At 33.7% G+C, this 72,089-nt stretch overlaps 1 protein-coding gene and 1 long non-coding RNA gene across 4 annotated transcripts in view; one reads left to right on the top strand and one right to left on the bottom strand.

Moving 5' to 3' along the window:
• Positions 1-5,747, bottom strand: part of LOC104648342 (uncharacterized) — a 6,697-nt gene extending 950 nt beyond the window's left edge. The window contains exons 1-4 of one of the 3 annotated variants that reach the window (XR_011210675.1): positions 5,009-5,747; positions 4,885-4,929; positions 848-925; positions 1-81 (exon numbers count right to left, since the gene is read on the bottom strand). The exon at positions 1-81 is cut by the window's left edge and continues 950 nt beyond it. This is a non-coding gene — a long non-coding RNA (uncharacterized lncRNA). The remainder of the gene's footprint in view (positions 82-847; positions 926-4,884; positions 4,930-5,008) is intronic. The other 2 variants (XR_742351.4, XR_742350.4) reach the window with 2 other exon arrangements.
• A 15,686-nt stretch (positions 5,748-21,433) lies between these two features.
• LOC138337409 (uncharacterized mitochondrial protein AtMg00860-like) lies at positions 21,434-27,835 on the top strand. The gene is made up of 2 exons (XM_069287318.1): positions 21,434-21,944; positions 27,663-27,835. The coding sequence occupies exons 1-2, from the start codon at positions 21,434-21,436 to the stop codon at positions 27,833-27,835; spliced, it is 684 nt and encodes a 227-aa protein (XP_069143419.1).
• The last annotated feature ends 44,254 nt before the right edge of the window (positions 27,836-72,089 follow it).

Raw genomic sequence — 72,089 nt, 5'->3', positions numbered from 1 at the left:
TGAACAACTCACCCTTGAACATGATATGCCGAGACTTGCTAGAGCTGAGGGCGAGTCAAATTTGCCGGTACACTTGCTACACTCCATGAAAGAAAAACAAAGAAAAATACAAGTAGGGCTCAATACGAGGTAACATGTACTGAGTAGGTATCATCGGCCAACCCAAAATAGAAAGTAATATACAATGAATAATAGTATGAACTCAACTATGACACTTAACAAGTGGTAAGAAATAAACAACATAAACAAATGACTAAGTAATCACTCACAATATCAAGCACACCAATGAGGACCCATGCCTCCATGCCACGCTCATTTGGAAAATGAGTTCTTTCAAATTGAGTACATTAACATATTTCAATTTCCTTTTCCTCTAATGTTACTGTGTCGGAACGTCCGATCCAATTATACTGTGTCAGAACGTGACACTTCGATCCAAGAATACCCTGTCAGAATGTGACACTCCGATCAAAGAATACCGTGTCGGAACGTGACACACTGACACTCTGATCCAAGCATATCTTGTCGAAATGTGACACTCCGATCCAAAAATATAGTGTCAGAACGTGACACACCGATCCAATAATACCATTAAGTTATCATTTATTATCACTACTTTTAAATTCATTGATAAGATTTCATCAAGCCTTCTTTATTCAAGGCATTACTTCGACAAAGAGGTTGAAGATTATAAATTTCATGGTCTCAGGATTTCAGACCAATCACAAGCCACACGATCAAGCCACACAACCACAAAATCAAGTACATAAAAAACTTCACAGTATCATTCAATGCATATCAATCACTATTAAAAGGTTACTATCAAATAGCATAAACCATAACCTACCTCAACTGAAGAACCGGAGTGAACAAGCTACTTCTCCACTACTTTTTCTTTCCTCTATGATTTCAAAGCTTTACCAATCTATAAAGTATATAATATTTGTAAGTAGACAAACTCAATTATATATCAAGTTTCAATGTTGATTTCATATTAATAGGTCAAATCCGATTATCTTGAATTCAAGCCTAAGCTTGAGTCTCAATTTCTTTAATATTATAAACGTAATAAAACACACCTAATATTTAATTACCTATCTCAATATATCATAATTTCATTCATAATATGATATACAAATTTAAAATATTATTAAAATAAATGTCATTGGTTACAGACCAGTGGCAACCAACACCTTAATTGATCATTAATCAAAAGTCAATTCATTAACTAACCAATCATTATTCTTCACTAATTAGCCACCAATTCTTATCTTTCCCAAGCCCAAGAACGTTAACAACATTTACCATTTACAATTTAACTCACCACTCCATTTTCTTCTTTATCATTCACAAACTAACTCAATATAATAATAATAATAATAATTATATAATGTCTACATGAATGACACTCCAACTCCCCCAATGGCTCTAACGATAGCCATACAATGTCACATTTAATAGGCTAATAATATTTTGCCTTAATTATCAAACCAACATCTACGTTGCCAAGAGAAACTTTTCCATTCAACCTATTTTCAACCAAACACAATAAATATTATAATATTGTCCATCAACTAAAAATTAATAGCATTATTATATTATTACTAAGAAACACCAACAATAATGTCCATTTATTCTTTCGTATAAATTACCTAATAATTTCTATTCATTGTTTTCAATCATTAACCTAAATTCTTTTTAAAATTTCAAGGCACTTTAGTGGGTATTAAATCCACTAAAATTACACATACCAATATTAATAATTGCCTTATTAAATCAATATGTTTAATATTTACATATGCATACAAGTATTAAAATATGATAAAATTTTGATACATGAATCGTCCGTCACCTTCTTTGATAGTCATGCAGATGCCCATATTTCTTTGTTTTTAGTTAATGAATCCATAGTAACCCTAATTATTATTAAACTAATTATAAAAGTGTGAAGGTGTGCTACTATTACTTTTAATATTATTTTCTTTTACCACTAACTAAATTTATTAATAAGATTTCCCCACTAGTTTTAAAATTGTAGTTAAGAAAAGTTTAAAATATCCATTTAAAATCTATTGAAAAGTATTTTATGAAATAAAAAGCTCTAGTACTCAAAACGATCAAATGAGTCGTTACATACTATGCATATGAAACACTCCAAACTCGTTCTTTACTAAATAGAGGCAACAATGCAAGTACGAAATCATTTGAAACTTCTCTACAACATAACAAGGGAAATAAGGTAACCATTATTAATTCAAAGTGTCATTGACACCAAATCAAAATCTAAAAAAAAAAAACAGGTGATGCTAACAAACAACTACATACTTTGCATTACTTAAACTGCATTTATGACATATGAGATTTTAAGATAACATTTAGAAGCAGTCAACACGAGATTTTCAAACTTACTTTGATAGGGAACAAACTCAAAGCTGCCGAGCCTTGATAAATGACAATAAACATTCTTTAATGAAACTACGAAAGAAACATGATAACAACAAATGTTCTAATTGTATTTCTCAACAACAGATGTCAATGTGCTCAAACACATAAAGAAAAAACATTACAGTAAGACCATAACATTAAGGGCCCGTTTGGATGGGTTTAATAAAAGCAGCTTTAAAAAAGTACTTTTGAAAGAGCTGAACCTTATTTTTAAAATAAACAGTTATACTTTTGAATAAAAGTGCTGAAGTTAAAAAAAATTGTTGATGTGTTTGGCAAATAAGTGCTGATAAACAACTTTTTAAATCAAAATGTCTGAAATATCCTTAAAAGCTGTTAACATAATAAAAGTTAATTAATTTATATTTTACAGCCATACATAATTATATTTTGCTAGCATTCACATATTTCTTTCTCATCACAAATTATTTATAAGAGAAATTTAAACTTATTATAGATATATAATTTGAATAAATCAAAGAACAATTTAAGATTTTATTTTAGTTTCATCTATAGGTAATAATAATTGTCTATCATTCACATATTTCTTTATTATCACAAATTATTTATAAGAGGAATATAAATTTTTATTTAAGTTTTATATGCAACTTATTTTATATTTTAATAATATATAATTTGAATAGAGCATTTGAAATATTTAAGATTTATTTTATTTTCATTCATTAGTAATAGTAATATCTATCATCCACACGTGAAAAGGAAAAAATTGAAGAAAGAGATGCTAGGGTTATGTGGGTAATTTGGAGATTATATAAAAATATTAAGGGCAAAAAAGTAAAAATGTAGTCAACTTAAAACAACTTATAAGCTAAAAGAAAAAAGCACTCCTACCCCAACTTTTAACTTTTGGCTTAAAATAAGTTTTTTTTTTAACTTAAAATAAATTATTTTGAGTATTGTCAAACAGCTAAATAAGTCAAAAACCAGCTTTTAAGTCAGTTTGACCAGCTTTTAAGCCAAGCCACCTTAAAAGCTGGTCAAACTGACTTAAAAACTGGTTTTTGACTTATTTAGTTGTTTGACAATACTTAAAATAACTTATTTTAAGTTTTAAAAAAACTTATTTTAAGCCAAAAGTTAAAAGCTGGGGTAGGGGTGCTTTTTTTTCCAGCTTATAAGCTGTTCTAAGTTGACCACATTTTTACCTTTTTGCCCTTAATATTTTTATACAATCTCCAAATTACCCACATAGCTCTAACATCTCTTTCTTCTATTTTTCCCTTTTCAAGTGTGGATTATAGACAATTACTATTACTAATGAATGAAAATAAAATAAATCTTAAATCTTTCAAGTGATATATTCAAATTATATATTATTAAAATGTAAAATAAGTTGCACGTATAACTTAAATAAAAATTTATATTCCTCTTATAAATAATTTGTGATAATAAAGAAATATGTGAATGATAGACAATTATTATTACATATGGATGAAACTAAAATAAAATCTTAAATCGTTCTTCAATCTATTCAAATTATATATCTTTAAAATCTATTCAAATTATATATCCTTAATCTATTCAAATTATATATCCTTAATCTATTCAAATTATATATCCTTAAAATCTATAATAAGTTGATATTCCTCTTATAAATAATTTGTGATGAGAAAGAAATATGTGAATGATAGCAAAATATAATTATTTATGGCTGTAAAATATAAATTAATTAACTTTTATTATGTTAACAGCTTTTAAGGATATTTCAGACATTTTTATTTAAAAAGTTGTTTATCAGCACTTATTTGCCAAACACATCAACAACTTTTTTTTTTTAACTTCAGCACTTTTATCCAAATGCATAACTGCTTACTTTAAAAATAAGTTTCAGCACTTTCAAAAGTACTTTTTAAAAGTTGTTTTTATTAAGCCCATCCAAACGGGCCCTAAGTCTCTCGTGAAGCTTGAACATTCGAAAACAAAATATCTATTATCACTAAATGAAATGAAGTCAAAACCAAAGCAGGAAAGTGATTCTTCAGACAACTGCTAAAGCTAATGCACAACCAACAACCCATGAAACTAAGCATGCTATTAAGCTCATTTTGAAGAGAACAGAACAAAGAGCAAACCAAGAAAACGATGCACAGATTTGTAGCAAGCACTTTTAGATTTGAATGAAAACACAGTACCAAAGAAAACAACTAGAACAAATACATTTGCTACTAAAATGGAAAACAAACCTAAACACCACTACTTAGTTTTAAACAAGATTCAAACAAGAGAAGATGACAAATAAAAAGTTAGTCAAGATGGTTACTCAAACAGGAAGCAATATTCGAAATAGGCTAGTTACATAACTCATATAAAAACAAGTCGAAATAATCTGAAAAAAGTTCAATATTTGGATGCCTCATATTGTAAATCAAATGAACAACACATCATGAAACAAAAGACACGAGCGAAAATAATTATTACCTTTTGGAGAGCAGCAATCCGGGACAAAATGAGCCTTTCAATGACCTTTCACATAAAGTAAGATTCGAATGAAACAACAAGAACGTCAACCATATAAAAATGAAATTGAAACTTGAGTACTCACTATCTCACTTTATTGAATTCAGGTCGGTTTGACATTGAAAACTTTATATTCGAGATTCTTCTCTATATATGAGTTCTTGCTTATATGAATGAAATATATTCTTCAACCTCTTTCCATTCAAACTTTATTTTTTTCCCAACCCCCTAGCTGAAGCAAGAGTGGAGCTTTTATATGAGAAACCAAAGCTGAAAAAATAGGGGGAACCCGGGAGGAAATATTTGGATAAAATTTTCATTCAAAATTCAAAAACTCTCAGAGATAAGGCTGGACAACTTGAATTTGTACCACACTCCGACAATTCTCAACGGCTGGAGAAGAAGGGCTGCTTGATTTCGAGCAAGGACGAGTGGGTACACGAGATTGAGACACCTGGATTTGCAGGACTCGGGTCGCGATGGGTTCGCTGAGTTTCGAATTGGATTTCGGCCTACAAGGTTCTGGTTTGTGCATTGCTCGCGTGCAAGGATAGGAAGAAACACGCGCAGGGTCGGGTCAAGGTTAAAATAATGGGCTGGGGCGGCTGAATTGGAGTGCAAAGGAAATTGGATTGGGTTGTTTTGAAGTGGAACTTAGGCTGCAAATTGCAATACGAGGAAAAAGGATGGCCCAAAACTTGGTTCCTAAGTGGGTTAGCTTTTGAAGTTCAAGAAATAGCTCTCTCTCTCTCTTTCTCTCTCTCTCTCTCTATATATATATATTCTAAAAAATTATAAAAGTGACAAAATTATTTAAAATAAAGTGCAAATTTTGTATTGTTTTTCTTAAAATTTTATAAAGTTAATTATTTAAATCGTTGAAATCGAAGAAGCTCGAATCGATTAGTTTATATGGTGAAGGTCCAAAATTGATTATCAAAAATTATTTTTATTTTTTCCTAGGACAAACACTCCTTAGTTTGATTTTTTATATATCTTTTTTATTTACAATTGCTAATAATTCACAAAAATTTTCAAGTGAGAACTGCGCGAAAATTTTATATTGTTTTTTTGTTTGTAATCGTTTTCAGGTTTCTTCAAGCGAAACATGAATTTGGAATTTAAGAGCAAAGTTTCAATTATTTTCAAAATGATCAATCCCCATAATCTCCATCCGCTTCTGCAATGCGTGTAGCAAATTGACTTCTTAACACCTATTTCTATTCAGCTACCGATTGAGAAAACATGCAGTCATTAAAGAACATATTCAATTTTTCATTTTGAAGAGTGTAAAAAACTCACTCTAACTAGCAAGTTAAGCATCGGATCCATTCAAGATCAAGATACTCACCTACAGTAAGGTGATATCTCAAAGTGAAGACTCAAGTGAACATTTAAGAGAAGCTACATAGATAGGAACTTGTACTTTTATTTTCCTTTTGACTATTAGCTTTTAATTTATTTTTCATGTGAGGATAAGAACCGCGACTTGAAACCTCGATGGAACTTCACTTAACTTTCAATTCATAACCTCATCTCCTTGTACTACACGTGATCTGATTCCCTTACAACCTGGGATATGTAGGCTGTCCAAATCAAAGACTTGGTCGCATATTTTTCTTTCAAATAAGAGTTTGGTCAAAACTTGTTGCTTTTTCTACTTCTTTGTCAGACAAACACTTCGTGTTTTCGGTTAAAGAGAGACAAACTATAGACACGTAAATTTTGACCGAGCCTATTATTTTACACCATTTTTAGATCATAAATATTTTTATAAATCTAAATTAAAATTTTTGACTTTTATCTTATTTTATTAAATTTATTTAAAATATTTAAAAACAAACAACATAAACATAATTTTTTTGATAAGTTTTTTAATTGTTTAAAAAAGAAACAAGAAGTTGCATAAATATATTTTCTTTTAATTTAAATTTAATAAATAAACTAATATTTATTAATTATATTTTTTAATTAACCATTTAATTTTTTTATTATTAATTCAAAACAATTAATATTTTTATTATTAGAATTTTATATATGTTTAATTTATATAAAAAAAACCATTTTCCCATTACCCCACTTTACCCACTCCGCCAAAACCTGCACACACGTACACACTACTACACACACACATTACTATACATATACACACGGACACACTTTTTGAATAAATAGGGGGAACAACAACAAGAACCAAAAAAAAAAAAAAACACAAAAAAATATACAACCCAATAATAGTTGAATTATAGGTTTTATTCGTGGCTTCAAGTTCATAGTTCATGAATTTTTTTTTCTAGTGAAATAATTTTTACAAGAGGTTACACCTAAATTTATGTTATATTGTATTAGTTTTATGTCATGATTGTATAAGAATTAATTCCAGTATATTGAAGTTGTTCATATTTCGTATGTGTTTAATCTGTTAATATTACTAAATGTTGTGTACTGATATATATCTGAAACATGCTATACGATATTGTGAGTATTTCTCACATGCTTAATAGTTCATTTCTCGTTCTTTTATCTTAATAAATTGTCAAAATTTTTATGTTCTTGTCTAACTAATTTTAATGAATTATTTGTTTGATTGTGTTTAGAAAAGTATTAAGTTATATTTTATGTTATGATATGTGTGTTGTCTTGATCTTTTGGATACTAACAAAAAATAAAAATAATAAATTTGTTAGAATAAGAAAAAAGAATATTTTAATTAGGAAAAGAATTTAAAAAAAGTGTTTAGGAAAAATAAAAAAGAAGAAAAAATGTACAACATTAAAAATGAAAATATAAGATTTAAAATTAAAAGAAACAAAAAATACAGTGTTAAGAGTAATAATGATTTTTTGTTTCTTAAAATATAGGAACATGATTTTTTATTTTATATATATTTTAAGAAAAAGTTAAAAGGAAAAAGAAGTAAAAGGAATGTAACAATTAAAAAAAAAGCAAAAAGTAAAAACAACAAGAAAATTCTACATTGGAAGAATGATAAAAAAACAACAAAAATGTATGAAACAAATTTAAATAAATTAGAGAGTAAGTCTAAAAAATATTTTTATTTTTAAGTTAATAATATAATATCAAAAAGATTAAGTCAAAATAAAAAGTCAATAAAGCGACCGTGCTAGAATTACAACACTCGGGAGTTTCAATATCTTTCTTTCGGTTAACAAAATTTTTTACCCGATTTTTGATTTCGCAGATCATAAAATAAAGAGTCAACTTTCTTTTGATTTAGGATTTAAATAAGTTGGTTTGGAACACTAAAACTCAATTCCAAGTGGCGACTCTGAATATAGAATAATCTCTTTTCAAAACGTCACCTTAGTTGGAAAAACTCTTTTATCTTAAAACTAATATTTTTGAGTGGAAAAATAGGGGTGTGACATATACAACTTAAGTTCATTCATATATTGATAAAAGAATAGGGCGGGGCGAACTTCACTTTTGACATAGCACAAGAACTTGACTTATCTAATTTCGAAAAGAAAAAGTAGGACGTAAGAATAAAACATTTTAAGCTATATGCATATTTTTAGCCTAATTCTTCTTTTGAATATCTATTTAAGATCTGATAAAAAAATACCTAAATAATGTTTCATCTGTTAAACAAGTTTAGTAATGAGTATAAGAGAAAGAGTGTACAAATAATTTTTATACGATTAGTGTCACTTAATTAAGTCACAATTTTTTTCATCTAGTTTATTTCATAGATAAATCTTCAAGTTCCGCAAATTTTAGTTTTAGACCTTACTCATGGATGAAAAACGAGAGTTAAAAGTTCAAATTAATTCATTTACAAGGTCATTGGGTGTAATTTCCTAGAGGGAGTGATTTTTGTTTGACTAAAAATCTTCTTTCATAGGATATTCAGTTCACTTACTAATTAATAATTATTGTTGCAATTTCATTTTACGTGAGTTACATCAATGTGACACAAACTTAAAAACAAAAAAAAATTATTAATTCACGGAGGATATTTCATCAATAATTATTCAAAAAAATAAAATAAAATAAATAAAATATCATTCTGCTTAAATTCTAGCAAAAAAGATTCTACTTAATAATGTGACTTAATCCCCAAATCTAGTTGGTGTAAACTTCTTGTACCAGTTAACGAGAAGTTTTGAGTTGCCTTGAAAAGACAGAGTACGCTACACACTTTGTTATACATTTAGATGCAAAACCCAACTCCAACAAATCATACTATAAGTGGGCATTAATTATGCACCTTTTCTTTGTTATCAATTTACGAATCACGAGATATATGCTGTTAGTTTATTTTATTTAAAAAGCCATATTTTTTATTTAATAAATATCTATCCAGGTCAACGTTTTATACATGTTAAGTTTCACTTATTTGACCGTTTAAATGAAATTTCAAAAATACTTTTTAACATAAAATAAATTAAGCGATAAAAGGATTTCTCTTTCTAGCTTCATATAATATTGATATTTTTAATAAATTAGTAAAGAAGTATTTCTGAATATATTTTAAATTAAAACAAGATAACTATTTTATACTTAAAATAAAAAACCTTTATTAGGAAAAGAATATATTTAAAAGAAAAAATAATAAATTTTTTGACAAATTAAATAACATACATAATTTTTTTGACAAAACTATTGACCGCTTTAGACAAAACTATTGACAATCACAAAACATTTGTAAACCAAATTATCCACTAAGGATTTTTTTAGTTGATTATTACTTTTTTTTTTGGATTACTAAGTTCTACATTGTTGTCTTGTAACTTACTACCGATATTTATTTTCTTATTCCTTCCGTTTTATTTGGAGTGAATTTAAATATAATATTTCAATTTTTTATTGATTAAAATTTCTATATGTAAAATCTAAATAAAAATATATCTTATAAATTGAAATAATTCAATTTAAATTTATAGAGAGTTGAGTGCCATTTCAAGAGAATTCACTAATTTTGGATCGTACAACGTCCAGGCACGTATATTCGTCTTCCTTTATTAACGCTTCACAGTTAGGGTGTGTTTGGTACGAAGGAAAATATTATTCATGGAAGTGGTCTTTTGGAAAACAAGTTAATTTCTAATTTTTCTCATGTTTAATTGGAGAGTAAAAAAAAATTAATGTTTGATTGGTGAATAAAAATAGTTTTTCAGAAAATATGTTTTTTTTCTTGAGATTAAAATAATTCTCTTTAGAAAAATAATTTCTGATCCAAAAATAAGTCCCAATAATTAATGTAGGACTCTACCTCGACACCCAAACTTGAACAATACCCCGATGACCGTTTCAAAATTGGACCATGACATTTGACCCAGTAAAAATAAATGACGGATGTGACCTAGGTGGGGATGGTGCGGGAGTGGGGCTTGTTGGGTGGCGTAAAAATGATTTTTTTTTAAAAAAAATTGAAATACATCCCAAAAGTATCTTTTTTCAAAAGAAAATTGATTGGGTGTGGCGGTGGAGTGGGATGACCTTGTTTGAGGGGGGGGGGGGGGTAGCGGGAGCTAAGAAGGATCACTCCGTGCAGTTAGTCAGGATCGCCGGTCAACTCGGCGATCCTCCCTTTAGTATATTCCATCGTCATCTTGCTTTAGCCTTCAACATCTTCGCGTTCTGGAGCAATGAGCGATCTAGTATTGCTTTGCGAAACTGCTCAACGAAACACCTATTGCTCCTTTTCACCACCGACTTGATGCTTTCCATAAGGGATATGCACCCTAGAACATCAGGCGAGAATAAGACCATTCGGTGACTCGCCTAATGGATTAGGCGATCCCCGGGCCGTCTTTTCTTCATTTTTTCAACTACATTGTTCCTTTTTGCTCAATTGGTCCATGCTTTGTCTCCAAGTTTAAATACTTTAAACTTAAGATTTCTCATCAGTTCTTGAGACAAAATATGCATTTGAGGACACTAAATCTACCAAAATATAGTCCTTAAAGAGTCCAAATCGTGGACTCATTAGTTTCACGTACAAATTTGAATTTTTTCTTCCTCGAGCTATAATCGATGAGCCTTTGATGATCTTCCATTTGCCAATGCACAAGTCATTATGATAGCCATTATCATCTAGTTTTCCTCCATATATCAAATTCACGGGAGTTTCTAGTGTATACTTGACATTCTAAAGGACTAACATTGAACCATTATTGGTTATCAAATACACTATGCCAAGATCAAACACCTTAACCTCATCAACATTACCCATCTTTAACACCTCAGGGTTTAAAGAAGTATAAGATAAAAAAAAGTCTTTTCTTGCTGTGACATGTGATGTAGCTCTAGATGCGACAACAACAATAACAACATTGTTTCCGATATTTTCTTCTTTCTTCCCTTCTTTATGATCTTGCTTCAATTGTTTGGAAAATCTTTTCATATGTCATTTCTTTCCACAATGATGTTATATCATATTTTCAATCCTGAATCTTGACTTGGTTTTTCTTTTACCTCTACTCATCTGATCCCTTGTCTTATATCTCTCTATTGATCTTCAATAAATGGAATATTTGAATGTGAGAATGTACCTTGGTATTTTCTTCTAACATCTTTTATTCAACACATTACTTTTTGCATATTCCATAGTCCCCTTACAACTAGGAGCATAATTCCTTAAAGGAACATGAAGAGTTCCCCAATAAGCTGGTAGAGTATTAAGATTTCAAAGTCCTTATATTTCATCATCAAAATTAACACTCAATCTCGATAGCTGATCAAGAACACCTTGAAAATAATTTATGTGACTAAGAAAAGGACTATCCTCAATTGTTTTAGCAAGAACAACATGTTATTGCCAATTTTCTAAGCTTCAAGCGGCTCCAACTTTTCCCACAATGTTCTAGCATGTGTTTCATTCATAATATTGTTGCGAAAACTATCATCAACCCAATGAATTATATATCCACATACCTGTTGGTTCTTCAAAGCTCAATTTTCATCAGCCACAGTCTTATGTTCATGAACATAAAAAAATGGGAAGATGCATCTTCTTCAGGAACGACAGATCTTTCATCTTGCTTTTTCATATGTTGTTTCTTCCAGTTAGACCTACCATCTTGATCATATTCCCCCCCCCCCCCAAAAAAAAACCCTTCATAGAGAACCCGATTTTGATACTAGTTGTTGTGACGAAAAGATGAAGAGGAAAATCTAAAAATAAAGAACACGAATTTTATCATGGAAAAACCCTTCAAACCGAAGGTAACACTCACATGATCGATAAGTTATAAATTGCTTCACTCTAACAATAAGAGGGTTACAAATATTCTACTAATGTCTACATAACAAGTGTCAAAAGAGAGAAAATAATAGCTACACAAACAAAATATAAATAGAAAGAAACACCACCGACATGTAGCTGTTATTCATGACCTAAAACAGGATTCTACTGACCTCCAAATCTATTCTCTACCGTTCATACAACTAACAAGTTGTTGGTAATACTCAATTAAAGTTTCAGCCTGATCCAATGGTTAGTTAATTAAATATCACGATCTAAAGGTTTCTGGTTGGAGAAAAAGACCGCAGCAAAAACACCCCTTTTCCTCTCTCTTCTCTCTTGTTGAAAGATATCTCGAAAATCTATTTATGCTAAGAAACTTAGGACAATTAATACCCCAAAAGTCTCCTCCTTAGCCTGAATTTCTGACAAAATAAATTTGCTCCATCTTTTTCATATAATCTTCAACTACTTGCATCTCAAAATTTATGTCTCATCACAGAGAACATTTCTGAAACAGTTTCTCCAATAAAATCCTTGTTAGTGTCAAATAGGTTGCGACTAGAACTACTTCTGCTCATACAGACACTCGATTTTAACCTATCTCCAACGTTGAGCCATTAAACCTGGATCCATCATTGAACCATCGAACCTGACTTGATCATTGAACTTGGCTCTGATACCACTTTCTAGGACTTAAATAAATCAAGTGTCAGCAAAAAAATCTCGATAGACCATGAATAAGAGGACAAACGAAAAATATACCAAAAGATTCAAAAATTTAACGTGATTCAGTAAATCGACCTACATCCACAAAGGAGATGAACAATCTAACATATAAATATGAGAGCATAAAATATAGAGAGAAAGGGAAAGAAAAATATTCCCCCTGAACTTGTATAAAAAAGATTCAGTTACACGCTAAAACTGTAATAACAAATTATTACACACCTCTGCTATTTAAATGTGTATCTATTTATCCCCTAAAGCTGACGTGGAAAAATAATAATGATTAAAATATTCACGAGCCTCTATTAAATATTAAAGTAAAAAATTTAAAAATCATAATACTTCATAAACTCCACCCCACATCTCTTCTTCTTCACACCCCACTTTGCTCGTCTTCTTCATACCCCATTAAGTTTAAAACAAACCAATAACAAGAAACAACCATGAAATAAAATACTTCAAAAGGAGTAAAATTTTGGAAGCTTTCATCTGTTTGGGCTTTGACTGATGTTTTTGAGTATTAAGTGATCGATTGAAAATGAGAAAAAAATTATTTTCTATTATCTCTATTTTTTAAGAAATCTTATGAATAACAAGGAAAAAAAATAATGTTAGCCCAAATATGAAAATATTTACAACTACAAGCCACAACAAATAACTAACATTCCAAAAACAAGTAGCCTAAATTAGAGGTTTGTAGTCATAAATAACTCATGGTGTCTAAAATTAGTGTTTTTTGGGTTAATACGCCAAGGAAGACTCCCAAAGGACCACCAAGGATCATTGAGGAGGACCTTAACCCCCCTCCCCTTAAAACTACCCAAAAATCACTCCCCTTCGTGAGGGACCTACTGACAGTATGTGTACCCATGTCTCGTAGGTGGGGTCGTGGGTCAAGCCCCTAAAAAACAGGCTGCATATCAGTGAACCGTGAACCAAAGACCTACAAGACGTCACGTGAGTCCACTCATGGTCCGTGGGTCCTAAGGTTGTAGGTCACACTTGAAATTGCCTTTTGGCAGTTAAGATTAGGGGTCTTTTGGGGATTTCCTATTTAATTGATAATTATGTGTTGTTGTTGTTTTAAGCCTATTTTCACATATTTATAAGTATTTTTCCACCTAAAATAACTCATCTAATATCATAATTAAAAATTCCCAAATCAAAATCAAATCCTCCCCAAAAGCTTCTCTTTAGATTCCCAAAGAAGAAGAAGAAGATCAACATAGGGCTTGAAGGACACTTTTTCACATAAATTTGTTGGATTTATTAATCAAGGTATGGTAGTCTTTGATTCATGGATATATTTCATCCATGAAGTCCTGAAACTCTCAATTTCAAAGTAGGAAATTTCCTAAAAGCTAGGGTTTTCACTTCAAGTCATGGATTCTTTCTTAAATGTTTTCATTGATTTAATTATCATATATTATGATTTAATTGTTGATTATTATAGTTTTATGAGAAAATATTCCATGAATCCATGAAACCCCCATAACCCTAATTTATGACATGTTATTTGAGTGAATTATAGTAAGATGAATACGATAGAATTATACTTGTAGTAGTTTAGTTATTTAAATCATATTAGTGTTGCTTCCAATTGCACACACAAGTGTACGTGGTTATGCAAGTAATATAGTGACTCTTAAAAGAACCAGATTATCAAACCCAAAGGACTTGTCAATTAACAATTTTTACTAAATTATACTGGTCTAGTTATTTATTTAAGAGTTCCAAAACAAAAGAATGCATGAATAAAATATTAAAATTGCTTACAATGGTATTCAGTGTCCCAGGTCTGCAACATGTATTGAATCTCGTGTATCATATTATTGGTTTAGAACTTATTTTTATTTTCAAGTTACTCATTTATATGGTTAATTGCATGAGTCGGGCTGCACACCTCTCGTCGTCTACTCCAACTATCTACCTATCTACATATTGAGCGGGGATAAATAGACTAACTAACGAACATTTATATTTCATCATATTTCGTAACCAAGCAAAGGTGTTCGTTCGGGCATCACTCCTGAACACTGATCACCTCAATCTAATGGGTGGACCGAGCTCTCTATATTCTCTGGTCTATCTAATCCCGCCTTTCTCGATATTCAGATTAGACGATATATTTATCTCATAGTGATCAAGCACTAAATACTAAAACAAGAATATAGAAGTAACTTATAATGACAACCAAAAATAAATTAAAAAATCTTTAATAATCAACAATCCATTCATAGCTTCAGCCCAGAACAACAGCGTTTAACAACTAATCTCTAAGAAAACAACAGGAAGAAAAGAATCCTAAAAGTTATTGATGACTTTCTCTTCAAAATACCTCCTTGTTAATCTCCTCATCTAGATTGATGTTTACGTTTGTCTAATCTCCAAAATAGTTATTTCTATGAAATATTTAATACATATAGAAAATCCTCAATAAAATAACAGACTCTAAAACAAATTGGAAAATCAAATCCAAGCCAAATAAGAATTATGTACGCGTGAAACAATGGACCGCCTCAAAATTTTGTTACGTTCCTTTACTGTTGGCCTGGTGCTGCCTGCCACGTTGCCCAATAAGTGCAGTTCAATTGCAATTCTAAGTCTACTTCAACCAACGTATATATTATTTTATAAAGTTTAATCCATTAAGCTGTCTGCTTGATTTTCTTATTCAATCTTTTATATTAAATTCGTTTTAGCTTCAAACATTTTCAACTTTACACCAATTTATTCCTACAAATAAAATACATTGTTTAGAACAATCCATAAAATTCGTGCTACAAAAGAACAAGGATAAATTATAAATGTGAGGAAAATAATAATTAAAAATATGTAATTTGGCCTCACATCAACACCCCAAACTTAAAATGTTGCTCCTCCTTGAGCAAGCATTAAAGCTCATATAAATAAGTCAATCTAGGATTGTCATCAATTTGATTAATACAAATAATTAGTCTATATATCAATTTCAAACACCAAGTACACTTTTCAATCATTATGCAAGACATACAACTAAACAACAAACCTCTAACCTCGTAACCTTAAGAAAAGACTTTAAACTCATCAAAGTTAAGCTTGCTCTGCTACTCTCATCAAAGAAAGCTAATTAAATCACATATCTATCATTAAACAAGTGCCCTCACAAAAAGAAATAGCCCACATATCAATTAAAAGATAGAATATAAATTAAGACTTCATATCAAGAACAACTCTTACACTGACAAATGAAATTCACATGTCTATGAACAAAGAACCATTGGCTTACCCATTACGTACATATCCACTAACTAGTCATGCTTGAATATAATCAAAAATGTCTTTAACGGGTTTTAATGTAGGCTAAAGGAAGGGTAGGAAAACTATATAATAGTGACTTACACTTCCTCAAGAATTTTGCAATTTTACCTTCATCAACCATTATTTTCTTCTCTTTATTTTAAGTTTTGTCTTACAACAATTATTTTACAAGTAATTCTCATCATCTGGAGAATATATATAACAAAGTGTACAAATATCCAGTAACGACTCCCCAAAAACCACCTGTAGGGTCCTTGAGGAGGACCCAAACCTTGGTGAACAAGCTGTCAAAAAGATTGCGACATCCAACAATGTGAAGTCCCTTGCGCGTTAGCCATCACCGGCTAGGAAAATTTTACCTCATGACACAGGGTCTTCAATAGTCTCACTGCCTCTGCCCAAACATTCAAAAAAAAAGAATTTGAATTGGCCCCGCGATACGCAACCACTTTTCATGTTCGTCCGCGTCGTTTTTAAGTAAATTAACTTCACAAAAAGACCCAATTAAGTTAGGTGTATTTTGGGTATTTTAGGGGACGAGTTTGTAAGGATTTTAGGTCAGTTTTAAACCACTTTCATGCACTCTAAATCATAATTAACAAATCCCTCTCATCTCTTTTAAAAAACTCTCTTTCTTTCAACCACAATTGAAGAACAAGAAAGCTTAGGGAAGAAGATGAAGACTCCAAGATTTTCATTCAAAATTCGTGAAATAATCATCAATAATGTATGTGTTCGTCACTCATGGGATTCATTTCCCCAAGAGGTCCTTTCAAAGATGATTTCCAACAATTCGATTCTTAGGGTTCTTACTCTATAAATGGGTTTTCTTCCTAACTTGAGATTTATGAATAATGATGAAAAAATATGACTTTCTATGATTAATCAAGTATGTATTTGTTGGGTAATTGATATTTAATGTTGGGTTTTCGTGTTAAGCATGTTCCTTCTCTAAATAATGGATTCGATTATATTATATCTATCACTTAATGACATGTAAATGTTGGGATTGGAACTATAGCTTGAATGAACTCTTAGATGAGCCCTTTCCCTTAACCCTGACTATGAATTGGTCTTGTGTATGACTAGAGTTGTTGGGATTGGTTATATTGTTGAGTATTTCACTATATTGTTGGATGATTGTTATGAATTGCGTGTAAGTTTTTGATGAATATTTTTAGAAGCAATAGATAAGTCTTCTAAAGTCATGATTGATCTATTATGTTGATGTTGGCCTAATTGATGTTGTTATGCAATTGAATTATGTATGATGTTTCTATGCATATATGATGGCCTATGAATATGTTGCATGTGAGATCATGGTAATTGAATGATAATGCAAGGTTGATTATGCTTCTCTTGTGTTCCTTACATAATATGACTATGATATGTTAATATCACTAATGAAGGATTGTGATGAAAGGAAATTCTCACCTTCAACCTAATGAGCTACAATCATTATAAGGAGTTAATCTCCTATGGCCTATGATAAGATTGGTGATTAATGATAACGTAAAGGCAATTCAAAAAGGGATTTTATCTTAGCACCGAGTGAACTACGTTCATGTTTTGGTTCTACCTTGGCAAGTAGGAAACCTTTTTTCGGTGTAGGGTTTCATGACATCGAATTCCATGTTTAGCTCATATGGTCTAATGTCGGTTAAGACAATTGTTCCCTCAAGTAAAATGAAAGAAAAGTAAATGGATATTAATTAGGGTTACTTCAAGAGTCTACTTAGTGTAGTTAGAGGTGTGAGACTCTACCTAGACATTGCACAACTTGACTTTAAGGGAAGTCCTAGGAGATTGTTCTCATGTAACATGATCATATGAAATGTATAATGCTTATGATATATGATGTTGTTCTTATATGATGTTGTCTATGATTATGAACATGTTGTTGGTCTATGTTGTTATATGTTGTGATGACTACTTATATTAAAAGTTGTATGAAACAAGGTATGCTTTATGGTCTCCTATCTTGTTTACTTGATTTTGTGGGGTTATGAAGCTTCACATGAGCATTGCACTTGTAGTCTTGGGACGTGGATCATTTGGTAAGCATGTAATGTTGATATGAACTGTTAAACATGAAAATGTTAATATGAATTTATGATAATAGGTCTTTGGTTATGATCATGCTTTATGTGTTGTGATCCTTATCTTGTATATGCTCTCTTGTATATGCATTAAAAGCTTTCAAATGACTTTGCATCCTTTCTAAAGAAATTGTCCTTTTCATACATGTCTTTAAATGTTTATGTGCATATACCCGTACTTAGTACATGTGGCGTACTAACCCCTTACTTTATATAACTACAAATGTAGGGTCCGACCATTGAAGGTTAAGAATGTCGATTGAAGAAGCTTGAAATCCTTTCTCCAAGTGCTGGTAAGTCCTCATGTTCGGGTATTCTATCTTTTCATTGTTCTAAATATGAATACTTCAGTAGTTTTGAGATATATTTGGTAAGTTATCATGTTCAAGGATTCTATATTTTCATTATTCTAGCTAAGAAGACTTCAGAAGTTTTAAGATATACTCTTTATTCCCTTTTATTATTTGGATTCTATTGTATTAAGGCCTATATGACATATTGACTTTATATTGGCTAAGCCCAAGACTCATTATCTTAGATGGTTTTATGTGAGATAGTTTTTATACTATCGTATGTATGTTTATCATGTTGTTAAGAGATAAGTCTAAGTATACATCAACTAGTATGCAAATTTTTTAATTTTCTGCAATTTTTAACCAATGATATGTTATGACGAATGCTAAGAGCTTGTCTGATTCCTCTTCGACGATAACAACACCGGTGTTGAAAATCGTGGTATCAGAGCATGAGGTTAAATAACCTAGGGTCAATGTCGCACTAGAAATATATTTATATAGTGTCTTGTTCATAGTTGTGAAGCGCACCAAAATTATGAATGAAAGGCTATGTGATAATTAGGAAAATTCAGTCTATGTGATGATTAGGAAAATTCTCTTTTCTTGGTAATCCTATGTCGTGCCTCTAGAGTTGTGACACTATGTGTCTTTTAGCATCTAATCCCTTTATTATGGTTATAGGAAATGAACACAAGAAGGACAGTCGTGAGAAGAGTGGGAGCATAGATTATGAATGCGGTAGCTACTCCCCAAGGCAATCGATCCCTCTTCAAGAGTAAGTTGCTGCGAATGATAAGTTCCATCAATCCTCTGGCCATGAAAGATGGTGAAGTGACAGATGGCGAAGTGAGGGAAGACCTTCTCCAAATGGCCCAAACCATCATTACTCAAGGTCAAACCATTATGGCTCAAGCTAACCGGGAAGCTATACCTCGAGAGAACCAACATGCTAGTACTATGACTACCCATTTGAGAGATTTTACGAGGATGAATCCTCCCTTGTTCTTTGTATTCAAGGTTGATGAAGACCCCCAAGAATTCCTTGATGAGGTCTATAGTATTTTGTTTGCTATAAGGGTGAGTACTACTGAACAGGCTGAGCTTGCTGCCTATTAACTCAAGGACGTGGCTCAAACATGGTACAATCAATGGAAGGATAGTCGGGCTTTAGGAGGTGATTCCTATGACTTGGGAGATCTTTTTAAAGGCCTTTCTTGAAAAATTCTTCCTAATGGAGCAAAGGGAAGCTAAGGTAAAGGAGTTCATCAACCTTCATCAAGGAGGTATGAGTGTTAAGGAATACTCTTTAAAGTTCATGAAGCTGTCGAAATATGCTTCCTCTTTGGTTTCGAGTGATAGGGATGAAATGAGAGTTTATGTAACGGGCGTGTCCAAAGAGCTTGAACAATAGTGTCGTGCAATTATTCTTAATGACTACATGGATCTTTCTAGGTTGATGGTTCATGAACAACAAGTAGAGTAGAGTCGTTTATGGAAAAGGAATAGAGAAGCCAAGAAGGCAAGGTCTTTTGAAGGTGGTTCTTCTAAGAGTAGGCTTGACATACAAGACAAGCCTAAGTTCAAGAAGATGTTTTTGAACCAAGTTCCAAAAAACTTCTCCAAGACTCAAAATGATAGGGTTTCTAACCCTAAATTCAAAAGGGGAGAAATGTTGATCCACCAAGAGAAAGACCAACTTGTGGAAAGTGTGGCAAGAAACATGTGGGTGAACGCCTTGTTGGAATGAATAGTTGGTATGGTTGTGGCAATAGTGGCCATATGGTGAAAGATTGTCCTAATGTGAAGTGTCCGGGAAAGGCGAATAGCCATGATCAATCAAACGGTCCTAGCTCCAAAGATCCTAAAATGAACCGCTTTTATGCACTCAAGGCTAGGGGTGAAAAAGAGTACTCTCCCAATTTTGTGATTGGTATATCACGAGCATTTTCTATTAATGTTTATGATTTTCTTGATCCAGGTGCTACCCTTTGTTAATCTTTTGGTAGCTAGGAAGTTTGATATACTTCTCGATGTTTTGATTGAATCCTTTTATGTTTGTACCCCAATGGGTGACTCGGTAGTTGCAAAGAGAGTCTATAGGAAATGTCCTATAATGCTGCCCAATAGAGTTATTATTGTTGACTTGTAGAACTTTACATGTTTGATTTTGATATCATTTTGCGTATGGATTGTCTTCATGCTTGTTTTGGTTTCCTAGACATTAGAATGAGGGTAGTGAAGTTTCAATTTCCAAATGAACCCATTAGAGACTGTAAGGGGCGGAATATCTATGACAAGGGGTCAAATCATTTCTTGCTTGAAGGCTTGTAAGTTAATAGCCAATGGTTGTCTATACTATGTGGTGAGGGTTAAGATCTAGAATGTGAAAATCTTCCTATTTAGTCAGTCCACGTAGTGAGGAAATTTACAAAGGTTTTTCCTAATGACATTCCCAGAGTTCCTCCCAAATGGTAAATTGACATTGGCATTGACTTATTATCGGATACGAACCCCATTTCAATTCCTCCATATTGGATGGCTCTGGCCGAATTAAAAGAATTGAAGGTCCAACTCATAAATTTATAGAAAAGGGTTTCATTAAACCTAGTGTTTCTCCATGGAGTGCTCCGGTCTTATTTGTGAAGAATACGTATGGGTCCCTTAGGATATGCATTGATTATCGTCAACTTAATGAGGTCACCAGAATGAAAAAGTGTCCCTTCCCTCAGATTGATGAACTATTTGATCAACTACAAGGTGCTAGCTACTTTTTCAAGATTAACTTAAGGTTGGGATATAATTAACTTAGGGTGAGAGATGTAAATGTTCCCAAAACAGCTTTCCAAACTAGATATGATCACTATGAATTCCTAGTGATGTATTTTGGGTTAACAAATGCCCCGGCGGCATTTATGGACCTATTGAATAGAGTTTTTCTGGATTACCTCAACTTATTTGTGATTGTGTTCATTGCTGATATTTTTATATACTACAAGAATGAAAATAAGCATGAGAGTCATTTGAGGTTGGCCTTGCAAGTCCTCAAACAACACCAACTTTATGCAAAATTTAGCAAGTGTGAATTTTGGTTGACGTCAATTGCTTTTGTTGGCCATGTTATTTCTTGTGAGGGTGTAGAGGTCGATCTGAAGAAGATGGATGCGGTTAGAAATTGGCCTATACTTTTGACTCCTATCGATATAAGAAGCTTCTTGGGTCTAGCCGGGCCCTATAGAAGGTTTATTGATGGATTTTCATCCATTTCTTCTCCTTTTATATCTTTGTCCCAAAAGAAGGTGAAGTTTGAGTGGTCGGAAGCTTGTGAAAAAGGTTTTCAAGATTTGAAAGATAAGCTTACCTCCGCTCCGCTGTTGACTTTACCGAAAGGTAATGAAGGCTTTGTGGTGTATTGTGATGCTTCTCGAGTGGGATTGGGATGTGTCCTCATGCAACATAGCAAAGTGATAGCTTATACCTCTAGGAAACTCAAAGTTCATGAGAATAATTATGCAACTCATGACCTTGAGTTAGCGGCCGTAGTTTTTGCCTTGAAGATATGGATACACTACTTGTATGGTGTGCATATTGACGTGTTTACTGACCATAAATGTCTCCAATACGTATTTACACAAAATGAGTTGAATCTATGACAGAAAAGATGGTTAGAACTTTTGAAGGATTACGACATGAGTGTCCTTTACCACCCCGACAAGACAAATGTGGTTGCGGATTCTTTGATTCATATGACTATGGTTGTGTTTCTCATGGGTAGGAAAGAAGAATTAACTTGTGAAAGATGTTAATAGTTTGGCTCGCTTATGTGTGCGGTTAGAAAATTGTCTAAATGGTGGTTTCGTGGTCCATCATAACTCCGAATCATCATTAGTGGTTAAGGTGAAATCTAAGCAACATCGTTATCCTCTATTGATGGAGTTGGAGGAATCGGTACTTGGTAAGCTCAATGAGTCATTCTACCAAGGGGGATGGTTTTCTTAGGTACCAAGGGATATTATGTGTACCAAATGTTGAGGATTTGAGAAATCAAATTCTAGAAGAAGCCCATGGTTCCCGTTATCATCCGAGCGAATCAAAATGTATCATGACCTTAGGGAAGTCTACTGGTGGGATGGTTTAAAAAGGGACATATCGGAGTTTGTTGCTAAGTGTTGAATTTGCCAACAAGTCAACACCGAGCATATAATTACTCAAAAAATAAAATATAAATTAGCTAAAGTATTTAACCAAACATTTAAGAGAAACTAAAATTACTTTGAGACGATTTTCAAATATTAATATAATAAATATATACAAAACTATATAGAATATGAATTATTTTTAAAAATTATAAAAATGACAAAATTACCTAATATGACTTGAAAAATATTTAAAATTTTATAAAGTCAATTATTTTAGATCGTTTGAAAATTAAGGAGCTCGATGATTAATTTATATTATGGAAGAACCAAAATGGGTGTCAACAATTGTCTCTCATTTGACTTGAATTGATGAAAGAAATTCGAGGAAAATGAAATTGACTAATCCAAGTTTGACCAACTACATCTTCATATTTAGGAAATGGATTTTTGTACCAACTTTAGGAATTATGGCCGAATTACAAAAATTAATTTCCTACATACCTCAGGCTATATGAGAATTCAGGCCACTCATAGTTCAATATGATTGACTAACAGTCGATTATGAAATAATTCGAAAGCTATCTCGGTATCGAATAATGGAGAAACTGGAATGCTCGAGAATAATATTTGAGAGAGGATGTCAGAATATAACTAAGTTTTCAACACCGAGCCCACCTACATATCCTTAAACCTTAGGAATCAGAGTGTTTGTAGTTCAACTCGATCGGTTGAAAATGAAATCTATTATGCTAGATAACCTTTGGTTCTGGAGAAATGACAAGTAAGTCGAGTATGAACAAGAGGCTCGCATCCTCATAGCAATGAATGTGACGTGCTTCACACCCATTTAAAGAACTTACACGACATTATTTCCAAATCTTTTGGCACATTGTCACTCATATTGGAAAGTTTCCACCGATGAGAGTGGAAAAATTTCTGAATGTGAAATAAGGGCTGATAAACCCAAGGAAATTGCCGCATGCCATTGATAGGGGTGTGGTTTTGTTTGTGGTGGAAGACGCTCCTCGGCACGCGCCCTAAGAGCTCGATACTCCTCTTTGGATTATGTCCCAGTTTGCTGCTAAGAAAACTTTCTACATTGTGCGACATCTTTTTTGATGTCGTCCGCACTGTGGTTTGATTTGTGTATACATTTTCTTTGATGATCTCGACAAAGACTGAGATAAAACTCATCAGTGTAAAATATAATTCAAATGGAGAGATAACGTAATTTACCATGTTGGAACTTAATTGTTCTCCATTAATATTTGACGTCAACATCTTTTAGTTTGACGTAAAGCAAATAAAACCTGTATCTTATATTTGCGACATGAATCTTCACTATACTCTTCTTTTAATATCGAATTAGTAAAATAGATCAATATATTATTTTGATGGTTTGAATATAATAGCCCTCTCGGTAGTTGGAATATGATGGCCCTTTTGGTGGTTTGAATATGATGACCGTCTTGGCGATCTGAATATGATGGACCTCTAGGAAGTTTGAAATATAATGGACTTCTCGACTCTTTCAAAATGCACTGGCCCTCTCAACGGTTTGAATATGCAATGACCCTCTCGACAGTTTAAATATTCAACACCCTCTTGGAAGCTTTATTATGTAATAGCCCTCTTAGCAATTTGAATATGATGGCCTTTTCGGCGGTTTGAACATGCAATGGACCTCTTGGTGGTTTGGATACGATGCCTTCTAGGCGGATTATATATGTAATGGACCTCTTGGCCGTTTGAATATGATTGTCTTCTCAGCGGTTTGAATATGAATGTCCCTCTTGGCGGTTTGGATATGATGGCCCTCTATGAAATAAATATATACAATGGCCCTCTTGGCAGTTAGAATATGCAATGGTCCTCTTGGATATTTGAATATGAATGACCCTCTAGGTAGTTTGATATGAATGACCCTGTCGGCAATTTGAATATTAATGACCTTCTTGGAAATTTGAACATAATGGACTTCTCGGCATTTAAAATATGCAATGAACCTCTTGGAGGTTTGAATATCTAATGTCCTTCTCAGAGGTTTGAATATGCATTGGCCTTCTTAATGGTTTGAACAAAAATGACCCTCTTGGAAATTTGAACATAATGTCTCTCTTGGCAATTAAAATATGCAATAGCCCTCTTGTTGGTTTAAATATGTCATGAACCTCTCACCGGTTTGAATATGGAATGGCCTTCTTGGCGGTTTGAAAATGTAATGGACCATTTGGCGGTTTGAATATGCAACATCCCCCTTAGCGGTTTAAATTTGATGGATTTGATATGAATGTCGTACTCTTTTGTCAAGCGGAAATTTTTCCACTCACTATCAGATATTTGCTGATATTCTCCTTGAAATTGTTGATAAATATATTATCTTTGATGATCTAATTTTACCCTGCATCAACAAAAAAATGTTAGATTTGGGACACTGATCTGTGTTAATATCTTTCGGTCGCCTTGCTGCTTGTCTTGCTATCGTTGGAAGTTTGGTTGACCCTACAAATCGCAGTAGACAAAAGACAATATCATATTTATTTTAAAACACTTGCAAGTTATGAAGTGTTTAAAAAAATTGTTTTAAAGAAAATCTATGCCAATTAATTATCATGACTTGCACAACATGAACAAAACCCTTTGTCTTAGGTTTTATCAAGATAGGTAGCTTTCTGGCAACTTTAGAACTCCTTTAGAGTATGTAACGTTGAGGTACTTGAAGTTGAGTTTTATGTTCTAAGTATTCTTGATGTAATATTTGAGGTCCTTCTCAAAATATTGTCCCAGTTAGATGTCTTAAAACAAATCAGATGGCAATCAGAAAAGTCATGATATCTTGCAATTTTTTGAGATTTTCTCAAAATTATATCCTAATGGTACATTTCGACATGATATTTGACCCTTTTATGTAAAAAATAACTCATCTTGTAGAATTTTTGAGATCCACCCAAAAATTCTGTCTCAGTTTTCATTATAAATGGAAATAGAAATCTTATAGGTAATATGATCAAACTGTTGTGGCGCCTACGTATCCTGTTGAAGGAGGAATCAGGTTAAGCGTAGTTCCCCGTTTGAGGGTTAACATAAATAAGAAATTTTGATAAGTAAATAACCGAGGTCGACATAGGATGCCTACGTATCTAATTCTTGAGAATTCAGGCCGAATATCATCCAAATACAAAGGGAATGTTTCAAAACATAATGCCACATTAATTACAAGCACACTGTAACCACAAGGAAATAAAGGAAAGAAATATCATCCTTCAAATTTAGTATCTCTTAATGACATCTGATTTGGTAGCTTTTGGCCACACTCTACCATCCATCTCTGCTAGAACCAAAGCTCATATTGATAGTACTTTGTGGATAACATACGATCCCTTCCAGTTAGGTGCAAATTTTCCATTGTATTCGTCATGATGAGGGAAAATACATTTCAACACCTACTGGCCTACCTCAAATGTTCAAACTCTTACTTTCTTGCCGAAGGCGCGAGTCATTCTCTTTTGATACAATTATCCATGACAAATAACACTCACTAGTTTCTTATCAATCAATGTTAATTTCTCATATACATCACGAACCTATTCATAATCGCTTATTCCAGCTTCTCGAATAATTCTTAAGATTGTATTAACTTCAGCTTGTATCACTGGTTCTGTTCCGTATACCAGTAGGTAGGGAGTTGCTCCAGTTGAGGTTCAGATTGTGGTGGGATAAACTACCAAAGCCTAAGGCAGATTTTCATGCCAACATTTGTAGTTATAAATCATCTTCCTCAATATCCTCTTGATGTTCTTATTAGAGGCTTCCTCAACTCCATTCGCCTGAGGACTATATGCAGTTGAATTACGATGGGTAATTTTGAATAATTCACATATCTCGTTCATCAAGTGATTGTTCAGATTTTCTCCATTATGTGTGATGATAGACTATGGAACCCAAAACGATATATCATACTGATGCGAACAAAATCAACTTCAATTTTCTCCGTGATAGCTTTGTAGGAAGCACCTTCCACCCACTTTGTGAAATAGCAAATGAAGACCAAAATGAACCTATGCCCATTGGAGGCAACCTACTCAATTGGTCTAATAACAAAATGAACCTATGCCCGTGTGAGGCAACATGATCAATTGGTCTAATAATTCCCATGCCCCATGTTGCAAATGTCCAAAGGGAACTCATTGCATTGAGCTCATGGGGTGGTACTTTGATAAGATCTCCATGTACCTTCCATTTTTATGAATTTTTTGGACAAATAGGCCACAATTATTTTCCATAGTCGTCAATAAGTATCCCGCCCTTAAGATGTTCTTTCCTAACATAAACCCATTCATTTGCGTCCCACACACTCCAGCATGCACTTCTTCAAGGAATCTTGTGGATTCTGCATTATCCACATATCTCAACAATCCTAGATCAGGTGTCCTCTTATAAAGAACCTCTCTATTCAAAAAGAAGTTGTTTTCCATTCTTTGGATTGTTTTGTTTTGGTTGATTTTTTCTTTTTGGGGTATTCACCAACTTCGTAGTACTTTTTCACATCGATATACAAATGATTTCAATTCGGTTCCTCTTCCACATGTGAACAATGTTCTGGTTGTTAAACCTATATCAAGTGAGTAAATGTAAATCTCTTCTGGGTGTTGTATCATGGATGATATAGTTGCATGGGCATTGGCAAAATTGTTCGGTTTTCTTGTGGTATGTCTGAACTCGATCTTCCTATATCTTTTGCATAACCTCCGATCAAGTTGTATGTAAGGTAAGATATGAGGATTCTTCACGGCAAATTTTCCTTGAACTTTATGAATCAACAAGTATGAGTCACCAATTATAAGTAATTCTTTAACATTCATGTCAAGAGCCATTCTGATGCCAAGAATACACGCTTCATACTCATCTATGTTATTAGTGCATCGAAATCTAAGCCTTGATGTTGCTTGAAAATGTTGCCTTCATTCAGATATCAACACTACTCCAGTTCCTTATCCTCTAGAGTTCACTCTTCCATCAAAGAACATTTTCCACCCAGGATATGATTCTGATAAGTCTTCCCCTACAAACAATACTTTTTCATTTGGGAAATATATTCTAAGCGGTTCTTATCCTTCTTCTACTGGATTTTCAGCAAGGTGATTGGCCAATGATTTCCCCTTGATTGCTTTTTATTCATGCACACAATGTCAAACTCACTCAACAACATTTTCTACTTGCTAGTTTTCCTGTTGGACATTGCTTTCAAAATATGTATTTGAGCCGTTCCTTTCTCTAAATGAGATGTGTTGTATAAGACGACACATACTGTCTCAGTTTTTGAGCAACGCAAGTCAAAGTATAACAAGTTCTCTCTAAAAGGGTGTGACGATCCTCATAGGATATGAACTTTTTGCTCAAATAGTATATACTCTCTCTTTTCTTCCGGTCTCATCGTGTTATCCCAACACACCCAAATGCAATGTCAGAGACAGATAAATACAATATCAAAGGACTGGCTGCCTAGGGGCACCAATACAGGTGGATTTGAAAGGTAACACTTGCTGGTATCAAAAGCCTCTTGATATTCTTTGGTCCAATTGGTTGGCGCATCCTTTCGTAGCAACTTGAATATGGGCTCACAAATCACCATTGATTGAGACATGAATCAACTAATGTAATTCAATCTCCCTAGAAAACTCATTACTTCTTTCTAAGTATTTGTGGGAGGCAAGTCTTGAATTGCCTTGATCTTGGAAGGATGAAGCTTGATACCTATTCTGGTAACTATGAATCCGAGTAACTTCCCCGCAGGTACTCCAAATTCACATTATGATGGGTTAAAGTTCAAAGTATACCTACATAACCTGTCAAAGAACTTTTCCATTTGCATCAAATTATCCAAACTCTTGCGGGATTTCATGATGACATAGTCCACATACACCTCAATTTCTTTGTGCGTAATATCATGAAAAATGGTGTTCATAACTCTCATGTAAGTGGATTCTGCATTCTTGAGGCCGAACAACATCATTTGGTAATGGTACACTGCCCAAGGTGTGATAAATCTTGTTATTTTGTATCTTTTTCATCCATTAAAATATGGTGGTATCCCGCAATGCAATCCACACAAGATTGTAGCTCATGCTTAGAAAAATTGTCAATGAGTATGTTGATATTTGGCAAGTGAAAATTATCTTTTGGACTCGCTTTGTTGAGATCCTGATAATCCATTCATATCCTAATTTTTCCATGTTTCTTTTCCACTGGAAAAATGTTAGCCGACCAAGTGGAATAGTTGGTCACTTCGACGACCTTTGATTCAATTTGCTTCATGACCTCTTCGTTTATCCTTAAACTCAGTTCTAGCTTTAACTTTTTGGTTTTCTTCTTTACTAGATAATACTCTGAATTTATAGGAAGCTAAAGGGAAACAATATTAGTGCTTAACCCTGTCATATCATTGTAAGACCAGGCAAACATATGAATGTATTGTCTGAGTAACTTAACCAATTCTGTTAGTTCTTTCAAATGGATACTGACTCAGGTTTCTCTAACTAACTTGTCATCTCTCAAGTTTACTATCTGTATCTCATCCAGTTAGGTTCTTTTTTATCATTTTCAAGTTTCCTCAAGTCCCCAGTTGGGTGCTCTACCATCATAGTTTCCTCGTCATATTCTTCACATTCATCATCATTAACCTCGCTCGGTTCACCGTGTTCGTGACATATCATGACATTGACAGGTTTAGATTCATTATACTGAAAAGAATAATAAATCAACCATATTAGATAGAAAGAGTTTAAATGTATATATTAGAGAATAATTCACAAAGACGGAAAATCAATTTAAAATAAACAAGGATTTCATAGGAATATTAAAAAGGCGTACAAACTATGGTCATGACTCATGAATCATTTTCTTTTTAAACATTACGATGAAAAATAAAGAGACATAAATGGTAATTTTGGGCCTCATCGAAAAACACCAATTTTCAAAAATAAAACTCCAAATCTTGTATTTGTCTACCAAGCCATTTCATGTGTCTTAACTAGAGTGACCATCCAATTGCGTAGCATCTTTTCAGGTTCGACATCTCGGTTGATGGGTGTTGTGGTGCATTCTGTCGATGATAACACTATCTTCTTCATCAGATAGTATTCCCATCTTTTCCACTAGACCATCAATCTCAGGATCTGAGTCTTTAGGAACGAATGATTGGTACAATTCTAGAATAGGCTTTGGTATATCCCAATCATGCTTCTTCTTTGTTTTTGCTTCAACCATTTCTTTCTCTATTGGGGTATAATTGACGTCAAAGTATAAATTTTAAAGCGATATAGGAAGAAGTTCTAATATGACATCCAAATTCTTGCCCAACCCATGCCCATGATTACAACCGCTTCTTACAATAGTTGTGGCTAGCATTTTATATGCTAGTGACATTGGTACTTGTGGCGTTGTATCTTAAAACGCATAATTTGTCATTTCCACCATGTGAAAGTCAGTACCTTGAGAAAAATCTTCAATAACTGGTATAGAGAAACCATGGTAACTACGATCACTCCTTTAACCATAGATGACAATTTCATGATCCTCCCAGATGAACTTAAAAGGTTAATGTAGTGTTGATAGAACTGCTCCAACAATATGGATCCATGGTCTTCAGGGCAATAAGTATTAGCTTGTCGATAAACCCATTACCTAAAACTTAGTGAAAAATTATGCAATCCCCATTTAGATATATAAGTCTACCTCCCGCATAGTCTCTCTTTGCGCACCATCAAACACTGTAGCATTTATGCAATTTTCATTGATTTTTCCAACATCATAATTTATTTGAGTAAGGGTCTATAATGGGTATATATTTAATCCTGAGCCATTATCAATCAATACTCGAGCTACAAACTTGTCCCTGTAGTTAATGATCATATACAAGGCACGGTTGTGCATCACTTCTTCAAGTAGCAACACCTCTTCTCGGAAAGTGATTTGATGACTCCCAATGGCATGACTTATCATAGTGGCCATATTCTCACCACTTGTTCCATTTGGTCCATACTCTTCATCAAGTACCTTCAGCAATGCTTTTCGATGGTACTCAGAAATCATTAATAGAGCCCAAATGGGAATTTGAGCTAGAGTCTTCTCCAAATGCTTGACAATAGGACATTCTTTAGGCTGAATTTTTCACCAAACTCTTCGGCCTCACTTCATTTGATAGGACTTTTTTGGTTCTCCTTTCTTCGTATCTTGTGAGATAACTCTTCTGGGACATAGCATCTTCTAGAACGTGTCATCCCTTGAACTTTAGCCGCCTGGACAACAAACTTTTGTTTGGGCCACTTGTTTGTTCTTTTCTTTGCCCAAATGAATGGGAGATGAGGTGAAATTATTACAATAAGATTTGGATGAACCTTTATGGTTAATGAGTCCGTCGTTGGTATAAATGAGTTGCCATTTGATTCACCTATAGTCCCATTAGCAAGCTAATCTTCGTCTTTTTCAATTATGTCAATTATCGCTACCCCATAATTCGACAATGGGTTAAGGTTCACATAAGGGGTAGGGGCCTGGAAAGTGATGACTCTATTATCGATCAAGTCTTTAATCTTATGTTTTAGATTGATACATCTTTTTGTATCCTGTCCTTCCCCTATATAATAGTAGGCACATCGTTTATTCACTCAAAAGAACTTTGTTGTGGGATTAGTTTTCATTTCATCTATTAGTTGGATAAATCTGTTGCTCTTAAACATTCACAGAGTTCGGTGAGTGTTTCTGCCAAAGGAGTGAAAACTCTGGGAGGCCTTTTTTTGAGGTTGAGGCGGGGTAGATTGTTGGAATTTGGGTTGCTTTGTCCAAGATTTTTGTAGACTGGTGCATTGGATTTGTGATTTGGTAATGTATTTTAATAGGTTGATGGTTGAATTTGGTAGATAGGCAGGGATAGTTGCTAGTTTTATTGTGCATAGTAGATATGGATTGGATCTTGCAGAGATGCCAGGTAAATATTTGAGGTGGGGAATTGGTTGAAATTTCCAATGGAAAAACCAGATGCAAAAGACCTTTGTGTCTTTGGCCTAAGTCTTAAAGATATGGTATAGAAATCTTCTTTATTATTCCTAGCGAATCCTGTGGCCACAGATAGTGAGAATTTGTTGGCGGTCTGCTGAGCAATGAGACTTGTTACCTTTCTATTTTTGAGGCCATTCTCTATTGCTTCTACAATTCTGATCAGCTCTACGAACTTTTGTCCCATCATAGGCAACATCCTTTTATAATACTCAGGATCATGAGATAGAATAAAAGGTGCTTTCATCCATCACAAGTTGTACCTTTGCGACTTCATTCCCTCAGCGGCACACATATTCATAATATTCCTCTGTGGTCTTTTGTTTGATTTTTGCCAAATAGTATTTGTCAGGGAAAACATAAACATTAAACTAGAGTCCCTCCAAAAAATATTTGTCCTGAGCCCCCATGTAAACCAATGACATTATTCTTGATATGTGAACAATTCTAACCCATACTCATTGAGCCCTTGACTAAACAACCTCATAATTAATGTATCATTTTTACCGATACTCACTGGTTTGTCACAATAAGCTTCTAGGTGATCCATGCGGTACACATTACCTATGAAGGTCTCAAATTATGGAATTTTCTAACCTTCAGGCATTTCAAAGTCAGGGTGCAAGCAAAGTTCCTCATACTCAAGCCTTGTAATTTTCCTCGAAGATTGAACACTTTTATCCGCTTTTATGATGGACTCCTACATGACATTCATTTCTTGCTCATGATTTTCTTCTCTCAACCTCCACTCCTCCTCCATTTCTTCACAATGATCCAACTCCGATTATGCAGGAAAATAAGATAGTTCAGGGATTGTATATGCTTGTGGAGATTCGAATGTTAAGGAGTATAGGCATGCTCGCTAGTCAAAATAAGTGGATTATAAGAGACTGGGGGGTGGGATTTGGTAGGTCGGTATGAATTTTTGGGAGTGATTAATGTAAGGTGCTTAGTTCTGATTTGGTAGATGTTGTCGTCTTTGGTGGGAAGTGTTGGTATAAGGAACGTTTGATACAGTTAAGTCAATGGTAGAAGTATTAGGAATGGAAGTGATGGGTCATGTGGATTACGTAGGGAAATAGTTGGTTAATGGAGAACTTAGTGATGGAAAAAGAGAAGGAGGTCCTCTAGTTTTGAGGGGTAATTCATTCAATGCAATAGCCAATTTGGCTAGATCTTTGGTTTGTTGAAGATCTTCCTGCATGTGTGCAGTTCGTTGCATTAGCTCAAAGATCCACTCATTCTGATTAGTGATTTCAGCAATTCTTAGGTCACATCCACTATTCTCGTCTCTTTAGAAGTACCCGTCATTTTGCTTTTGCCTTTATCAAAAGAATGATCAGGGAAGAATGGTATGATTGCTTTAGATCTTGTAAAGTAGGGATGGTAGGCCAGTTTGATTTCAACACATATTAGTCTTTACATGTATAGAAGAACAACTCAAAAGACATATATGTCAATTTTTGTTTTTAATGAGATTTGCTAATAAGTTGACAATAAGATAACACACAAGTGTCACTTCACTTGAAGCAGACAAATCCACGAAAATATTTGGGTGAACGGGGGGGACTCAAATGAGAAGAAATATTTTTGTGATTGAATTGGGAAGGTCGACTTGCATATAATATTGTTAATTTCTTCCACTCATATTCTTTTGTAGGTGAAAATTTTAAGAATCTTTCACTAATAAGGGAGAATAAAAATTGAAAACACAGGGACCTAGCCTTAAGTAGGTCGCATACGTATCAACTAAAGAAATCAGGATCAATATAGTTTTAATTACATAAGATAACTTAAACATACCCATCCCGTAATTGATAGAAAGACTAGGCTCGAAAAGAGCTTCCTACGTACCCCCCTATGGGCTCAAGTCTCGCATAGTTCTTGATTACAAATAAAGTTAAGAACAAAGTAACAAACATGAGATATGAGTTGCATGAACCTAAATCTACCCCCAATACTTCTTTCCTCTTCAACCGTAGGGTGACGATCCAGTGCTCTCATCATTTGAACGTTCTTTTGTATTCACTTTTCCCCTCATGGAGGAAGCATTCCCAAAATTTAGCTTCTTAATGTCCCATTCAATTTTGGAAATCCTCGCAGACGCTTTAGTGATATTAATTATCTCATGATAAATTTTTGCAGTCTTTCTGTTCACTGAGGTTGTTTCCATGTCAACCTCTATAATTCTCTCTCGTTTTGGCTACAACTATCCTCTCTTTAGTCTCCGTAATTTATTTGAACATTGGCTCTTTAGTTTTTCCGTCACTAACCAAAGTAATGGGTAGGATTGGTGTGTTGACGTCTTTTTCAAACATTCTAGCAAATCGACTTTCGTGTGATGGATGAATAAATATTTAGGAGATTTTTTGAGTAAATCATTAATATATTTATTAGAAACTCGAACAATAGTTGAAGAATAATTGGAATGGAATTTTTTGTTGTGAATTTTAATATATGCTTAGAATTCTGTAGCAACAAGAATGGATTAATTTTGCTTTAGAAAAATGACCCATCACAATACGTAACTATTATGTCAAACAACGCACAAAAAATTTATATCACACCCTAGATTTGTGACCTTTTTATGCCAAAGGTAGGCCTAAACATCAAATATAATGTTATTATGATAGACTGATTCAAGTCATTAATTTGTTGCCAGTCGAGTTTGGGAAACAAAGATCAAATATTAATAAAATACCAATAAAATGGTACAACAAAGAGAGAATAAGCAAAAAATACATAAAATGACACAAAATAGAGACAAATCTAAGACTCAACTTAAATATTGTCATCAATCACGCTGGCGGAGAAAGTGATAATGACGCTCCCACGTTGTTAGGCCCTGCTCCCGTATAATCAAAATATTGCATTATGGTTCCCATTTGATCCCACATTTCAGGAGTTACCTCTTTGGTTCCAAGATGAGAATGCCTTATCTAGATCGTCATCTTAATATCCTCAAAACCTTGTTCTCCTTCTTGACTCATGCAATTTGGATCTTTTCAAAGCCACACATGACATTCTGGAATTTCACTTTTTATACCATTTCCTCTATTCATCGTGAGAATATTGTTACATTCATGAATAACATCTATGGCTCTAGGGACTTCGAAGTTTGGTCCGAAGGAAATTTTAGAAACCCTCATGTTTTCTTGAAGAGGGATTACTTGTGCTTGACAAAACTGTTTAAGCACGTTCACATGAGCATATTGTTGGAGACCTTTCAACTTAATAAGCTCGGTATAGTAGAAACTCCTACATCTGATATATGTCAGAAAATGTAAAAGTAATGGATATTTCAATTGAGTTTGAGTTACTAGTGTGGGAGGCTAGATATCCATACTCGTCATTAGTACCAAGCAAAGACACAAACCTTTTCATCATGTCATAAAAACTTTCAAGATGATTTATGTTGCTAAAACATATGTCATCCATATTTTTATACTTTTGAAAATGTTCCATTGCCTAAATTTGTAAAAGAAGATTGCAACCATCAAAGAAGTTTGCTTTCCTTCTTTTACCTTTCCCAAGAGATTGAAATATTTTTGCTAAAATCATGAGAACTAGAGTGAGTTCTTCGAAATTAATACCTTGAAAATGTACACAAGCCAGAAAACATATGCAGGCGCTAATATGAACATGTTCTCATGGAAACACTAAAGTCCATAGTAAAGCGACAACAAATGCGATAGGATGTCTAGCTTGCCAATGAACATGAGTGCAAGAGAATTCTTTCCTAAGCAATTTGTAACTATATGAGCGTCCATACCTTTCATATAAGTAATCTAGAGAAACCCAATTATGTTTGAAGCATCAAAGTTTTCTTTCATTTTTAGTCCTAAGTAGCGAAGAAATTTCTGGTTGATTGTGTGGTATAATTTGACCTTTTCCTCGATACTTCAAACTTCTCAAATAATAGATTTCCTGTAATGTAGGTGTTAGTTCGAAGTCCTTGAACCTGAAAACAGCACAGTTTGGACCCCAAAATGGAATCAATTCTCTAATCACATATTTTGCTGGGTTAACCTTGAATAGCATAGGGAGGCACCGTAACCTTCTTGCAATTGCTAGTTTTTCACTTGGAGTGATTTTCCCACTAGGTCTTCAATTTGTATGGGGAACCCTCAACCATCCTGATTTGGGGCACTTGCGGAACTGAATCCATCCTACAAGTAAAAATAAAATGAACATATAATTTCCAAACTCACTATGTGAAATTTAGGCTTGGATCCATCTCTCATTATCACATTGCACAAAACATGTTCTTTGGTCATTGGGTCATGAAACCCGTCGACATAAGGGTGGAGTTATTAAATGTGGAATTGATACCCATGACTGATCCACCTAAGGAATATGCATACATGACTTAAATTGAGGGGGTGTCTTAGCTCTATCTTATGTTTTCTAAGACTTGACTTACTAAACACAAGGTTTCCGAGTGGACGACTTGAGTGAGGATGCTACGCGGTCACACAAAAAAAGATCCGGATACCCCACGCATGCCAACTCTCCTAAATTTTGGGATTTTGATATAAATTTGCGGGTGCGCAAAATACACCTCACAGGTAAGTGTTATTGTGTGAATTTTTCAGAATTGAGGAAGTATGAACGGAATGACAACTTATAAAGATGTAATAAATACAAAATTTATGTAAAGAAGTAACAAATAAACAGTTTGATATATTAAAAACATTAATACTTAACCTAAGTCTGTTATGGACCTATTAAATCCCTGATAGAGTCACCATTTATTTATGCCGTAATTTTAATATCTTTAGAAAAAAAATCATTTTTTGTAATGTTCCAAGTATAAAACAATTTGAGAAAAATACATAGAAAGAGTCACCACTTAATTTTTTTTTAATGAAATTAAGAAAACATGATTTAAACGATTTTAACAGATAAAATCCTTAAGCATTTGAAGCGCTCACTAACACACAGTTATCCTATGACTTAGGTAAATATTTTTTGACTATTATTTAGGAAAATGATTTAATATATATAAATAATAATATTAATTTATGATATTCGACTACAAATACATTAACTAAATGACAAATTTTATGTATTTTATTTTTATAGAAAGAGACCTAAAATAAAATATTTAAGTTAAAAAGCAAGTGAATAGAATTTTGACAAAACCAAATTAATCATATATAATTCATTTGAAATTGAGAAAACAATTTGAATAAATATAGGTCAGACTATTAATTAAAGAAATAAAAAATAAATAAAGTTCTGACTGACTTTTTGGAGAAAGTGACAAAGGTGAAGAAAAACCACATTTAAAATTTATTGGAGAAAAATACTTAATTTAAGACAATTTTAGAATGAGTAAGAATGTGTAATGAAGCGTTAAATAACACATTTTAATGTGTAATGAAGCGTTAAATAACACATTTTTTTAAGGAAAAACGATTTAACTTAATTGAAGATGTAAATTTGACCAATATTTGATTAATAAAATAGATGACCACAACACAAAAAAAATTTATTTAAAGTAAAACAACACGAACAAAATAAAATAATTAACTTAATTATGGACTAATTACTCAAAACATAAACTATAAATTAGCTAAAATATTTAAACAAATATTTAAGAGAAGCGAAATTTTTTTTGAGATGATTTCAAATAATAATATAATAAATTTATACAAAACTATATAGAATATGAATTATTTTTAAAAATTATAAAAATGACAAATTTACTTAATATGATGAAATAGTTAATATTTTAAAGTTAATTACTTCTAATTGTTTGGAAATTAAGAAGCTCGATGATTAATTTATATTGTAGAAGGCCAAAATGGGTGTCAGCAAGCAACACTTATTATTTTGCTTCAATATCATGCAGGGCAAGTTCTAGACTAAGATGCAAAATTTGAATAAACAAATTCTCACCACACATGAAACAAATATCAATCAAGATGGATCAATTAAACTTCTATGAGAGATTGGATCATAACAAACTACAAAATAGAATAATTTATATAGAAAGTCACGACCATGAGCTAAGGTGTCAAAGAGTTCACATTTTTTCCATCAAGCATTCACAAAAAAGTACTACTAAAAAATTAGACCTAAATAGCTGGTATCACACCACTCAAAAGGATTTTTATTTTGTCTAAAAAAAAGAAAAAAAATCAAAGAAAACATATTCCTAGAAATATAAAAGACACTCGGTTCAAAGGGACTAAAACAAAATCAAGGAACCCATCCTAAAGAAAGAAAAGACTCAATAAAATAGTAAAAATTAGGAATTAAGTCTTCTACTCCACACTTGAAAAGATGTTGTGTCTCTAAAGCATCATATATTATTCAATGCAAAGATTAGGAAAACTCCATGAGGCCTTTATACCTAGCTAATAACATGTTCTCTTTATTTTCATCGAGGACCGTACACACACCACACTTAAGTACAAAGTGCTCTTAGCTCAAAATTTCGGATACTCAGAATTCTCCAAAACCTGTAAAAACAACACAAAAAAATTACATAAAAATATTAAAATAATAAAAAAAGAAGTCATACTATAAATTGGGTTGCCTCTCAATAAGAGCTTAATTTAACGTCGAGACACGAAACAAATAAACTTACCACTTTTCTTTTGACTTTGAACTTATGAAATTTACCCCTAACTTTGCATTTATTTTTTTGCTTCTCTAAATGGAGGTGGCATAAAGATAAATGAGCCAAGTAATTTATGTAGCATCATGCACTTCTTGGCCCTTAGGTAAGGAATGTCATTTTGTCTATGTGGGCTAAAAAACTTTAGAATGTAAGGGCCTTGTTTCTCATATATACAGTCACCCATTAGTTCAGATATTACATAAAAGAGTTTTGAATGAGATTCAAGTTACCTCAACTCCAAATCAACATTATTTACAACTTCCTCCTTTTTGTACTCTTTCTCAGCATCGATATTATGGAATAATGTGTAGATGAATGGTTGGAATTGTTGCTCCACTAGTGGGTCATTATTTAGTACAATTATTAATTGAGAATCATACACCTCAATCTTTTTGTTCAAGTGAGCCTCAAAGTCATGAATATCTGAACGAAATTGATATATATTTTGTGTTAGCTCAACTCTTCCTTCAATTAGTTGGGTTGTCATAAATGTCACACCATCACAAATAGACTCATGAAACTTTAGAAGTTTAGTTTGTTCTTGTAGCCAATAGTTTCTCACTATCTCTGCTTTTGCTTTGTTCGGCTTCAATGTCTTCTAATTAAGCTAAAACTGTAATTTCTAATTGAATAGCATCAATCTCATACACAAATTTCTTGATTTCTTTGTGACTTTCTGAGCATTCAATTATTTGTCTAGTGATTTTTGAATTAACTTTGTCAAACATATTCGTACATTCCATAGGTGAAACTTGTTTTTTGTTCTCCACTTCATCGCCTCTACCAAAATCGCAAATAACATAAGAATCGTAATAGGGTTTGGGGGTGAAGGGAATCAGATTTTGGACAATCATTCCAATGAATATATTGATGATCACATATATGACATAAAAGACATTCATCACCCAACAACGATATATCCCAATCATCCATATCAATAAGTACCAAATTAATCAAATAAAGAAGAAAAAAATTAATTGTTTAGAAAAAACTATCTAAAGTAAAATAAAATTTAACTAAAAAAAAAAAAAAGTATAACCTAGACGAATAGTTAATTTCTAATTCCCTGGCAGCAGCGCAAAAAAATTGTTGCTCCCAAATATACACTCAATTGTACGTAATCGTGCAAGTAATATAGATTCTTTATTAAATGAGTTATTGTTCCCAAGGGACTTATGATCAATATATGTTTAACACTTAATTCTACAATTAAAAGTAAAAGTAACTATTTCAAGAGTTGATTATTGATTGTTAACTACGACTAATTATAAAATAAATAAACTTAACTAAATGTTAACACCTTCAAGATGATGTTTTAAGAAAGTAATTGGGCTACAACATGTATTGAATCTCGTGTATCGTATTATTTTCTTAGAGCTTAATTAAGTGGTCAAGTTAATGGTTAGGTTTGATTATATGATCTAGACTACACACCTATTGTCGCCTACCCCAATTATCTATCTTAATACATTATTGAGCGGGGATATATAGCCGAACTAACGAGCATTTATATTTCATCCTGTTTCGTAACAAAGCAAGGTGTTCGTCTTGGCGTCATTCCTGAACGTTAATCACCTCAATTTAATTAATGGGTGGAACGAGCTATCTATAATATATGGTCTATGTTATTCCATCTCTCTGGATTTTAATATTAGACACTGTTTATATTATGGTGATCAAGATTAAAATAGTAAAATAATAATATAGTAGTAACTTGTATTGACAATCGAAAAATCAATTCGTAAAACAATTATATTCAACAAATTATTCATAGAAACAACCCCAGAACTAGGGAATTTATCCACTCATACTATTAGAAAATCACAAAATACAATTGTTCATGCGATTTTCGGAAAATTGAAGAGTAAGAAGATCAAAACCTATTACAAACTTGAATTATTGCTCTTGCACACCAATTGTAACACCTCAAATGTTATTTAGGTGTAGCTAGAGCATAACATGACTTTCATGAGTTTATAAGGTCCTAATATTGCTAAAAATAGTGTTAAGAGTCAGTAAATAAATTTTGAAAGTGTTTGGAGGTCAAACGTCCAAGAACGTCAAAAAGCTAGTCGAAGTTGAACTAGTGTGTCGTAGTGTTTTGTAGTGGGGTTTTTGGGTATGGCTTTAAGGTTAAATTGAGTATTGTGGGTTTCAATACATAGAAATACATGTAGAGGATCGAAACGTTTGAGAACAATGCCCCAGGAAGCAGCCTTAGGGTTCCCAAGGAAGACCCAAACATGGGCGATCGAAGCTGCCAGGTAACCTAGAAGTGAAGATTGTTGCGATGCGTAGCCGCAATTGAAGGGTGAAAATCTTACCCGCGACGTGGGGCCGTCACGAACCATTCTGTCCCAAAAATTTCTAGAACCAACAATCAAAATTGTCTCTGCGATGCGTAGTAAACTCTCATATTTGGTTGCGTTGTTTTTAAGTCAAATTAGAAATGGTTAAATAGTCCAATAGTTACAGGGGTCTTTTTGGCACTTTAGGAATTAATTATTGGAGGTTATAGTATTTAAGCAGTACGATAGACAATAAGACCCTAGACTCCAAATCAAAACCTTTCTCTCCCAAACTTCTCCTACAATTACCATTGAAGAAGAAGAGAAACTGGACGATGCTTTAGGACGAATTAACCAAGGTTTCAAGCTGGGTTTAAGAATCTAATCTGAGGTATGTGAAGCTTATTCATTCATGGATTCTTCCGTCCATAAAGCCCCCCTATTTTCCCTTCAATTGTGAATCCGAAGAACCCCATTTTGGAGAGGGTTGTAATTGTATTGTGGATAAGATTTGATTGTGATCCCAATATAGTGGGTAACATTTAATGATGTTTATGTGATTATTATATTATGTTTTAATTAAGTTTTCATGGTGAATTATAGTAATTGAAAATTTGAAGGTGATCATGGTTATCTTAGCCCATTAGAGGCTAGATAAAGGTTTATGTTGATCTTTTTAATTCAATTGTATTCTATACTATTTGATCTTATTTGAATCACCTAGATATGAATTGAACTAGACCTAATTGATATAGGTTGGTCTTGAATTTTAAAGCTTGACTTTAACCTATGTGATCATGTATGCCTAGACTTACCTTATAATTATCAAATTGAATGTAGTAAGCTTGATAAGAACATAGATCATAATGAATTAAAGGTAACAATCAATTGTAGGCTGCTATGAAATTGAGGCTAGGGATTTGAGGGTAAAGTCATTATGAATAGATTATGATGAGGTTTTCTTCTAAATTATACATGAACATGATTAGGAGAAGCAAGTTCTTACAATAGATGAACCCTAGGTTAACTTAAGAACCTAAAATGAATCAATGCATGGTAGACTAATATTAGCTTGAAGATTAGTTATATGGTCACTTCTTTTGTAGTAGACTTAGTGAGACAACACCAAGGACATGGTATCTTGAGTTCAAATACTCATGATAGTTTGAGATATTAAGATCTGAAGGGTAGCATGAGATTTTAGATCTCAAGAAGGCTTGAGTAGAAATACTCATGGTAGCTTGAGATGTTGAAATCTCATAGAAGTTTGGGATAGATACTCATGGTAGCTTGAGATGTTGAAATATCATGGAAACTTGGCTTAGATTACTCATGGTATCTTGAGGTGATGAACCTCATGATAGCTTGAGATGGAGGAAGTAAGCTCTCTCATGTTTAGCTTAGTCATGTGATGCAAGGATGCTTGATCATGGTAGCTTGGGAATGGTTGTTCTCACGTTATCTTTGGATAGATGAATCAAGCTCTCCCATGATTAGCTTGGTCTTGTGTTGTAAGGATACTTGATCATGTTAGCTTGACTTGGTTTGGCCAAAACTATTTCATGGTAGCTTTAGGAGAAATGCCCATACTCTCCTAATGGTAGCCTTATTTGCATGTGAGGTGTATTTCATAGAATGTCTTAAGATACGTTTATCATGGTAGATTAGGTTGAGGAAATTAGATTTCATATACATGATTGGTGGCATGGTGGTTAGGATTGTTGTATCCTTCCTTAGTTAGCTTCGATAGTATGATGAGATGCTTTCCATAGTAGGTCTATTTGTGTAGAAAGTTGAGCTTAATAGAAAATAATGCAAGATAAGTTAACTTGGACTAGGTTAGTATAGAGGAGTACTTAGTATAGATGTTTGTATTGGATTCCATCTATACATGCCACAAATATGACTTGAAGCCACCTAAGATATGAACCCTACATGATGTATGCTTAGCTTGGATAGTGACTATAGTTCCATTCCATGACATGTTTGACTTATGATGATGGTTAATTTAAAATATGAAGTAGGACTACTAGAGACTCCTAATATGACGTGAAACAAGAGAGGGTGACCTCAAGCTATGCTTAGCGTTTGAGGTAGTATGGGATGCTTCACATGCATTGCACAAGTGTGCTTTGGGGTTACCTAGGGGCATAGTTATCATAAGATATGATGAACATAGATATTAATTATGAATGTGGACTATGATCAAGAATGACCAAAGAGATGTACTTAGCTTTGGTACTAGTATGGGATGCTACCTTAGCCTTGCACTAGTATACATGGAGGTGGATTGTGAGGTAGTTCATTTGAGTAAGAAGGACAATGATTTAAGTATGAACTCTTATATGCTTTCATATGATTTTGGTATTCATGATATACTTATGTATTTATCTCTCATGATTTTGTCTATTGTTGACTAACCCTTTGAGGTATATTATGTTTGGTGTGATAGTTTCCATACTTAGTACTTATCGTACTAACTCATATTGCCTACGTATTTTCTATTTCGGGTTTAAGGATATTAAGTTATTTTCAACAGTAGATTTTTTCAAGGCTTGCATGGAAAGAAGAATGGCGAGTCCTCATAGCATCCGAGGACATCACTACTACATTGTCTTTTATGTTCTTTTCATGTTTAGACTTTATGGGCTGTGACCCAAGATTATTGTACTCATGATGTCATAGATGGGTTTTGAGACATATGTTAGAAGTCTTATGAAGTGATTCCGCATATGTTTTAGAAGAAAAGTTTTTATTCCGCACTAGTTTTCGTATATATGCAATGAAAGATGTCTAAGAGGCTTGTACAAGACCTCCGAGAGATCAACTACACCGTGTTGCGACCTAAGAATGACCTTACGTCTAGGGTGTACATGCTGGTTGTGACACCAATTAAAAAGTCGAACCCTAACAATGAATCCCCAAGGGTCTATTTATAATTGGTACGAACAATAGATTCGAATTCTAATTCAACTATGAGTCATTTTTAAATCAACTTTCCCCAAAGTTCCACATAGAACTGGAGCACCACGCTTGATTTACACCTGACAACACTGGCAGTGCGCCCATAAGTTGCCTCATCAATGATGACTTGGCGCATCGTGACCTTAATGTGCCAGTGGTACTAGGGCGACGTGCCTGGATCTTGCTCCCAACGTTGTGGTTAATCTTTAAATAATTTTCCTTTCTTGAATTATTCAATGCTTCAACAAAAGTCGCACCCATCTATCTCTAACGAACCCTTGTTTATCTCAACACGTTGAGTATTCCAATTTGCATAAATTCATGAAATAAACTTAAGTTGTACTCACCTTGATCTATAATGAAATATTGAAGTCCCAAAGAATTTATCTTTGCATGAATGTGTGAGGAAATTTGTGGAGCAATTGCTTCTCATAAACATACTTATCTCCTAAGTACTTGGATTCTTGTTGGTAGACATACCAATACTTACCATAGTTCATAACCGCTTGCTCACCGAATATTTGGGGTGGAAAATTGGTGGGTTCCCGACTAGAACTTTCGGAAGCCATTCCCTTTCAACTACTCTCATTTCTTGAACTACTAGCAACATTTTTATCCTTAGGAGCCTTTTTTGATAACCAACAATGTGAGAATTAAAGAAAAGAGAAAAAACATTGGATTAAAAACTGGGGGTGGGTTAATGGGTGGTGGATTTATATGGGTTTTAGACGTTTGGAAAAGAAGAAGAAAAATTAGGATTTGGGAGAGGAATTAGAGATGGAAACATGTTGAGAGAGAAAGGTTGACACGACCGAGTAGCACTCCCTAGAAGTAACTCGGCGTACTTGACCTTTCAGAGGTCTTGTACAAGCCCTTACACACGTTCATTGCATAGAAATATAAATTTCACAATTTTTTTTTTCATAGAACATCATATGCTAGAACATCACTTCATATATCTAAGATATTACAACATAAAATAGAATAGAATAGTGACACAACCCTTAACAACATAAAATAATAATCTAAGCTATTCCAAAAACTTAAAGTGCATCTTTGACATAGGAAATCCTTGAATATTAAGGATACCTTTCTATCAACTTGGGAGATATATCCAAGATCTTCACTTAGGAGAAATCCTCTAGAAATCACCACCTACACTTTGTGTAAAAATATGAAGAAGAATAGTATTAGGACAAGAATGCACTAAGTATGAGAATCATGCAAAAACAAGCATTTAATGAGGACATTTATTTAGAAATCATGCATCATGTCTTTTTAGTAAACTTCATAAACATTACTACAATAAGAATCATATAATTCATATAGAAATGTACACTATTCATAATAAAACATAAATCGACTTATCACATTTTGAGGCAGATACAATACATACAACACATTAACTCTCTTTTACCTTAACTTATTATCTTAAGCAACACTCAAGTGGTACTTAGTACATTGTATAACCTTAAGGTCACCAAAATGGTTTTTCATAAATATTATTCATCAACACAACAACATATATCCATAAAGACATAAGTACAACATAGGATATAACCTTCATATAAGAACCATCACCTAAGACAACCTCCAAGTCACACTAGTGCAATGTGTAGGTAGCATCCCATACTAATACTTACACCAAGTGTTCATAAGAAGTCACCCTAGAAATGGGCACATCGCATTCAATAACATACCACACATGCACCTTTGACATACGACCAACATATTTCATTAATGGTCACATGAGAACTCTTTCATTCATTACATCTTAGTCAAAACTCATTTAGTTCATATCATAGCTAAACAACCCTCATAACCCCTTCACAATATTAATTGTGCAAGGTACACATGGAGTCCCATACCCCCACATATACTATGTAAACCAATTGGAAGCCATAAGTGTAATTCACATGCATAATCATAATTCATTTATTGACATAACAAATTCATTTTAACATGCATTCATACAAATCATACATAACATAAGTCTTCATTTAATAAAGGCTCTAATTTTATCTTTTCTTAAAGTTCACTTGTGAAATGCATGGGTAGGGTCCATAGTCCTACCAATACTATGTAAAATTCTAAAGGAGCTATGACTAGATTTCATATTCTTGTCTTAATTTATTTCTTACTTTTGGGAGACATAGACATAACCGACATAGACCATGTGAATTACATGGAATCCGATGTCATATAACCATACACCGAAAAAAGGTGCTCTACTTGACAAGGGAGAACCATACATAATAGCTATCTATGTGGATCCACTAAGATAAGACCTATGGGGACACATAGTTATGGAACAAGGAGATTTTTATGAGAAACCCTGACATGCTAACGTGAAGGTTTCCATCTCATGAGACAAAATCTATGTTGGGAACCCAAACTTGCTTAACGTGAAGGTTCTCTTGTAAGAAGAGGAACTTACTAAACGTGGAGTCCCCACTCTCATTTTTTATTTTCACTCGGTGCTGAGCTCAAAATCCATTTCTAAACATCTTTAAGCTTTATTAGTATTAGTTCATTAAGTAGGCTTTTGGGAATCACTTTCTCATAGATCATATGGTTTAAAGATTTCTAAGATGAGAATGTCCTTTCATCATAAAGCCTACTTTTTTTGTGAGAATGTACTTTAAGATAATTCTACCATTCATACAATCATGTCTATGCGCATACATATGTGATAAATGCTTTCACATAAAATCTCTAAGAAACACATACTCATAATTCATTAATCATATACTTTATATGCATAGTAGTAGGTAATGGTGCATCAGAGAACTATCCTTTCCTTAGTCACCATGAATCTATCCTATTCATGGATATGCATGAGGTTTGTATACATTGGTGAACATGATTACATAATGTCAATAACATGATATTGAGGAGGCTACCCTTTAAATATTACAATACATGTATAATATCCATTAATTCTTAAGTCACACATATAAAGAGTATTAAGGACTATAGACTACACACACTCACATTACATCATAAGAAGCAAGTACATATTCAACATTAGAAGAGAATACTCTTAGCATTCTATGATCACATTCATATAGGGATTTCATAGGTAGGGGTCATGCTACAAAAGTATTCATCATCATAAGCCATATAAATCATACCTTACCCTAACCTCAATATACGCATTCTACTTTACATCATCAATACACTTAAAATATGATACTAGATCACATACTAAAATCAGCTTAATAACATGAAAACACGAAAATCATCATATAAGTTCATCTTTCAAGTAATTCCTTCAAGTCCATGATTACAATACATAAATATATACGAGCATCTAATCACCGCCGCCATAAGTGGACCATACCAAGAAACACAATTCATTATCAATTTTATGCTAAATAAAGGAAAATAGGTCAACTTACCAACTCTCCAAGTAATGATTATCATTTATCAATTCTCCAATATTCATAATTAATTGACATACATAAGACTAGGATTAAACAATATACCACAATTTAATCACAATTGAATAATTATCTAGTCAAGATAGCAAGACCCATATTATATCGTAAATTCAGGGGTTAAGGAAATCATCAGTTCTTCATGGAATTTGATTTAATATCATGTTATACCTTTTATCAATAATATATTCATCATCAAAATTCTTTTGAAATCAATTCGACAATGAACCCATGGTTAGTTTGAAAGATAGTATTTTGACCTTAGAATAATGTTCGAAACCTTTGAAAGAACTCCTTAGATGAAGGGTTAGCTGATAAAGAGTTACCATAACTTAATACAAGAGAAGCGATGAAAATTTGGAGAATAAAGCACTTGGAATCCATATCTTGAGCTTTGTCTCCAATGGAGGTTTTGGGGGTTTCATATTTTTGAGGAAAGGTTTAGATTTGAAGAATGAATTCTAAAATATGGTTTTATTTTTTTAATCAACATATAACACCAGAAAATAATTAAAATAAACCCATTCTTAAGTCTAAACATGCTGTGAATTGCCTAATTCACCCCTAGCTTGGTCGTGTCTCTTGGCAGTGTTGCTGGTCCAATCGACGGTGCAAATGAATGGGTTGTCATTTGACAGACGTGCTGTCCTCCTTCTTTGTCATTTATGATTGAGGCTCCCATATTGGGGCTGATATCACACGCCTAAGTGTGGAGCAACGCCCAAATTCGGTTGGGTGTTGATCCAAGCATGGACTGTAGTTTGCTTGGGAATCATTGGGACACTTCCTAGGCAATCTTTGGCCAACCTTTCGGTCCTTCTCAAGGAAAATTTAGGTGATCCTTGGGGAGTCGTGCCCAAATATTTAGACCCTATATACATCCATATATATGTTAGGAATCTCTCTTAAAAATTAGAACTCCAAACAACACGTAAAACATACAAAGTCACACTAGAACACATTTGTACACTTAAATGCTAACTTTCGAACGTCTTGGTCGTTCTTGGACGGTTGACTTCCAAACTCTTTAAATGGACTATCTTAGGATGTGACACTCTTGATTATCATGTTATCAGACACATCTGAGTCTCTAGATGCCTTTTTCATTTTGAGTATGTTCACAAAGGGTTTTTGTAAGTTGGTTTATTTAGGTAGGTGGAAAAAAATGTGGGATTTGAAGTGGGTCCCACGAGTTTCCTAAGGTATTTAGCAAATATGTACTCACCAAGTAAGAGGGTGACACAATGAACTGCCAATACTCTCGAAATGGGTCGCAAGTACTTGACCCCTGGTGCGACGCGCCTAGTTTGAGCCCAACCTAGTGGCGTGATTCGTCTTGCCTGTGTCAGAATCAACATTTGGTGGAGGTTTTTGAGCGATGGTGGCGTGTAGCACTAGTTGTGCCCCTCAAATGGGTTACAGTCACCTAGACTTCGCGTGCGCGCCTGGTTTGTGCCTAAATTGTAGTTTTAAACATATTTTCTCTATTTTTGCGTGCTTTCTTCTCATATGACCTTTACATAAGCCAAGCAACATGACATTATAATGGTGGGTTGTCTCCACCCAACACCTTTTTTTTGGTTGTGGTAGGACTTATCTTTTTTAATTTATCTTTTATAATTTTTAAAGTACTATCTAAATAACAAACATAGAAAATAAAACTCTACACCTAAGAATTTGAAAGTGAGTTAAAATTTCAAATGTAAACAAAACTACTACTTAGTACATAGCATTAATGGGTTACCTTCCGTGTAGAACTTGATTTAACGTCGCGATACGACACAGTTTGGACCATTCATTATTGTCACACCCGGATAATGGAATCTAAATGCAACCGGCGTCGTTAAGCTCTCAGAGATTGCAAACAGGCCTCTTAGCATTTGTCATAATTGATCATTAAAATTTGCGGAAATATTCAAAACTTTTAGTATACCAATGAAGTATTCTTAGACTTCATACTTAAGATTTATGAAAACATACGATATTCTAAAACTATTGTCTCACATATATAGAAACCATCTAAGAGTGCAAATCTGAACTTAGCGAAGAATAGTTAATGTGCCATATAGCTCTTATTACAAAAAAAATCAAAGAACATAATGGAAATAGCGTATTCTTAAAACTACGAAAAATCTACGTAAGATAGAATATGGAAGATAGTATCCCCGGACATGAGGACCTACCAAGACTTGGAGAAAGAGTTCCAAGCTTTTTCAAATCGACATTCTTAAGCTTCATTGGCCGGAACCAACTGTTGTAGTAATGTGAATAATGGGGTTAATACGACACATGTACTGGGTATGGGTATATGCACATAAAACATAAGGACATGCATAAAAAAGAATCATTTATCATATCTTTAGAAACATGTGAAGACATATAAAAATCTACAAAATAAGGGTTTCGTTGACATCAAACATGTTTATAATTATAGGCATCTTATCATAAAATTACGTTTAACAATTCATATTCAATAAATCATATAAACATACCATACAAAACACTTACCAATGAGTCCATCCCCAACCTACAAGTGCAATGGTCATGTGAAGCCCCACAACCTCACATAACCAAGTAGATAAGATAGGAGACCAAAAGTAAAGCTTTGTTTCATATAACAATATTACTCAATAACATATTCATTATAAATGTAAGAGTAACATCATATATCATAAACATATTCTTTCACATCATCATATTATTTAAGAACAATCTCCTAGGACTTCCCTTAGAGTCAACTTGTGCAATGTCTAGGTAGCGTACCATACCACTATCCATACTAAGCAAACTCCTCAAGTCACCCTATGTCATGATAAAAATCTAGACCACAGACGATACCGGCTTCGTTGACCTCTCATTGGTCACAGAAAAGCCTGCATACGTCATCCTTTCTTCATCTAGTTTAATTTTAGTGGAAAATTTGAAACTATTTATTTCATAACATACATGTATACATACTACTTAACATCATAGGCATTCACAAATGAACCATCTAATAAAGAGATGATCAAATGAAAGAATTAACTCATAATTTTTCAAAACGTATTTTTGCCAAAATGGCACCAATACAAAGTCTGAACAAAAGTTGAAAGAAACACTAACGGAACATGCTCCACTAGTTATGGACTGCATATAAGCTAGATAATAACGGTAGACATCCTCTAAAGCACGAGGGCCTACCAAGTTCTGATAAAAGCTCCAAATCCGGATAGCTGCAATATCAACCTGTAAGCTCTGGCGTCCACCTATGCCTTCACCTAAAATTGTAGAATTGTATGGGTTTAGCACACACTTGTACTAAGTATGAGTACATTCAAGCACACACCAACGACATGCATGAATAAGAACATCTCTTTCCTAACAACATGATTATAGAATGTCAAGTCAGTGGACTTGCCATATTGGGATTAGGAAAGTTAGTGAGCTTTCCAAATTTGGATTTGGAAAGTCAGTGAACTTGCAAAATTGGATTGTCATGCCGTGAGAGTAACATGCATCATCATACATATAATATTGCACACAACACATAACATCTTAGACATAGTACATAACATATTGCATATAGCACATAGAAACTTTCATATAATTCATTCATATGCCATGAGAACATAGAATCATGGACATAACATTAAGACTTCCCAAAATGTGGGCTCAACATGTGGGACCTAAACTAGGGATCCTTCTTTAGCAAAAGTAGAGTCTCCTTCATTCATTAATACATACTTCATTTCATTTCTTTCATAGGCTAGTGTAAACACAAGCTATACCTAAGATGTAGTTCATCGAGTTCGCTGTGCAATGATCAAGAATAACCTAGTGTGATTACTTAAGTCTAACACACCTATTGATCATCCTATCCTAACACCTTTGGTATCATTCATTTCACCATGTGCATCATTTTATGCTTGCCTCATTGCTTCATTTGGATCTTTAACTTTAACCGACATATATCATGTGAGAATCATGAAATCAAGTGTCTCCCCCACATCAAAAAGAGGAGGAATCACCAGCCAAAGTTACCCAAAACATGCTAGAATACAGTGGAATTGAACCCCGCCAGATCCCTTTATTGGTGAAGTAAAGGTTCAAAGACTAATAGATATAAGGAGACCCATACCCGGCATGCCGGACAGTCTCATCTTCTGAGAGTTACGTGAACCTCCTCCCTTCCAGAAAGAAGGCATCATTTCTCATAGCTATCCTATCAGTGCTCAGTATAAAGTTCCATTACATTCAACTCATACGTCATGGAAGTTGTCTTCTAGTATGAGAACATCGTAGCTCAATAGATGATTTCTCATTTCATCATTAGTATTAAGTATACATAATTCTCAATACTTTCCTTAGAGTGTTCATAGAGACTGGTCTCCTCATTAACTTTACACTCTCATAGGTGAGTACATTTTTTTAACATTTACTTTGGATCATTTGAGATTTCTCTCATATTTCACATTATCCTCTTATCAATTTGTCACCCCATTCATTAGAATTAACACATTTTCTCTTCCTAATTACTCACCCCTTTTTACGTGAATGTTCATTTCATTAAATGCCAATGCACTTGATCATTCATGTGTTTCACACTCTTACTTAACCCTTCTAGTGTTTCATCATTTGATTACATAATATTTATTTCATCGTATGCCAATACACTTGGCCATTTAGTGTGTTTTACACTCATACTTAACCCTTCTAGGGTTACATGATTTCATTACTTACATATTAGGTTCACTAATTTTTTAACGTATGCTAGACTTATGGCTTTATACATACAAACCATGAGGTTTCATTCATAGTTCATTTAAGTGATTCATATCTTCCTAAGATTAAGTGGTACAAGACTTATGCATCTTATATGCATGTCAAGTCTAGATTTCGATCAAAGTAGGCAACATTATTCTTGAACATTTAATTCAAGTATGACTTATGTATCAATATGGAATTTGGGAAAGGGAACCCGATTTCGAATCACTTGGACAACTCTTATATTTTTCATTTATTTTATTTTGGTTCACATGGCTTGGGGACCCAAGATGAAGCCCCAACACCTTCATTTCCTTTTAATTTCTTTTCTTTAAATTTTGACTTTCTTGGCCGAGGGGTTGTTGGATTGAACCCTCACAACCCTTTTTATTTTAATTTCTTTTTCCTTGAATTTTTTTGAATTAAACATGAGGGTGTGGTTTCAAATCCCCACAGTCTCCCTTTCTTTTTCTTTTAAATCCCTAAATCAGCCTAGAGGTCGTGGGTTCGATTCCCACATGCCTCAACATTTATTTTCTTTTAATTTCCTTAAGTCTATCTGAGAGGTTGTGGGTTCAAATCCCACTCCTCTCATATCTTATTTTCAGGATTTCATTTTCCAGCCAAGGCCACGGTTAGAATCCCCCTCAGCAAAAAAATTCTAACTCATTTATTTTCATGGTTTTTAACATGGTGAGGTCACGGGTTCAACCCTCAGTGACCTCACTTATTTTCTTCATTTTTCATAACATTTTAATTTTTTTTAACTTGACCGAAATTCATCAACTAATGGCTGGAACTTTTGTAAATTTTTAGCATCATTTTCATCAAGTTACACATTAGTTCATAGGGAAATTTCATGTTTCATTTATAACTTTTTAGGTGAATTTTCATGGATTCGTTTAGGCAAGAGTATCTCACTCATTTAAGCCACATTACACTTCATATGAACATCACGATTTACATAAACATTTGTAATAAAATACAAAGAACTAACATGCCATTTCAAGTCCTAATGCGTGACCAATAGTCACGGCAATACACCCAAACACACGTATGTCATATATTTGGAAAACATAGATTATCATTCATATGATTTCAAACAGACATTCATGAACATATTCATCACGAAAATACATTACATGCCTCATATCTACCAGCAAACATACCCAACCTACGAATCAACGGGAGCTAGTGACTGGGATATGCAACGGGAAACAATCCTAGTTTTCGGATTAGAATATACTGAACCTTAATGGGTATCTTGGTGAAAGGACCTAGAGAGAAGATAACCCATACATTAATGTCTTTCAAACCTCGAAGTTTCTGCCCAAACCTTCTCCAACACTCACATCCAAAACCAAGTTTCAACACCAAACTTTCGACGGAAAACCCTCCCTTTGCATAACGTATTTTCCTTAGCGTTTGATTTTATTTTTCGTTGTGAGTTCTTCAAGAGTGAAGAACTTTTGTAAATTTTCTGTTCTTGTAAGTTATTTTGGCAGAGAGAACGTGAAAGAGAATGATAGAGGCGTGAGAAACAGATGAGTGTTTTGTCAGGCTTAGGAGTCTAGTTTAGGATTTAGTAAATAAAGTTTTATTAAATGGTAAAAATCTGATTTCCCTTTTATTTTAAATAAGACAATAAATAATAAATAATGATTAATTACATTAATTTACCAACTTAGATAAAAAAACAATTTAAATTATCGCTTCCACCGAGGTTCGTATCCGGGTGAAGCAAGACTTCACTATAAGAGCCATTTTTTGGCCCTCTCTCCCCAAAATGGCCGTACAATTTATTAATTAAATAATTAGATACATACTTAGGGTAATTATGATACTACCCTTAGCCTATAAAAAAACCATTTTACCCCTAGACCCTCAAAACATAAGATTTCCCCTTTTAATGTACGATAAAGACTCATATGAGTAAATCTTCATATTAGGGAGCCCTTCATGGCAGGACCTAACCTTTACTAGCTCAAATAACTCCCCAAGTTAGTTGCATTTGCTGTCGTAAGGGTTTAGAGGTGTAGTTCAACGCGCATCAATCCGTATGAACCCGATCTAATTTTAGGCATTCTAGACACATTAACCATTACTTAGCATATCCATTTTTATGGTTTTTATACCCCAGTAAACTTTCATTTACTTGTATTTTGTTTAACATGAGGGAACATACGCATTAACAACCATAGACCATGTGAGTTAAATATAAAATCCGGTGTCATGAAACCCCACACCGAAAAAATGGTCTACCAGCCAAAGTGGAACCTACATGACATAGATTTCAAAATGGATCCACTAGCTAGTATCCTATGGTGGAAATATAGTTCAAGAACTAGCATATGTATTTGATACCCATAGTTCCACATTACATGGCAGCCTCAACTTATAGGCTAACATAAACGTCTTAGAGTAATCACAATTTTAGAAGACTTACCTCATGTCTACAAGAACCTTATTCATCATGTGATATTGATAATAATACTTAGTGAAATACTCAATTACATAAAACAACTCATAAAACCATGTACAATATCAATGCATAAAATAGGATAAGGTAAAAGGGTCATTAAAGGGTTCATTCAAACCTTAAATTCTAACCCTAACGTTTACATGTTATCACGTCATAGAAATAATAATACGAAACCATCATATAGGTAAGAACGTGATTCACACTAATTCAAACATAATTAGAAGCATACTCATCAAATCGCGTGGAATGGTGTATAGAAAACACATACTTTTCATTGAAAATCATAAATCAAGGGTTAGGAAGAAAATATCTTTTGTAGAGTAAAAACCCTAGAATTGAAGTTCTTGAAAACTTATCTTGAAAGGACCTCTTGAGGAAAGGAATCCCAAGAGTTAAGACCCATACTATATAGATTAAGAATCCACGAAATATTGATTGGAAACATCGAAACCTTTGTCTTATTCCTTAAGCTTTTCTTGTTCATCAATGGAGTTTGGAAAAGAGAGCATTCTTGAGGGATTGAGAGAATTTTGTTTGATTCTGATTTGGGACGTTTAATTGTGGTCAATAACTTACCTAATATCAATATATAGACGTCCCAAGACTTACCCTAAATACCCTCCACTTAAATTACCTAAAACACCCCTCCTCATATGACTAGAATTAGAAGAACGCTTGACTTAACCAAAATCTTGAAATTGCTTATGGTTTCAATTTTTACCAATTAAATTAATTAAGTAAGTTGATAATTTAATTAAATAAGTAACCTAGGGTAATTTATAAAGTAACCCTATGTTTTTGGACCATAACCAACCCTTTGGACCATCCTAGGTTAGGTAGTAGGATGTCTCTTAGTTAGTTTCTTTTGTTAATGTCACCCAGTAAGGTCTGACATTGTCGGGTCCCTTTGTTAGTTATTTTTGGTTAATATTAGGTTTATTATCCAGTTAGGGAAGTTAGTTAGGACCTAGAATCAGTTAGGGAGCTCGGCCCCACATCTCTTGAGTCGTTCGCTCACCTGCCCCCTAACTGCCCAAACCGAATTTTATTGGGCTTGGTTGCTTGTCTCTTGGCTGGTTAGAACGTGTGCTTGTACATGTGTTGCTGCGCCGCTCTATTTTGTCCCAAGGATCCTCACTATGATTATGGGCACTGCTTAATCTACATGATCATTTTAAAATGGTTATGTGCTATGGTACCTAGGCTTGACACTTGGATGCCTCGTACCTAATGTGTGTAAGCTATAAAGGAAAAAATTTAGCTTTACGGTCTTTATTGCAATTATAATTCCTAAACAATCTTGGATTGAGGCATCTGAAGCAAATTGTATTTTATGTTTTGTGAATACTTAGAAATTGTCTAACATCCTTTAAGCTAATATTCTCTAACATGACCAGTATTTCTCAGCTATGAGGGGTGTTGGTTGTCGATTTCTTCACAAAAAATCATCGGGGTTTCTTCTATGTTCGATATGGTATCCATCATTGAACTCTCTTACATTAAAGGAGTCCGTTCTAATTAGTTTTTAAAAATGGTTTTTCAACCCTAGTTTCTTCTATCTTCAATCTAAACATTGGTCTTGCATGAAAACATTTTAAATGATTTAAATATGATGTTCCTAATGTTAGTTTGTAATTTTAATGCAAAAATATCAATAAAATCATAATTAAGCTTTTTTATCAAATTGTGGCTTAAGAAATGGGTTAAGTGAGCTTGCTTTTGTAGTCTTTGAGCTTTGCTTTACTTGTGTTGTTATTTTTGTTAAGATACTGCCCTAAGGGCTCTATTATTATGAAATGTTGAGAAAAACGTTAGGGGATGGAATCTAGGATTAAAGGGTAAGTTGGTTAAGGTGTTTTTGCTTTAATTACGGAATGATCTTGAGTGGTATGGTCCACCTTCTTAGTGTTGGTGTTTACTTGAACTGTATGAATGTGTAGTTACTAGTGTATTCTGAATGAGGCTATGCATGCATATGTGAATAAACATGGAAATGAAGTATTCTTGTTAATGTGTTTTATGAAGATTATTATGAAAATTATGGTAAGGATTATGTCTAAATGAATCATATGATTATGTAAAAAATTTAAAGTGTGTGATGTGATGAAAGAAGGTCTAAGCATGTAAAGAATGAAATGTAAATGAAATGATGCTACTGTGCAAGGTGTGTTCACATGTACCCACACACTCACACTTGAATGAATGAATGAATCTAAGTTAAGTCAAAAAGGGTAGCTTTAGGGTGAACACTCTTCGTGAGTTGAGATTAAGTGTTTAGCAACCTCACTATATTCTAAGAGCTTTATAAGATAAGTTGGAGGATGAATATCCTTGTTGACTTTAGAAGTGGTGTTCACTAGTTATCCTTCACCTATAGTTTTTAATGTTTAGAATTTGTGGAGAGTTATGCCTAGCACCAAGAGTATTTGAAGAAAGGGTGGTTACACTTCGTGAGTTGAGAAGTTGTAGTCCAATATACCTCTTTAGATGAGTACTCCTCGTTATAGAGAATGAGTGACTTAGTAGCAATCTTGTTATCCCTTAACTATGCGGCCACATAGGTGTAGCTATTGGGAAAGCCATGTCAAATCTAAAAAGTAAGACCTTACTCTAGGCATGTGAGGGGACCCTTTTCCAATAGATAAGTATCGGGATTCGATATTTAGCTCTCATGGTCAATGTCAGTTAAGCTAACCCCCAGAAAATTAGTGAAAGTATTAAGTACTTTAAAAGAATGTACTACTTAGGGTAGGTAGTGGAATGGGACACTATTTATCCATTGCACTAGGTAGGCATTCTATAAGGGGAGTCTTGGTGAGCCTTATATGAATTGAATGAACTAAGTCTCTTAAAAGAACATACTACATAGGGTAGGTAGAGGAATGGGACACTATCTATCGACTACACTAAGTAGACCTTCCGAAAAGAGAGTCTTGGTGCTAAGCCTTCTAAAAGATTGTACTACTTAGTGTAGGTGGTGGAATGGGACACCATCTACTCATTTTACTAAGTAGGCATTTCAAAAGGGAAGTCTTTGGTGTATGGCTTGAGTGTTCTTCTAATGTCTTGTCATTGAGTGGGGGCTTGTTCTCCCGAGTGAGTAAGACAAAAAAGGGTAGTCTTGAGGATCACTTTGGTATATATTGAACGAGGTATATATGATTTTCCTTCATGAATTACTTGGTGAGTCTTAGTATAACCATAGTTAGGGAAACTCCTATGGAAATGAGTTCACTTCCTCTTTGCCTGGCCTTGGAAGTTCACTAATTTGGAATAGGGATAGTTCATTGTAACATGTTAAAAAGAATTCACTGTTAATTTTGAAAAGCTTACTGTAAAGTATCTCTTCTGTTAAAATTATGGAAATACTTCTCTATGTGTTAACTAATGTTTCCTATGTTGTTTTACTTCAATATTCATGAATGTTTTACTTAATTTGCATGAAATTGTGTTTTTACTAAAATGTCCCTTTTTGCATGTTTTTCGATATGTCATACTTAGTACATTGTTTTGTACTAACCCCATACTTTTATATACTCTATAAGTATAGGTTGTGGAAGCAAGGTTGAAGTTTACAAGTCAAAGTTTGGGAAAGATTCTCTCAAGACAAAGCATGTCCTCATATATTCGAGGGCATAGTTCTTAATTCTTTTAGTTTTGTATAAATTCTTATTATGTATTTCTTTCAATGTAAATGGCCGTGTCCCTAAGATATTATGTCATTACTTTATGTTGGCTTTTTACGATGAGATTTTCTAAGTAGTTATGAAAGAATTCCTTTTTATATTAAATGTTGGGAAATTTTTTAATTATGCACTACTTTTTAGGTATAATGTAATGAGCGATACTTAAAGGGCTTACAAGACCCCAAAGGGTCAAGTACGCCCTGTCATGATCCAATGAAATCTCCCTAACTTCTAAGGGGTACTTGCAAGTCGTGATAGACTTTGTATCAGAGCATAAGGTTATGGGAAATAGATTAGGATCTAAAAGTGTAAAAAGCCACATCTAGTAGAGTCTTAGTTATTGGTGTGAGTCGTTACATATTCATGGACAAGAGGCTATAGGATGATAGATTTTCACTTTCATCATTACTCTTGAATCGTTCCATAGAAGTTAACTCCATAAGTCCTCTCACTCTTATGCTTGGAAAGGGAGATGTTTCTAAGTTTGAGGGAGAGAAATGTGAGTTTTGATGCTTATGATGGTTTTTTGGCTTGAACAGTAGATATGAAGATTGGTATTGAGAATTGTAATATGAAGCTATCTATGGGTATGTGTGACTTATGAGGTTGGAAGTATTGCAATCATAAACTTTATGTTGATGTAGTTTTAAGCATGGTAAGAATTATAATGATTGAATAAAGTGTCTTTGAGAGCAACTGAGTTATCTTGGGATTATGTTCAATGATGGTAGGAATGCTTTAAGGTTTAAATTTCAAGAACGTTGAGAGAATTCGGAAATTTTATAGGAGTAGAGGGCAACCCTCTTTTATGAATTAAAGTCTTAATAGTTGTTATTGCGATTGGGTTGAAGTTCTTGTGTAGGTTTACACTAAAGAGGAAATGTGATATGAATACCTAGTAAGGGTTTTGTTCCATGATATTGAGTTAAGTGGTTCCTAAGACTTCATTGAGGTGGTGTTTAAGAAAGTTTGTGTAAGCTTGAATCCTCAGAGGAATGTGTTATGCTTAACTTATAAGGTTTATGTTTAGTCTTGATCTACAGTATTTAAGGGTAGATTAAGTTCCTACCCTGTGAGAGGTATAATGATACTTTGAAGCAGGAGACCTAGAAGATGGATTTCCCTAAGTGGGGGAGAATGAGTAAATACAAAGGTAGGTGATATACTCAAACCTATGTTTTTGCATAATTAATGTTAAGTAGAATTGCATGTAGTGTACTTAGTCTAAGAGAATCCTCAAGGGTCACTAAGTGGGAGTGGTAGTATGGGATTCTACTCTCACAATTCACTTAGTGTAACTTACAAAGTCTCTTTGGAGTAAGTTAGTGTGGACTTGTCTCTCATATTGTCATGTCATCTTTTTAATGTTGCTTGAAAGGTGCATTATAAAATTTTTAAGAAAGCGACACAGTGAAGTCATCTTTTTAATGTTGCTTGAAAGGTGCATTATAAAATTTTTAAGAAAGCGACACAGTGAAGTTTTGAGTTCACTGTAAAGTTGTCCAATTTTTTAGAAAATTGCATTTTTCATGTGTAGTCTTGACCTGCATTAGTTAAGGGTAGTTTGAGTTCCTACCTTGTGAGAGGTATAAAGATACTTTGAAGTAGGATAAATTGAAGATTTATTTTCCCTAAACGGGGAGAATAAGTTAGTAGAAACGTAATTGATATCTTCAAAGCGATGTTTTTGCATAATGAATGTTCAGTAGAATTGCATGTAGTATACTTAGTCTAAGAGAATCCTTAAGTGTCACTAGGTAGGAGTGGTAGTAAGGGATGCTACTCTTACATTGCAGTTAATATAACTTACCAAGTCTCTTTGGAGTAAGTTATTATGGCCTTGTATCTCATATTGTCATGTCATTTTGTTAAAGTTGCTTGAAAGGTGCATTATAAAATTTTTAATAAGGTGACATAGTGAAGTTTTGATTTCACTGTAAAAGAGTCCAAGTTTTTGATAAGATTTCATTTTCATGAACGATGGTTTCAATGTGTTTAGAAATGATGTTTATGAGAATGTTTAATGTTGGATAAGGTAGCTCCTCCATAAGTAAACAAAGGAAAGTGAGATTGAATTTGTGAAATTTTGCAAATTTGCCTATAGTACAGTGATGCTCACTTTGAAAATCTTCAATTTTGGAAAAAAATTTCTTTGTATTTAATTATAGTAATAAAGTGTGTAGATTTTTTGTATATGAGCATATTTAATATTGAAGAAGGTAGTTCTTGCATAAGCAAAGAGTAAGGGTGAATTTTGAAAAGTGAAAGTTCTCGCGAAGTGCTCGTGTTGCGAAGTGTTTCAAAGTGTGAAATTGTTCTCCTTCTTAGATGGTGCTTTGACTATTATGTTTAAGACTTGATGGTAATGTGTTATGTGATTCTAAGTGAGTCCTTAATGTTCTTAAAGTTTTGTGTTATTCGAAGACGAATTTTGTTCCAAGTGGGGGAGAATATAACACCTTATAACAAATAAAGGTGAACTAGAGCTTCGTGATTGTTTATTGATTTAATTTTGTGATTAAATGAGTTATATTAGTGTCCTTAGTTAACGTGTGAATTTTTGTTAAGTTTGGAGGTCTAACATCCGAGAACGTCAATGACGTTTGCAATGTGTACCTTAGAAAGTGCTTGTGTGTCTAGATGTGTTTGATTGAGTTTTACGTGTTTGTTTTTTTTTTGAAATTGGTGTGGGATGTTTATATGATCTATAAAAATATGTTTATAGATTTAATTTCTAGGTACAACCCCAACTATGACACACAAAGGGGCCTAGAGAAGGGCCCAAGACAAGGACCCAATGTTGCCCTGGCAGTCTCCATAAACGAGGGCAAACGACGACCAGTGGTCCAACCAACGAACCATCGACTTACCCCGTCCTTTGTAACTGCAAGTTATTCTAGCCAGGACCCAAATGTGTCTAAGTCCCAACCAATGAAACCCCACCAAAGGGGCGTTGTTTGACAAACGGTCCGTTGGTTGGATCCATATGTGACACTGCCCCAAAAGCTACTTTTTCCTTTAATGACTTGGGGTGTTTCATAAATTCATCCTAAGTCTTTTATGAACATAGGGTAATATTTTTAGGGTATTTTAGGTACAGTAAAATGTTTCAAACCATAATACCTAATTTTAGACCTCATTTCCTGAAACCCAAAACCTCACTCTCTTAAAACTCTCTCTCAAGTCTCTATAGAAGTCAGAAGTTAAGAAGAGCTATGAGGGTTGTGGGTGGTCGATTTATTCACCAAACATCATTGGGGTTTCTTCTATCTGAGGTATAGTATCCATCCTTGAACTCTCTTTCATTCAAGGAGTTCCTTATAATGAGTTTTCAAAAAGGGCTTATCAACCCTAGTATCTTCTATCTTCAACTCTACGTATTGGTCTTGCATGAAAATGTTTTCTATGAGTTAATTATGATGTTCCTAATTTTAGTTGGTGATTTTAGTTCTAAAACTTCAAAGAAATCATAATTAATCTTTTTATCTAATTGTATATTAAGAAATGGGTTAAATGAGATTGGTTTTGTAGTCTTTGAACTTTGATTTACTTGTGTTGTTATTGTTGTTTAGATACTGAGCGAAGGTCTATATCATGATGAAATGTTGTGAAAATTTTTATGGGGGATGGAATCTAGGATTCATAGGGTAATTTGGTATGTTATTTTACTTTAATTATGGAATGCGCTTTAGTGGTATGGTCAACCTTCTTGGTAGCGGTGTTTACGTAAATTATATGAATGTGCAGTTACTAGTGTATTGGGAATGAGTCTATGAAGTCATATTGTGTGAAGAAAGATGTAAATGAAGTATTCTTCTTAATGTTTTTTTTATGAAGCATGTTATAAAAAGTATGCTAAGGATTATGTCTAAATGAATTATATGATTATGTGAAGCATGTAAAGTGTGTGTTGTGATGAAAGAAGGTCTAAGCATTTAAAAAATGAAATGCAAATGAAATGATGCTTATGTGCAAGGTGTGTTCACATGTACACACACACTCTCACTTGAATGAATGAATGAATCTAAGTTAAGTCAAAAAGGTTAGTTTTAGGGTGAACACTCTTCGTGAGTTGAGATGAAGTGTGAAGTAGCAACCTCACTACATCCTAAGATATTGCTAAGATAGGTTGGAGGATAAATACCCTTTGTAAGTTGAGATGTGGTGTTCACAAGTTATCCTTCACCTATAGTTTATAATGTTTAGAATCTATGGGAGTTATGCCTAGCACTGAGTGGATATGAAGAAGGGTGGTTAGACTTCGTGAATTGAGAAGTTGTATTCCAATATACCTCTTGATATGAGTACTCCTCGTTGGTAGATAATGAATAACTTAGTACCAATATTGTTATCCCATAATTATGTGCCCGCATAGGTGTAGCTATTGGGAAAGCCATGTAAAAGATAAAAAGTAAGACCTCACTCTAGGTATGTGAGGGGACCCTTCTCTGATAAGAGACATACAAGGATTCCATATTTAGCTTTCATGGTCTATGTCAGTTACGCTAACCCCCATAAAAGCAGTGAATATATAAGTCTTCTAATAGAATGTACTACTTAGGGTAGGTACTGGAATGGGACACGATTTATCAATTACACTAGGTAGGCATTCCAGAAAGGTAGCCTTGGTGAGCCTTATATAAATTGAATGAACTAAGTCTCTTAAAAAATGTACTACTTAGGGTAGGTAGTGGAATGGGACACTATCTATCCATTGCATTAAATAGACCTTTCGAAAGGGGAGTGTTGGTGCTATGCCTTTTAATAGAGTGTACTACTTAGGGTAAGTGGTGGAATGGGATGCAATCTACTCATTGTACTAAGTAGGCATTCCTAAAGGGAAGTCTTTGTGTGTGTCTTGAGTGTTCTTCTAATGTCTTGTCATTGAGTGGGGGCTTGTTCTCCTGAGGTGAGTATTTCAAAAAGAGGTAGTCTTAAGGATTGCTTTGGTGTGTATTGAAGGATGTATATGTGTTTTTCCTTCGTGTCTTACCTTGGTGATTCTAATGATAACCTTAGTTAGGGAAACTCCTATGAAAATGAGTTCACTTCCTCTTTGCTTCTCCTTGGAATTTCACTAATTTGGAATAGGGATAGTTCACTGTAAAATGTTAAAAAAGAATTCACTTTTAAATTTGAAAAACATACTGTAAAGTATCTCTTTTGTTAAAATTATGGAAATTGTTCTCTAATTGTACTGATGTTTCTTATGTTGTTTTACTTCCATATTCATGAATGTTTTACTTAATTGGCATGATAATGTGTTTTTACTAAAATGTCCCTTTTTGCATGTTTTTCCATATGCCATACTTAACACGTCGTTTTGTACTAACCCCATATTTTTCTATACTCTATAAGTATACGTTTGGAAGCAAGGTTGAAGTTTAAAAGGAAAAGTTTGGGAAAGATTCACTCAAGATAAAGTATGTCCTCATATATTCGAGGGCATAGTTCTTAATACTTTTAGTTTTGTCTAAGTTCTTATTTTGTATTTATTTCACTGTAAAGGGTCGTATTCCTGAGATATTATGTCATATATTTAAGTTGGCTTGTGATGATCATATTCTATAAGTATTTATGATAGAAGTCCTTTTTATATTAAATGTCGTGAAAAGTTTTAATTCCACACTACTTTTCATGTCTTATGTAATGAACGATAGTTAAAGAGCATGTACAAAACCCCAAAGGGTCAAGTACTCCCTGTCATTACCCAAGGGTTCTCCCTAACTTTGAACTGGTACTTGCTGTTCGTGACACTACACATTGTAAAGATATCATTTGTATTCATAGTTTCACTTGTCAGATGTATTGGTTCAGCTTGTCAATATGTGTTCTATATGAAGCTTCTCATTAGTAAATCTATTTGCATCATAGTTTACTTTCTCATCATAGGTCACTGGTCCGCCTCACTTGTTGTTGGGGTGTGACAGATCTTATGTGTTATATGCTGCTAATTAAGTCGTTGATGTCCTTAAAGTGTTTAGTGTTATTCGAGGACGAATATTTTTCTAAGTGGGGGAGAATGTAGGGACTCTCATAATGAACTAGGTTGAACTAGATATTCAGAAGTATTTCATAAGTTAATAATGTTGTAAAATATTGAATTTTAATGTTTGAAATTAGTTTAGTAAGTTTGGAAGTCAAAGGTCAAGGGACGACCAAGATGTTCGACAACTACACGTCTATATGTTTGAACGTGTTTTTGTGTGCCTTTGCGTGTTTAGTGAGTTATTTGTAGTTCAAATTGATATGGGAGGACACTAAGACATACATGACCATGTTTAGGGATTGAAAATCCGAGTAGGTCTCCACGTAGGATCTACAAGAGGCCTAAGAAGAGGACCACAATGGTTAGGTAGAAAGTGCCTAAAACTTATCCAACCAACGAACCAGTAGTTGCCAGTCGACGCCTCGTCGACTTGGTCCGTCAATTGGAACTACAAGTGTGCAGGTTTTGGGATCTGCAGAACCAAACTACGAGCCCTCGTCATCGGGACCTCGATCAATCCATAGCCCATTGTTGATGGGCGTCGATGGTTGCCTATAAAAGTTGTGAAAAAACAGCCAAGCTTGGTGTGTTTTAGTAAATTCACCCCAATTCTGTTATGAAGCATGGACGATTGTTTTATTGTCTTTAGGGTATTTTATGTGGGTTTATACTCCTAAACCTAGGTTAGACTTCATGTTTCAATTATAAAAAACCACTCCATCAAGAAATACCCTTTAAAACTTCATAGAAACTAGAACTCAAGGAAGAGCTAGTAGTGAAGGCCTTGAAATTTTTCTTCACCAAATTTTGGGGGCTTCTTCATATAGTGATCCTTAGTTCATCCTCTAATCTTCTTTTATTAACGGATCCATTCCAAAGAGATTTCAAAAAGGGTGTCAAACTCCAATTTCTTCTATCTTTGACTCTAAGCATGGCTCTTGGTATGAAAATTTTTTAATGATTGAAAGTTGTAATTTTTAATGTTAATTTATGTTTTGATTGCAAAAACCTAATGAACCCATTCTCATGCATATTTCTAACTTTTGGCTGATGAAGTGGGATTAGTGTTTATCCCTTGAAAATGTTAGAGTTGAGTTTCTCATGTTTTATTTCAAATAAGCTACTGTCTATTCATTCTTTATTATGATGATTTGATGAAATATTGAGAAATGAATGTAAAGGCTTGGATGGAGGGTAAGTTGATCTATCTTGCTTACTTGCTTATGGAAATTAATCTTTAGTGGTATGGTCCACCTTTTGTGGAGGTTTTACATGAAGTATATGAATATATATTTGTGTGTGTGTATATATATATATTGTATGTATGTCCGTATGTATTGTTAGTATGGACTTGAAGTCATAGTATGTGAAGTGAAGTGATGATTTTGAATGATATGCATGTGCTACTCTTATGAAGTTGTTAATGTGTGACTAGAAGATATCATGTCTAAATGAGGTATATGTATGTGTGAATTGTGATGAATGAAGGTGCAAGCATGTTTAGAAGTCAATATTATGAAAATGGGGACTATATGAAAGGTGTGCTCACATGTACTCACACAAACACTTTGAATGAACAAATGAAGTTAATGAATATGAATGGGGATTGTAGGGTGGACAATCTTTGTGAGTTGAGATTAAGTGTATACAACATTCTCTTCTATTCCTAAAGAGTTTTAATGGTGTTACATGTGTGGCATTGATAATTAGGATGCTACAATATTTAGGAATTCCTCACTTGTGCACACTGCAAATTGGACACTGCAAAACTCGTGTTGGCTTTCTTGTTTCTATACTCTTGTCTAGCCCTTAGCTTCTCTTCTTCAACTTTCTGCACATAAACCATCAATAAGGATACGTCCATATCACTGATAAGCATTACAACTCTACCGTCTTTGCTTGATACATGACCCCAGACAGTGAACGAGTTTACCATCAAGAATAAATATCCTCTTCCAAGAATTGATGATCTTTTAGATTTACTTCATGGTGTTACTTGTTTCTCAAAAATTGATCTGTGATTTGGATACCATCAGTTAAAGGTTAAGGAATATGACATACTGAAGATAAGTTTGGTCATGTCATTTGGTTTAACTAATGCACCAACAGTTTTCATGGATCTTATCAATAGAGTCTTGAAAACTAATTTAGGTATGTTTGTAATTGTATTTAGTGATGACATACTAATCTATTCAAGAGTGATGAAGATCATGCTAGTTACCTTAGGATAGTCCTTCCGACTTTGAAAGATGAGGAGTTGTATGCTATGTTCTCCAAGTGTAATTTTTGGCTTAAGTTTGTAGCTTTTTTCGGCCACATAGTTTCCAGTGATGGGATTAGAGTTGATACCCAAAAGATAGAAGCAGTTCACAGTTATCCTAGACTATGTACATCCTTGACTAACTACCGCTTTTATTACTCAACATTAGCGGTATCCCACAAAGATAACCTTCTCAAAGCATCAACAACCACATTACCTTGGGTGGTAATAATACACATGTCGTAATCCTTCAGCAATTCTAACCACCCCCTCTATCTGAGATTGAGCTCTTTTTGGGTGAACATGTATTGTAGTCTCTTGTGATCACTGAATATGTCAACATGAATGATCTACAAGTAGTGACGCCATATTTTAAAGGAAAAACCTATAGCAACTGACTCTAAGTTGCGGATTGGATAATTCTTCTCATGAACTTTAAACTGTCTGGAGGCATAAGCTAGTACTTTGCCATTCTTAATTAGAACAGAACCAAACAAACTCTTGATGCATCCTAGTACACCATACCTTGAGTACCCTCTGGTAAGATCAAAATTGGGGCAATAGTCAACCTCTTTTTCAATTCCTGAAAGCTTTTCTCACAAGCTTCACGCCATTGAAATTTAACTGTTTTTGAAGTCAACTTTGTCAAAGGAGACGAAACAGATGAAAACCCTTGGACAAATCTTCTATGATAGCTAGTTAAACCAAAGAAACTCCTAATATTTATGGAACCCAGATTAATGGAATATTTAGATTTACGAGCTTCCTCCATGAAGCTTTCTTGGATTCCATCCACCCTAGGTACACATAACAAACATTGATACATTACCACACTAGCTCTACCTTGATCAAAAGCCAATACTTTTTTTTTATGAAAGTTCTCCTTCAAGTCAAGTAAAATGGGGTCTTGGTCTTTCTTATATTTCACCTCTGACACTAACGACGACTTATCCCCATTGGTCACCACTATTCCTTCTTCTGTGAAATCCATAAGTTTGACTCCCAAATGTGCTAAAAGATACATAAATGTCCCTTTTCTTCTAACCCTCACTATAAATTAAGTTGATAAATGATTCGAAATGATATAAATGATTGATTTATTGATAATTTAATATTATATGAATAATATGGTTGGATTGTTCGATGAATATTGTGGAATTTGTGGGGGGGGGGGGGGTGTGTGAAGTATTGAAGGAGTTTTTTGAAGGCTACTAGTAAGATTTTCTTGGTCATAAAAACTTTATTACTTCAATTATGTTGGTTTATTCTTGGTAATGTTTGTTTAATTGTAGTATAATGGGTGAAGTACGAATATATGATTATGACATGAATATGATTGATGTGAGATAATGATAGATTTGTTGTGTGAAATATTGGAGGTTATTTCTCATGTGTGTTCTATTTCCATGATTATGATATAATGTTTCTCACGTGATGATGGTTCTTTGATTAAAGGATGTTCTTATCCTTGACCATATAAGCTATTGACTTTCTTTTACAAGGGGTGAGTATCCTAAGACCTTTATTAAGAGCTGATGTTAAGAAAGACTAAAGACACTTCAAAAAGGGGATTTAACTTAGCATAGAGCGAATTAGAAATTGAGATTCGTCCCTTCCAAAGAGGGAAGGTAGGTTCACTATTTTTCACATGTGATGGAGACTACAATGTTAATGTGCATAAAGAGATTTTCTAGAAACAATGTCTTAGTCACTTAACTATGTGCCCCCATAGGAAGACTATCTAGTGAATCCATCTAGATTCTACCATTATGTCTGGTCCTACCTTGGAAAGTACATTACCATTTTTTGGTGTAGTGTTTCATGACACCGGATTCCATGTTTAGCCACAGGGTCTATTTTCGGTTATGGAGAACATTCCCGAAAGTAAAATGAATGATTGAAAGTAAAAATATATACACTAACTATGATAACGTACGGCATACTACTTAGTGTAGGTAAGAGTAAGGGACTTTACCTACGCATTGCACAAGTTGTCCTTGAGGGGAGCTCTAGTAGGAGCTCATATGCACTTACGTTATGAATGAAATGCATAATGTTCGTTCTATATAATGTTTATCTTATAGTATGTTGGTTTCATTTTATGAACATTATATTGGTGTAAATTTCTATGGAAAATGATGACTACACATGATGTGATGTTATATGTGGTAAAGGCATTATTTATTGTACCACTACTAGTTTACTTGATTTATGTGGGGTAATGGGGTTTCACATGATCATTGTTCTAGTAGGATTGTATTGGGATTGTGGGTAGAGATTTTGTATGCTTTGACGTAATGAACTCTAGAATATGAAACGTTCATATGGCTTTATTACGATGTTACTCTTGTACATAGATATTAATATGTCTTAATGATTTTGTGACTATGAACTTGTATATGTTATTGGAATGTGTAAAAACTCTTTAAAAAGTTTACTTAGGATGGTTATAAACAAAATGTCCATTTGTGTATGTTTTCAAAGGTTTTACTTGCATATGTTTCCATACTTAGTACATGTGGTTTGTACTAACCCATATTCTCTTTTAGTTCTACAATAATGTAGGCTCGAGCTATTGAAGATATTCAAGTCAATTTTAGAGGAAGACTTGAATATTTCCCAAGTTGTTGGTGTGTCCTAATATTTGAGAATGATGCCTACAATTCTAGTTTGCTATTTAATTAGTCTAAAGATATTTGATCTATTTCGTATCTTGTAAATACTATGTTGTATTCTTTTATAAGACTTATTGTAAGGTTGTAAGGTATATATTTACAAATATTGTACTACTATCATATATGGTTTTGGTGTTATATAATTGTAGGCTATTTTCCATAAATAAGAAGTCTATGTAAACTTCATATGTAATGTTTTAATTTTTACGCATTTTTTATACTTATGATATGCAGGGAAGTATGATTAGGTCTAGTCTAAGACCTCTTCCAAGAATAAGATGTTTGTTAAGTCTAGGGAGTACTCCCAGTCGTGAAAAAAGGTTTGTGTTCAAAGGTGAACTTAAGCACTGCTTTTCATCCCCAAACGGATGGGCAAGCAGAGCGTACTTTCCAGAATATAGAACTTATGTGTAGGGATTTTATGATTGACTTAAAGGGGGATTGTGATGATCAACTACCTCTCACTAAGTTCTCGTACAACAACATCTACCATTCGAGCATCCAAATGGATCTATATGGAGCTCTTTATCGGAGAAGATGCAGATCTCCTATTGGGTGGTTCAAAGTTGGTGAAGAGGGTTGATAGGACCAGATTTAACTCACCAGACTATGGAGAAGGTGAAGGCAATTCAAGAGAGATAGAAAATAGCAAAGAGTCGCCAAAAATCCTAAACTAGCGTTAGGAGAAGGCCATAGGAGTTCGAAGTAGATGATTGGGTATATGAAAAGTTTCACCCATTAAGGGTGTTATGAGGTTTGGTAAGAAGGCTAAACTTAGTCCACGGTATATGGTTCCTTATAGAATATCTAAAAGAATCGGCAATACCACTTTTAAGTAAGAGTAAGCACAAGAGTTACAAGAGTTCATTCGATATTTCAGATCTCCATGTTGGAGAAGTGCATGGGTTATCTTTTATTGATTGTACCGACTGAAAATGTTGATGTTAAGGATATCATATCCTATGAAGAGATTCTTGTTCAGATTCTAGATCATCAAATTTACAAATTGAGAACAAAGGAGGTTGGTTCAATCAAGGTCCTTTAGAGGAACCAATTTCTTGAAGTTGGGAAGCTAAAGTGAATATGAAGAAGAGATATTCACATCTCTTTGAATCCATAGAGAATGAAGATCAAGGTACTAATTACTAAGCATGTTGTTACTTGTTTTTGTTTATTGAGTATTAAATTTGAGGTTATGATTCTTAGATTAGTGAAAGAAATCTAATTTAGGGATGAATGTTCCCAAGGTGTAGATATTTTAACATCTCGTTACTCGTAATAGACAAGAATAAGCTAAGAAACGAAAATTTATCACTTTTGGACAAAAAAAGAGAAATCTGGAAAAATTTCCATATTTAAAAAAGTGTGTTTTTGGTCATTTTCAAATGGCCATAACTTCTAGCTCATGATGAGTTAAAGTCAGTTCTTGATATGGTTGGAAAGATCTTTCTAACACCACCATGTTTGTATCCAATTTCGGATTTAAGGAAGGGCAAACTAGCATTTTCACCCATTTACTTCCTATTTTATTTTAAGGATTTATTTGGGGTAAAATTAAGTTTTAGTTTCAGATTAGGAAAGTTATTTTACCCTTAGGTCTTGGAGAAAGAGAAGAGAAGAAGGAAAAGAGAGAAAAAATCAAGAGAACAGTAAAGTTTCGCGAGTGGAAGTAATCTAGGGTGATCCCTATGAAGGTACAAAAGTTCTTTTCATATTGGGTTAGTTCACTTACACACCAACTTGTGTAATTCATTGATTTTGAGTAAATTGAATGATGAAAAGTGATGTTCTTGAAGAATATTATTGAATTCTTGTCTGTTGGGTTGTGTCATGTTTAGTGGTTATTTGATTTGTCTTTACGGGTTGTTTTTCAAGTCAAATCTATTGGGTTTTGAGGTTACTGATAATCCTATGGGTTTGGGGAAGGAACCATGGGATTTTAAAGGTTTTTGAATTTGAAAATGGATAAGAAATATCAAAAAACCTTTTTTTCGTAAGCCCTAGGGCGCCCGCGCCTCCAATAGCCCCATAGATCAGTCTCTATTTGCAGGGCCTTGAGGCGGCATGCTAGTAAAAGCACCCCAATTTGGTGTCTAATGTTTGGGCCATGGTGCCGTACGCCTCTCAAAGCACCAAGGATGTTAGTTCAACCTATTCAGTCCCTACCTTTTCGTGCTATTTCCCAAGTGATGTACCCACGTTTCTTACTTTTTTTTTCAACATTCTAAGGTACATATAGATATCATGAAATTATTCATAAATATGAGATCATCAACCTTGAATACATAATATAATTAAAATAAAGTTAAGAGCAAAGTCAAAGAAGTTAATAAGCAAGTCAAAATAAGTTCTTAGAGTTTTCAATTGTCTTTAATAAAATTTTTAACTTTGATTTTAAGAATCAAGTTTCAAGTTAAAAAAAGAGTAAATAATTCAGTTAATTTCTCAAAAGTTATAAACTAAATGAGTATTCCCTAAGAGTTAAAAATGTTTCCAAATTTTGAGCAAGTTAGGAAGCTAGACTTCCAACGGAGCTTTTGGCTAGTTTTAGTGAAGAAGAAACTATGATTTCCAAGAGTGCTTTTAAAGCTAAGTATAAGAAATTAACTTAAACCAAAGAAGAAGTTGTTTTAAAAACATATGAGCTAAGTAGTTTGGAGTTGTATTGATTACCACATGGGATGCAAGTTCATATTAACTCAAGTCCCAGAAGCCATGTAGCCGACATGGACAGAAGAAGGGTCATACTTTTTAGATGATTTCTTAGTTCTTTTTAGCATAGAGTACGGTATCCACTTTGTAGTTCAAGTTTTATACTGAGTGAAAGGTATAGGACGACCCTCTAGAAACGTGAGGTAAGATGTTGTACCATAACTTAGTCTCATAGTGATGGTTGTTGGTAGAGAATCTCCCACGAAAACTAGATTTCTTTCATATATAAGTAAAGATGAGTTTGTTCTTCATTTTCTTTAATGAAATAAGTAGTTTAGTGTTTTACAAGATTTATATATACATTGTGTGTCATCATTGCTTTCTATTAAGTTTAGTATTTCATGAGTTGAGTAGAACCAAGGTAAGTGTTTCTTCTTATTCTTCTTCAGCATAAGTTGTTGTTTAGCATTCCAACTAGCTTACTCGTATATTTAATGTATGGAAGTCAGTTGGGCTGAATCGTCTTATGATG

Source organism: Solanum lycopersicum, chromosome 7 (genome assembly GCF_036512215.1).
Source record: "Solanum lycopersicum chromosome 7, SLM_r2.1".
Taxonomy (NCBI): Eukaryota; Viridiplantae; Streptophyta; class Magnoliopsida; order Solanales; family Solanaceae; genus Solanum; species Solanum lycopersicum.
This window is presented reverse-complemented; position numbering and strand designations above follow the sequence as displayed.

Coding starts and splice junctions, on each gene's coding strand:
- LOC138337409 (XM_069287318.1), top strand. CDS start 21,434: ATGTATTTTGGGTTAACAAATGCCCCGGCGGCATTTATGGACCTATTG. Junction 21,945..27,662: donor GCTGTTGACTTTACCGAAAG/GTAATGAAGGCT, acceptor GCCTTCATTCAG/ATATCAACACTACTCCAGTT.